Source organism: Carya illinoinensis, chromosome 6 (assembly GCF_018687715.1).
Source record: "Carya illinoinensis cultivar Pawnee chromosome 6, C.illinoinensisPawnee_v1, whole genome shotgun sequence".
Taxonomy (NCBI): Eukaryota; Viridiplantae; Streptophyta; class Magnoliopsida; order Fagales; family Juglandaceae; genus Carya; species Carya illinoinensis.
In genome coordinates this window covers 32,193,396-32,264,331 of record NC_056757.1, presented here as the reverse complement: position 1 = coordinate 32,264,331, position 70,936 = coordinate 32,193,396, and the positions used below count along the sequence as shown (strand labels likewise).

Sequence of the window (70,936 nt, the reverse complement as noted above, 5' to 3'; positions counted from 1 at the left end):
CACTAGTTACACTAGTACTAATAGATAATAACTTAAAGATATTAATTTAATATATATTAACTAATACTATACTATTATATATAATATATATTAGTAATACACTAATACTAATACTAATACTATTAGTCTATTAATATATAGTAAATTAGTAATAATTATTAACTTATTTACTATAGTCTAATAACTAGTAACTAATAATATGTGATAACACTAGTTACACTAGTAGTCTAGTACTAATAGATAATAACTTAATACATTAATATTACATGTTATTATATTTATATTTATATGATTAATATATAGAAAAACACATTTATTATTTATAAACTATGTACATTAGTGGAGCGGAGTCGGAGTCGGAATAAGGAGTCGGAGTCGGAGTCGGATTTTCGGATTTTTGCTCAGCCCTAACTCCGGAAACCAAAAAACAGATCTGCCGAAAACGATTTTAAAAACTATAAAACGACTAAATAAAATAAACACAACATCAATTAAATTAAAAGCCAATTAAAATACATTAATTTAAAATAAATAAACCAATATATTAATTAAATTAAAAATACTCATTCAGTAAAAATACACGTAAAAATGGGTCATCACATCTTCCCCCCTTAAAAACAAATTTCGCCCTCAAAATTTGCAAGATCACACACCAACTTGAAGCAAGCCACATACAACCATTGAGACCAAGATTAAGAAACGTATCATCATTACTCAAACAAGTAGGTGTACTGCTTCCTCATGTCAGCTACTCTCTCCCAAAAGAAATCTTGAGCTAACGGATCACCCCATGCCACCTTTACCAAAAGTATTGTCTTGGATCTCAACTGTTGTTATTTCCAATCCATGATCTGCGACGGAACAACCTCATAAGTAAGGTCTGGTTGCAACTGAATACTCTCTGGGTCGACAAAGTGCGGCTCTTGTTGTCCAAAACTATTCTTCAGCAATGATACATGGAAGACATCATGAATATCCCCAAAATATTCTGGCAAAGCAACTCTATAGGTAACGGACCCTACCGTCTCCAAAATCTGAAAAGGGCCGACATACCTCGGATCCAGTTTCCTCTTTTTACCAAAACGCTTAACTCCTTTCATGGGAGAGACTTTGAGATAAACCCAATCACCTTCTTCAAAAGATAACTCTCTCTTTCTGGTATCAGGGTAGCTTTTCTGACGACTCTGAGCTGCCGCCATTTTATCCCTAATAATCCGAATTTGGCTTTGCATCTCTTGAATTATTTCGGGCCTAATTATCTTACTCTCCCCGACTTCATCCCAACACAAAGGCGATCTGCACTTCCTCCCATAAAGAGATTCATAAGGAGTCATCTGAATGGTCGCATGAAAGCTGTTATTATATGCAAACTCTATGAGCGATAAGTGATTTTTTCAACTCCCTTAAAATTCCATGACACATGCTCGCAACATGTCTTCAAGGGTCTTAATGGTGCGCTTCGATTGGCCGTCCGTCTGCGGGTGATATGCAGTATTGAACTTCCATTTAGTACCCAATGCTGCCTGCAAACTTTTCCAAAACTGAGACGTGAACCTTGGGTCCCGATCCGACACAATACTCTTCGGTATACCGTGCAGCCACACTATCTCTTTCACGTACAAGCGTGTCAACTTATCCAAGGAATCAGTATTATTGACAGGCAAGAAATGACCACTCTTCGTTAACCGGTCAACAATCACCCAAACAGAATTCTTCCCACCAGGAGTCCTCAGTAAGCCCACTACAAAATCCATCGTGATGTCATCCCACTTCCACTCAGGAATAGGGAGGGGTTGGAGCATACCGGCCGGTCTTTGATGCTCGGCCTTAACTTGACGGCATATGTGACATTTCTTAACATACAAGGCAATATCTCTCTTCATTCCATCCCATCAATAATTTTTTTTCAAGTCCCGGTACATCTTCGTACTGCCGGGATGAACTGAATAAGGGGCCGCATGAGCTTCTACCATGATCCGCTCCTTGAATTCTAAATCTTTAGGGACCACCCTACGATCTCGGAATCGAAGTATTCCATCTTTATCCATAGAGATTTTCTGACTCTTTTTCTGATATCCAACAGCTCCAGATCCTTCATTTGAAGAGTCTTCAATTCTTCAAAATTAGCCACTCGAATATTAAGAATTGAAGATAATACCTCCTCTTGCTTTGAACTTTCAATAAGGAGTCTTCTCATCTCGCAAAGCAAAGAATCCAATCCTGACGACTCGGCATCATCTTCCAAGTGCAATTTTCGGCTTAAAGCATCAGCAACTATATTAGCCTTCCCCGGATGATGCTTGATCTCGCAGTGGTAGTCACTGATTAGCTCTAGCCATCGCTTCTGCCTTATGTTCAGATTTTTCTAGGAAAACAAATTCTTCAAGCTCTTATGATCGGTATAAACTTCGCAAGCTTCCCCATACAAAAAGTGTCGCCAGATCTTGAGAGCAAAAACAATCGCAGCCAATTCAAAATCGTGCGTCGGATAATTCTTCTCATGGCCTTTTAGCTGACGGGATGCATAAGCAACAACCCGTCCCTCCTGCATAAGGACACAACCCAATCCGAATTTAAACGTATCGCTGAAGACTACGAATGACTTGTGCGGTTCTGGAAGCGCTAACACTGGTGCAGTCGTCAACCTGTTCTTCAATTCATGTAAACTTCTCTCACACTTGTCTGACCAAACAAATTCTGCATTCTTTCTAGTCAACGCTGTGAGAGGTTCGGATAGGCGAGCAAATCTCTCCACAAATCTTCGGTAATATCCGGCAAGTCCCAAGAAACTCTGGATCTCACGCATGTTAGTCAGACGCTGTCATGACAAAATGGCTTCCACCTTACTAGGATCAATAGCCACTCCGTCTCGAAAAATCACATGCCCAAGAAATATGACTTCCTCCAACTAGAATTCATACTTGCTGAGCTTGGCATACAACTGGTGTTCTCTCAATTTCCCAAGAACTAGACGAAGATGATAAACATGCTCTTCAACATCTCGGGAATAAATCAGAATATCATCAATGAATACTACCACAAAGGAATCCAAATAAGGCCTAAATACCCGATTCATTAAATCCATGAAAGCGGCAGGGGCATTGGCTAATCCAAACGGCATCACCTTAAATTCATAATACCCATATCTCGACCTAAAAGCAGTTTTGGGCACATCCTTGTCTCTGATCCTCAACTGGTAGTATCCTGACCTCAAATCAATCTTTAAGAACACAACTGCTCCTTGAAACTGATCAAATAAATCATCCACGGGAGAGGATATTTATTTTTTATGGTCACCTTATTTAATTTCGATAATCAATACACATACGGAGGGTTCCATATTTCTTTTTAACGAACAACACTGGCACACCCCACGGTGAAGTACTTCGTTGAATGAACCCCTTATCTACCAGCTCTTGCAACTGAGTCTTCAACTCTTTCAATTCAGCCCGTGCCATGTGGTAAGGAGCTTTATGTACAGGAGCCGCTCCAGGTTCCCAGTCTATAACAAACTCCATTTCACGAATAGGGGGTAGCTCAGGCAAGTCATCCACAAATACATCGGAGAATTCTTCCACAACTGGAATGTCTACCAAAGACTTCTTCTCAGAAGGCGAATACACCATCTGGACTAAGAAGGCATCCGCTCCCCATGCAATCTCTCTTCTTACTTGAATTACCGATATAATTACCGGCTTTTCTTTTAACTTACTCCCCGCAAATTCCAGACAATAACCATCTGAAAGCTGAAAGCTAATTACCCGACTTTTGCAATTAATACTCGTAGAATATCGGAATAGCCAATCCATCCCGAGGATGATATCAAAACCCAACAGCTTAAACACCACCAAATCAGCATCCAAGAACCTTCCATCAAAATTTAATGGGCAACCCGAAGCAACCTTGGAACACCATACCATTTCACCATTGGGTAGAGCCACTACCAATGACTTCGACAAAGGTTCCGTGACCAAATTACACATCCGAGCAAACGTGAAAGATACAAATGACTGTGATGCACCCAAATCAAACAAAGTGCAAGCATAAAACTCATATAAACGGACTCTCCCTGAACCAAACATATTAACCCATGAAATCCAAAAAAACAAAGGAGAAATCAAATACACCAAAAATCAAATCCAACATTAAATTAAATTAGATCCATACCTATAATTACTCCAGTATCATGGGTCACTGGTGTCTCATCATCCACATCTCCTGGTGTGACAGCATAAACCCAGGCTTGCACTGCTTGTTTTGGATTTGTTCTTCCACCGCGCCTACCTCCACGGTTTCCTTGAACTGGTCTATGACACTCACGAGCAAAGTGACCCTGCTGGCCATAATTATAGCATCGAGCCCTACCAGAAGGGCACTCACCCACATGGGCTCTATTATAAACTCCACAAACTGGCACTCGTCCTCCCATACGAATACCTAAGGACGCTTGTGGTCGAGTTCCGGTCTGCTGAACAAATTTCTGAGGCGAACCCAAACTACTTCCTTCACCAGAAAAACTCCACCTCTTATGTCCTAGAGGGGAGCCCATACTCAGATTATTCTCTCGCTCTACAAGGGTGACCACATCCACTAAATCCTGAAAAGTGGATATCCGGTGGTTGACCACCATATGGCGTATATCAGGACGTAAACCCTCCTGGAAACGCTCGGCTCGCATTTCCTCTATGGTGATGAGGTGGGGAGCAAATCGCCCAAGTTCTATAAATCTTCGAGCGTACTGTTCCACTGTCATGCTCCCAAGCTTGAGAACTCTCTTGCTTTTTGCCGCCTCACGGAAGCGGGAAAGAAGCGATCATTAAACTCTTTCTTGAAGCGTTGCCAGGTCACAGTGGCGAAAGACCACAATTCTGATTCCAGCATTACTCTCTTGGTATCCCATCACTCAGAAGCGGTGCCTTACAACAGATAGCTGGCGTAGAGTACTTGTTGGGCCTCAGTGCAACCACACACCTCAAAAGTTCTTTCCAAGTCTCTGACCCACTTTCCAGCTTGAAGTGGATCCTCTTCTCCAGTAAAGTGTGGAGTTCTATGCGCCAAAAAGCGCTCATAGGTACATCTAGCTTGCATCATGCCACTAGGCCCTCCTGGGTATAGCCAAGGCACTCCCTAATGTGGCCAAGGACCTCTTTCTTGAGGCCAAGACCCTTCTTATTGTGGCCAAGGACCTCCTAGTTGGGGCCTAAAATTCTGTTGCATGAACTCAGTCATCTGCCTTATTGCTTGGGCTATGGAATCATCTCTCGATGTATCGTCCCGAGGCCCTTGAGTAGATTTCCTTGGTCTCACCATTTTCCTGCCACAACATAACCTTTGACCCCTTATAAGAAAAACAAATAAAACCAATAACATAAAACCAAAACCACATAATAAGAAATAAAAGAAACCAGCATGCAATAACATAACTAAATAAATAAAACAAGCAAACAAGCTCAAATAAATAAAACAAATAAAACATGTCAAATAGCAAATTTACTTAAAATAAATTTTAAAATACAACTTTAAAAATATTCTGGTACTACGTACGGGACATGTAGTTTTACGTAGAGCCAAACTGCTCTGATACCACCTGTGACGCCCCCAAATCCCCACTCATGGACACGGAAAAATCCAGATGTTCGGATGATGACATCATGGGTCACCACCCTATCGACGGGTGTCAAGTGTGTGTATAAGCAACGAATGTGCACGAAGAAACACGCAGCGAATAACAAAAGTCATAACTAAGTACTAGAATTTTTCTTAATTTAATACAAAGCTGTTTAAAATATACATAATAAAATATTACAAAATACAAATATAATTTCAAAGCCAAATACAAAGCATAACCCAACTCAGAACTCCGGCGGAGCCGCATCCTCAGGCTCAGCCTCCTCCTCCTCCTCGAACTCTGCATCAAAATTTACGGAACCAAAAATGGTGCCTCAGGTAAGTAAAATTCAAACACTATTAGATAAAAACATATTAACTCAAACAACATGCATGAAAGAAAAGCCAATGCACATGTCCCGTAAAACCATATTCTTCCATGCACGCCAAAAACCTATTTGGTCAAAAAATATATCGTTTAAAACCAAGTCTCACCATTATCCCAGATAATGGCCCAAACCACAATTTTTCCAGAAAATGGATCACAAAGCCTCAAAATGAACCTCACCATTTTCTCGAAAAATGGCCTGTATCCAAAAACCATAAAACCAATCCAATTATGCATGCACCATGATCTCCCTCAGGGATCATCCGCACACCCTGACTTTGTGCCACATCGCAGGTAACGACTATGCGTGTGACACCTAAATGAGCAATGCCTAGACTCGCGCCCAGCAAGTCCCTAGCCAGGCCATCTTCTAGTCCCCGCCACTCTAGGGACCACGGAGTCGACACGACAACGTTACCGTATCGTGCGATCTAGTCGTCGCCCTGCGACCCAGGGGATGTCACTCAGTATTATTCACTCCCGAGTGACCAGAGGAGCTCCACCGAGATAATAACCCATCCCAACTTGGGCTCGTGAGACACATGCACCCGAAATCCATTTACGCCAACAAAACACGATTTTCTCAATTAAAATAAAATGCACATGTATGAAGTATGTAACGCATGCCTCATGGCACAAATAACCAACCAATCACAAACAACCAAAACCAAGCACTCCGTCCTCAATCCGTCCGACCCCCGAACTCCTCGTACTCAGTCCGGAATCAACCAACCAACAGCAAATATTTATTGTAAGAGCAAAATATATTTAAATATAAAAGTAGAGTTTGGAAAATACTTACAGCGCACGGTATTTTTTGAAAGCTCGCGGCGTTATAAACGGCGGAGGAAAAGCAACGTAACAGTATAATTTACACTGTAGCCGTGGGTAATAAATTACCCACTTTCAAACGGGGACAAATCAAGACACGAAATTGATAGAGAATGGTCTTGAGATGTTTATGAAGTTAAAGAAAATGAGTCTTGGCCGTGGGTGGTGGTGAAAACGGCGGTGGAAGTGGAAAAAATCCAAATCGGAGTTGAGCTCGTGGGAGCTGCTCTAGCAACGGATCGATGCCAAAAATGGGTGGATTAGGTCGGCAAGAGGTGGGGGAAGAAGCTATGAAGAGATGGTGGCCGGAGGTGGTGCGACGACACCAAAATCGGTGAAAGTCTGTGTGGCTTGGAGGAGCTCGTGGTGGCTAACGGTGGTTCGGATGGAGGTGAAACTTAGTGCGGATGTTCACCGGTGAGAGGGGAAGAAAACTGGGTGGGTGGTGTAGGCCAAGCCGCCGGCGAGCAGCGGTTCTGGGCTTCGAAAGTAACCGGCGACAGGAGAAAAAACAGGGCTGGTGCCGTGACTTCCAGTCGTTAGCCGCCACAGCCGTGCGTGGCAGCTAACGGCTGGTCCGATGGCTCTGAAAATTGGTGGGGATGATCTCTGGTGGGAGGGAAAGAGAATGGTGGGGATGGTGCACTACATGGAGGCTGGACGGCAGAGAACCGGGCGGTCAAACGGGCGGCGACGGAAATGGAAATGAGAGCTGCTGCGTACGGGGAGAGAGAGAACTAGGAAGAAAAGAAGAAGAAAAAGAAAGAAAGGAAAGAAAAGAAGAAAAAGAAAAGGAAAAAGGAAAAAAGAAAAAGAAAAAGAAAAAGGAAAAAAGAAAAAGAGAAAATAAAAGAAATAAGGTCTAATTCTCACTCCGAAAATCAAAAAACAGATCCGTCAAAAACAATTTTAAAAACTGTAAAACGATTAAATAAAATAAACACAACATCAATTAAATTAAAAACTAATTAAAATATATTAATTTAAAATAAATAAACTAATATATTAATTAAATTAAAAATACTCATTCAATAAAAATATACATAAAAATAAGTCATAACATTACGGGTTTATCAATTCACATTTTAATTTTGAGCAGCGCCTTTCCTGTGTGGGACTAACTTTGGCATCAGTCACAATCACGGCTCTCTGCAATATACTCCAGCCTTTTATTGACATGGTAATCAGATTTAAATTTTGTGATAATTTCGGTTTAGATGGGATATTTTCAAGTGTTTTGGTCTAAGCTGCCATGCTTCTGGCATCTGGGTGGTTTATTCCTGTTTATTGAAGCGATGAGGAAATTCGAAATTTTGATGATCGGATATAGGTTTCTACAACTTTCTTGGTCTTCCGTCAAAACTTGATTATGGATATACAAAGGGTGGTAACGATCTCAACGTTTAGTTTGAAATTAGGTTTGGATGTTGAGTTGAGCTTAGTTCTAATTATTTGAATAAGTAGAGTAAGTTATACGAGATTTATCTAAAATGAATTTAAACGTAGTTGAATGTTAATATGAGTTTATTATTATTTATAAAAAATTAAAAAAGGTTATAGATCTCCCGTTTAAAAATATATTGAGTTTAAAAAAGTCGTAAGTTTTATGTATAAGAAAGTTTTAAGTTGAGATGAGTTTAGTAATTTAAGAGTTAGAAATTTAGATATTAAATTTAATTAAATTAGACTAAATTGAATTAATCTCAGTTGAGTCTTGCAAATAAACTAAATCTAAAGGTACAAGATTGGGTATAATGCTTGTAAACTTTGCTGTGTCTTTTGGGTTTTTTCACAAAATTACAATTATTCATTAAAAAAAAAAAAATAGTGGGCTGGCCGCTGGGGACGCAATGAATACCCTTTAAAAAAAAAAAAAAAAAAAAGTTGAAAATGGAGCTAATTGTCCAAAAATGGCGAGAGAAGAAGCCTCTAATCAATAGTTAGACTAGACGGAAGGACTCCGACCGGCAGGTTTCGAGAAATCGCATGGTGTGATTAGTACATAATGGAAGATGAGTAATAATGAAATTTGGTTGTAAGTGATTATACGTATTAATATGTATATTTATCTAATAAAATTAAAAAATTAAATTTTAATAAAAATAATATTAATTTAAATTTTAAATATAAATATAACATCATTAGTATGCAATTTGATATATAAATTTATTTATACATAATAAAACTCGAAATATATATCTATCTATCTATTTCAAAAATACATTTTGTTTCTGTAAACAATTATATAATGGGAGAAAACTAATCCTCTATTCTTAAATCCCAACCCCCAGGGTTGATGAGACTTTCAATTAATGTGGTCCAATTTTGGTTAATTCGCAGCCATGGTGCATTCGGCCTGGACCATTTTGGGTATGATAATGCTTTATCCACGTATTGGCCACCGATTGTACTTTTTTATTATATATGTATATATATATTTTTTTATTTAATAATTAAAAAAGTATTTTTAAATGATGTTGTAAATTTTTTAAAAAATATATTTAAATATATAAAAAAAATGTATAAAAAATGCAAAAAAGAAAAAAAAAATACTAATATTTGAACGTAGCAGCTTCCTCTTAATAAATACTAATATTTGAGGTACATTCCCTTTTTTTAAATTCTTTGAGGTACAATCCTAGTTATATATAAAAGGAAAAATTAGTTGTAAGGTCAAAGTTGACCATTTGACTTTACTGGTTCATCGACTTTTATTTTTCATCTCTCTTATCATCACCCATAAGTCCACGGAGAATCATGATAAATCCTCACCGATCAGCCAAAAGCGCCTTTTTTTTTTTTTTAAATAATTAAAAATATTGAAATTCGGTAGAAAATCTTTGTGTGGAAAAACATGAAAAACCGAAATACATATATGATAAGGTCCCTCCATTTATCCTATGCATCAATCACGGTCGCACTTAGCATCTGGTGGATTAAAAGCATTTGGATTTATCATAACTCTGGTTTCTGCAGCAATCGATTAAGATATTAGAACTCCGTAGTGTGTCTTTTCTTAGAAGATTTTCAGCCAATTATAATTTATTATAGATAATCGCTGTCGGCATGGATTGTGATTTTCAGCTTTTGAGGATGACACACTTTAAGCGCAGCATCAGCTAGAGTAAGCTCCTTCTCCTCCACAAGTTTTGTGCTTCCAGAATCCCACGTGACAGTCTTGAGTCTTGAACATCCAATAAATCGGTGTCTAATTACGTTGTATGGCCATCACAGCTAACTTCTTAATGACAATGATACAGGAGCACATGATTGTTTTAACTTGGGAAGACGACACTTCTGATACCTGTCTTGATACAATATTTGCTTAGTGGGTGGCTCTTGGCTTTGTTCACTGAGTAAGTATTAGGGTTCCTACCCTCTGCTTTGAAAGTTGGCTTCAGATGAGGCTAACCATCATATGTGAAAATCATCATTTGACTCAAAAGCTCAACCTTATAGGAAGATGTAGATTTAATTATTTGTATAATATTATTTACACTCATTTTTATTGAGTAGACCTAACACGTAAAATATTTAATTAAATGAAATATAGTATAGAATCAGAATTCAAATTCAGAACCTCTGCTCTGATATCATGTGAAATCATCATTTATCCAAAAATTTTAAGTTCTTATGAAGAAGTAAATTTAGTTATTTATATTATTTATTAAAAGACCACCCATATAAACCTGTAGCCCGTAGGTTTCAAATAATTGTGATTTTTATTTATAGGATATCAGTCACAAAAAAAGAAACGAGAGAAGTAAAAGTAAACATCTCTATGAATGAAAGATGCTGGCTAGATGAATCCAAGTTATTCTGCACCTACCTCAAATTCTTGTAAGATTTTGGAAACGTGATGGTCCTCGTACTGCAAGTGTGTAAATTCCAATGTGTTTGGCTTTGCAATGAAATTGGTCAATTAAACTAATGCCTCAAGTACACCACTTTTGAGGCTTTCTAACTGGCTGTATCAGGGCTCAAGAATCAAATCACAGTGCCGATGTTAGTTTTATAAAGGAATGAAAATTTTCATTAATCCAGCTTCTACATTTCATAAAAAGCAAAGTATTTATGACAGCTTTATTAGTAGGTTTAGAGAGAGAGAGAGAGAGAGAGAGAGAGAGAGAGAGAGAGAGAGCACAAAAGATCTAGCTGTGCATGCAGTTGAGAACTCATTCAATGGCCTTTTGGTGACAAAACTAGCGGGCATCGTGACTGTCTTTCTCATACTGAAAACCTAATCTCAATGGGTCCCTAACATCACGAGAAGCCCTTAAGTGTGGTGTCGGTTTGCCGTTGAGATCAATTCCTTAAGATCTCTATAAAAACAAGGCCTCAGCCATCATGCTTACCCATCGAACCATAGCAGCTTATTGCTTTTCAGCTGCTAAGCAGCCTTCTGTCCCAGTCACATTTTCTTCCTCTCATTCCTTTGTTTTTCAGTTGGGATCCAAAGTTGAGTTTGCCAATGCGAACGTTTCCTTTTTGCCGAGGAGCACTTTTGTGCTGCTCGGTGATCTTGCTTTTCACATTAAGTTTCTGCTATGGTAGTGACCAGACAGTTGAGGTAGTTGGTCTTGGGGAATGTGCAGACTGTGAGCAGAGTAACATCAAGACTAGCCATGCCTTTTCAGGTACTTTTAATCTTTCCTTTTTGTTTTTTATCCCTTGAACCATTGTTCTTTTAAATGTCAACATCGATGTTGCCACTATCACAAAGATGCATTGCTGCATGGTTTACCTGATATGCTCTTTGCCCGTACTGCTTCTTGAAGGGTCTTGTCTTGTGATATCTACTTATCACTCATATATGCTGTACTCTTACTCTGTATTATTACCTGAAAACTGTGGGAAAAAAAAACCAAGATACAGCTCCAGGTGGTTGGATTCAGGGTAACCATTATTTATGGCATTATTTGATCAAATCTGAACTGTGATCATTGAAATGCCAAAAACAATAGTGGGCAACGAACAAAAATGATTTTGTGGATTACTGTGCAGGGCTTCCTGTGACAATTGATTGCAAGCAAGCAAATGGACACTTCAGGACCAGAGGAGTAGGGAAGCTCGATGAAGAAGGAAAGTTTGAAGTGTCTCTTCCTCAGGAGATCGTGAAAGACGGACAACTAAATGAAGAATGCTATGCGCAGCTTCACAGTGCATCAGCTGCACCATGCCCTGCCCACAATGGCCTAGAATCCTCAAAAGTTATATTCAAGTCCAAAGCCAATGGAAAACATACCTTTGGGCTGGCTGGTAAACTCAAATTCTCCCCTGTGACATGTACTTCAGCCTTCCTGTGGCATCACTACAAATACCCGCCACTACCCAAATTGCCGCATGGGCCGAAGTTGCCAGCTTTTACTCCCCATCCACACTGGAAGAACTTTGGTCATCAATTCCCTCACCCTCCTAAGGTCTTTCCCCCACTACCACCAAAGGTCTTCCCTCCCATACATAAGAAGCCTTTGCCGCCAGTTCCAAAGTTCAAGAAGCCACTCCTACCTCCGATACCTGTATACAAGAAGCCTCTTCCCCCACCAGTGCCTATATACAAGAAGCCACTTCCGCCACCAATACCTGTATATAAGAAGCCTCTTCCCCCACCAGTGCCTGTATACAAGAAGCCACTTCCACCACCAGTACCTGTATATGAGAAGCCTCTTCCCCCACCAGTGCCTGTATACAAGAAGCCACTTCCACCACCAGTACCTGTATATGAGAAGCCTCTTCCCCCACCAGTGCCTGTATACAAGAAACCACTTCCACCTCCCATTCCAGTATTCAAACCGAAACCAAAACCCCCGGTATACTATAAACCTCTTCCACCAATCCCAAAGATCTATCATCCACCTCTGCCAAAATTCAAAAAGCCCCTTCATCCTCCCATTCCAATCTTCAAACCAAAACCCCCGGTATACCATAAACCTCTTCCACCAATCCCAAAGATCTATCATCCACCTCTGCCAAAATTCAAAAAGCCCTTTCATCCTCCCATTCCAATCTTCAAACCAAAACCCCCGGTATACTATAAACCTCTTCCACCAATCCCAAAGATCCATCCATATTATAAGAAGCCTTTCCCACCCCATCCCATAGTCCCACTTCTCCCTCCTATTCCGAAGCATCCCAAGTATTTCCCCCACCCCAAGTTCGGAAAGTGGCCTCCGTTGTCACCTTTTCCTCCTCATCCTTAGGTCACTGCAGTAAATGTTCCAAATGTAAGTGGAAACCATGTTGTTTTATTTAATTAAGTCTAGTGTGGAAATTTAATACTGTAATAAAGCCTCAAAGAAAGAGAAGATGCAAATGAAAAGGCTTGGAGAGAGAGAGAGATGTGAATCAAAATTTATTAATTACTTGTCAAAGTTATAGGTGTGTGGATCATTCCTTCTACATTTTCATGATGGTATAGAGGTCCGAATGCATTTGACTTGCTGTAATAATTGTACTTTCTTGTCTTGCAAAATATATATCCTCTATTTGCGATAAGATTTATTTGATATATCCTCGAATGACATCGAGTTGATCAGATTGCAAACAAGTTGTTGCACCGGTGCATGCATGACTACTCTCTGTTCATATGATGATCGATCATGATCCACGGCATTGCCTACCCGCCTCTATGATCTCCTTTTTCTTTTGCAGAATCAATATCGAAAGGGCTGAGAGCCTTAGACATCGATGGTTAATAAACAAGGTCACTTAACAGACCAACTTTCAGATACCAAGCATGCATGCATGCATGTGCATTAATTCAACCTTGCATGCATTTTGAGGGCGTGAATCTAAAGATCTAGAGCTCTGTCAAACTTCAAAAGAACTTCGCCGTAAAATTCATTCGATTCTTAGACTTAAAGCCTTCATTTATTTGTTGTGTTATGTATTTTACGTTCTTGATTGGATTCATCATTCATGTGCCTTGATGAATGAAACTCACGATGAATGAACTAACAAGATCAATCACCGTTCTGAATTACTATTGCACGACAAATCTATCTAGCTTTAATCGATTTGGGTACGTAGGCAGTTGGACATTTAGTAGGCCTATAAAGGCCCATACGCAGTCCATGTGAAAATCTTCTGCTTTCAATATCTTCACGATCTTACATCCAGTACTTAACAATTCGGAGTCGTCGTTATAACTCTCATTTAGTGATGCAATACTCATTCGGAGAACTATTGATGCGCCATGACTTCTCAAGAGTATTGAAATGACCACCTTGATAATTGCATAGCGCATCCTGCTTGTTCAATGTTAGGCAGGAGTGCTACACCCACGAATGGGTACAAATAATCTCACAAATTAACATATTTTCACGTGAGCCGTTAGATGTGCATTATAGTAAAAAAAACTTTACAATATGATAGATTTCCTAAAAACACATCACTTTATAATAATAATAATAAACTCTCGTTACCATATTGTTTGTCTATTTAGCTTTACTAGGATAGAGTATTTTCCGAACTCTACAAATAATAAAGAAATATATTAGTAATTATAAAAAAATATGAATCAAATTAATTTACAATTTTGCATCATTTTTAATTTAAACGAAAATATGATTAAGAAATGATAAAAAAAAGTTATAAACCTAAAGATCAAAACCATAAAATTAAGAATCCAAACTTTTAAAAAATAAGGATTTCCTCGTTTGATTACACATACGAGACAATAATTAATATATGAAAGTAGAATAAAATATTGTTAGAATATTATTTATTAATATTATTTTTATTTTGATATTTAAAAAAATTAAATTTTTTATTATATTTTGTTGAAACATTTGAAAAAATTATAATAATTAAATGAGATCAGATGATTCGTAAAAATAAATGAGACTATTAATTTCAATTAAAGATGTTAACAGGAAACTAACTTCAACACCCTTGAGCAGCAATCGGATTGATGGTGGTTACTTTGTTATCATTTCATTTCGAGAGACGACTAGAGTAGTAATTAGATGTTGTCTTAGAAATAATTATGGTTAATAATTTTTGAATTTATACTTTATATTTTAGCTCTGCAGTCTATTTTTGTAATCTATTTTTAAAGTCCATCTCCTTCCATGTAGTGTTTAAACATGTAAATTAACAATTTTTTTCCTTAAAAAAGATAAATCCGCTTCCATGTAGTGTTTAAACATGTAAATTAACAATTTTTTTCCTTAAAAAAAAAAAATCTATACGGATTTATCTTTGTATATTTTTATGTATTTCACTTATATAATTGACTTAAAAAATGGAAGTACCCATACCATTCTGGTCGGCTCGAAGCACAGCTTGCCTTTAGTCGCTCTCTGTCAGCTACTGGGAGCCAAACCAACCTTGGAAGCACAAAAGCGCGAAAAGAAATTAAATTCCATAAACCCCTTCATCCTCCTCCTCTCTAGCTCTTCCGCTAGGGTTTTTGTTCTTCAACTTCTCTCGAGCGTCTATAATGGCGAGCACTAACTCCGTCGACGCCTCTCTCTGGTGGGACCCGTTCACGCTCCTCCTCACCGAGCTTGAGAATGCCCCTCTCTCCTCTGACCTTCCTCCAAAACTGGTAAACCCTAACCCTCCCTCCCTCTCTCTCTCTCTCTCTCTCTCTCTCTCTCTCTCCCTATTAGTATATGAAGTAAATTTCTGCATATTTTATATATAACGTTGAATTATTTGGCGTTTATTTAGGTGAAGAAGTTGAGGGACAATCACACCTGGTTCGTTGATACAGTGTCGTGCTTCAAGCCACCGAATGCGAAATCGAGGGAGGCTTTGAATTCACAGAAAATTAAATTAGGGACTCACCAATTGAGTATACAGCCGGAATTGAGAGAAAAGGCTTTAAATATCAGCTCATACTTGGCGAGTTCCTTTATCGCCTTCGCTAATTTGTAATTTTTTAGTTATGGAACTCATTCTACCCATATACCATTAATATTCTAGTTGGTTATTGATTCACCAAACTGTTCTTCTTGTTCGATTCAGTGTTTAAATGAGGTGCAATCGTACATTCTTGTTGAAAGGTCTCTCGAGGACAACAAATTAGGTGCTCACTCTGTAGTTCAAGAATTTCTTCACATGGTTAGTAGCTTCTGTTTTTCCTTTATTCCTCGAGCCATAATTGGTTTATAATTCGAAGGTGATTTTCTTGTTATCCAATTGATGTGAAAGTTCAAAATGCCATTGTATTACTTACTCAATCTGGTCTACCTTAGTTGTACGTGCGAAATGCTCTTTGCATAGGGATATTGAATGCTATATTTGAAGATTTTTTCCACTGGTAGCCACTTGTGTAACTTTGTTTTTCTCCCCTCTGTATATTCTGTTTCCTTTTGCTGTTTTCATGCAGGTATTGCTTCAGTATTACATGGAACGACAATGCTTACTAAAATGTACCAGACACATTCTAGTACACGCCTGTAAGTCCATTGTGGAGCTCTTCTGATTCCCAGTTATTTTCTGTTCTCTATTTTTGAGTTTATTCCTTTTATTGTCACGGAGTGGTTGAACCATGTGGATTCTCAATCTAACTATACAAACTTACTCCTTAGCTTCAAGGTTTTGAATTGTTGCTTAGTGGTTCTGAGATTTTACACTTCCTACCATAATTGTACTAATCTGGGTGCAGTACATGTTGGCACTGGCTCCAAAGAGGGTCAGATTATTAGAGAGGAGGCGCTAAAGCTGTTTTCCAATGGACTTGAAAGGAAATTAATATCTGTACTGGAAGATCTCCTATCCTCCACTCATCCTGAGCAAATGGTATGTGCAGTATTTGCACGTGTCTTCTACTGGGCACCCCGTGTGATTGTAATAGATTGGGAGCTGTATGACAGATATATCAGTCGGGCATGTGAATTTATGATGTTAGACCAATAGAATTTTTATAATGCCTAGCAACACGATCAACTTATGTTCTTTTGATAAGTAAGAAATCTATTAAACCACGTAATTAGACATAGCCCAAGTACACAGGAAGTATACAAGAGAAAAAGACCTAATTACAAGCTAAAGCTGAAAAACAGCACAAAAGTCATTAAGACTAGTCCCATCCATGCCTATTCATATTAATACTATCGTTTACCTATAAAAAAAAAAGACTAGTCCCATCCATAACGATAACTGAAGCGCAAAGCAACAATGTATGAAAAAAGAAGTCTCTAATCCCTCCCACTGATCGCTCTTTGTTGTTGACACAGCGCACATTCCTCTCATTCCAAAACACCACATAAGACAAAGAGGTACTATCTTCCAAACAGCCGCTATTTGGCGATTACCTTGAATCCCTCTCCAACAGGCCAAGAAATTCACCACCCTCTTGGCCATCACCCAAGCAATGCCAAGCTTAGCAAAAACCTCATCCCACAATCAACTTATGTTTTTTTTTTAAATAGATAAAAGATATTTTATTGATCCACGTAAATAGGCAAAGCCCGAGTACACAGGAAGTATACAAGAAAGAGCCTAATTACAAACTACGTGCTACGGATAGTAGCATAAAAGTCACTAAAACTCCTTCCATTTAGTACAATCGAGGAGGCCCACAATAACAGAGTATGAAAGAAAAAATCCCTAAAACCAGCCGGGGAGCGTTCCTTGTCCTCAAAACAGCGGCTGTTTCTTTCGTTCCAAGTGCACCACATTAGACATAACGGCACCATTTTCCAAACAGCGGCGATCTGTCGATTTCCTCCAATCCTTTGCCAGGAGTACAATAAATCTATTACCCTCTTTGGCATAACTTATGTTAATGGTGCATTGGGTCTTGTACTCTCTTTTCAGTAGCACAAAGAGATACTGGCTAACCCTCCCTTAGTGGCTTGGTCAAGTTTTATACGGCGCATGTGATTACAAGTTTTTTTTTTTTTCCTTTCTGTTGTTTCTTCAATCATGTTTGTACACAGCTAGTTATTAAAATGTAGATGCGTGCGTGCTCTATTTTACAGGCAAAAAGTGGTTGGTTATTTTCATTTTGATGACATGTTATCATAGCTGTGCTTTTAAAAGTTTAGGTGGCTTGTGGGCATGCTTTGTAGGATGTTGATCTTTTCACTTTGTGGGCTGAGGAGACATTGATAGAAGACAATTTGGTTCTAGACAACCTCTTCCTAGCATATTATGAGTCATTTTGTAGTTGCGATGGTGGAAGATGGAAAAATATGTGCTCCCTCTACAAGGTATTTTCTAATCTTTGCAAGGGTAATGTTTTTTAAATTCCTTTTATTCTGAACCTTGCTCCAAAACTCACCTGCAGGGAATCATATCAGGGGCTTACAACTTTGGAAAGCTGGAAATATCATCTGATGCACTAAATTCTTCTTATCGTGCCAAAGTTCAGCTGCTACTTATCCTTATAGAAACCCTGGACCTGGATATTCTTCTCCAGATGGTTCATGATGAAATTCCTTTCAGGTTTTTACCTAGTTGTTAGCAACCTTTTATTATATGCTTACGAGGTAATGTGGAAAGTCTATAGGAGCCTTTCTCTCTGTCAGAGAAAAGAATGACTTGTCAAACCGTTTAAATACCCTAGTATTAGTTGATGATTTCATTATTGCACAATTACTGAGCAATACAGTGTAAAGGTTTGGCACATTGAATCCCAAATGAATTAAGTCCCTCATGAGGTAAAATGCCTTGAGACTTGAGTCATTAATGTATTAGATAATCTATAATGTAGTCTTTGCTCTGTCTTCTTGGGATCTTGTGTTTAAGTATACAACATAGCTTAATGGCATCGGAGAAGATAATGACATCAGATAACCCAAGGAAGCTGAACATCATTAATGGTGAATTAGTGTTTTATGTTTAAGAAGGATGGGGAGTTAGTTGATCATCTTCTTCTTCATTTTGAAGTTGCAAGTGATTTATGCTATTTGATTTTGCTATTAAGTGGTTTGATGCTAATTGGGTTATGACTAGAAGGGTAAGAGAATTGTTGATGGGCTGGGGAAGAAAGCAGGGGCATGGTAAGTTTTTTGGTAGCATGGAGGTTGGCTCTTTTATGTTTAATGTGGAGAATAAGGAGAGAGCAGAATACCCAGGCCTTTGAATATACGGAAGCTACAGTGGTAGAGCTACATTGGTGTCATACCTATCAACTAAGGACTCATGTGTAGTGCATTTATTGAACTAGACATGAGTGTCAGTATCTGCCTTTTGGGGAGCAATTGATTGTTTGACTGATGTTGGTACTTGTATTTTTGTGATGTTGTCCAACACTACTGCACTCTCTAAGTTCTTGTTCTGTGTTACATCTTTTCTATTAGCCCAGAATGCCAGATTTTAGGGTGACTTTGCAAAGGCAGTTGGGTTGGATTTGCATAGATGTATAGCGGACTATTTTGAAGCCTTTTGGTTGTAATTGGAAACTTATTCGCTATGATTTTTGTTTTTTGTTTTGGTTCTGATTTTTTTTTTTTTTTCGCTGATTACTGTCCCTTACATCGCCTTTTCATTTTAAACCCCCATTTTTCATTTTTAAAATGGCTTGTCATAGTTTTTTGAAGATGTTTTGCAATTTCTCAGGAAGGGTATCTCTGTTTTTACATTGCCCGATATCCTGGAGATGGATGCAATAATATCCAGTTTCAATGCTTTGGAATTGAAAGAGGCCGGTCCACTAATTCTAGCATGGGCAGTGTTTCTTTGCCTTAGTTCATCACTTCCAGGAAAGGAGGAAAATAATGTTCTGATGGTACATGGTTCTGTTTACTGAATTGTTGTTTGCCACTCTGGGATTTATGAACATCGCAAATTTGACCATGCTATCCATTTTATTTTTATTTTATATTCCAGGAGATTGATCATGTTGGTTATGTACGTCAAGCCTTTGAGGCTGGATCCTTGAGTTATTTTCTTGAAATTCTTCAAAGCGATGTACTGAAGGAAACAGATGTGAGTTATCTAGTTTGTAACAAAGCATTCACATAACTTGTTTCTAGTGTTTCTCATTTATTTCAAGTGTTCTGACTGCTTTGTCCCTCTTTTCATCATAAACAATGCGGCTCCAGTAAACTACATTTTTTAATCCAAAGAGAAAAGGTTTTGTAGTCTATTGACTATTGTTCAACATTGAGTTTGAATTTGACCACATTATTTTGGTCCTTACATTTTCTGGTAGTTTTGCCATTTTTCCTCTCAAGTTCTTGTATATGTTCCCTTTTCTAAAACAAGTAACCTCTCTTTCTTACTTATTTTCTCACTGTATGCTTACCCAGGGACCTATTGCTGGTTATCGAAGTGTCTTGAGGACTTCTATTTCTGCATTTATTGCATCGTATGAGATTAATCTTCAGGTAACTATACTTTCCATATCTTCAAGTTGTTTTAAATGAGTTTATTGAGTGCTTTTCTGATTTATCCTGCTTTCATCATGGTGCAGATAGGGGACAGTACTCTTAATTCTATATTGGATGTTCTCTGCAAAATTTATCGAGGCGAGGTTCGATTGTATAATGATCAGTGTTCTTCAGGGTCATTCATTATATTTCAACTCATTTTAACTATTGCTCATAGTTTTCTAATTGGGACTATTTTTCTTAAATTTGCAGGAGTCACTTTGTATTCAGTTCTGGGACAAGGAAAGTTTTATTGATGGTCCCATTCGGTGTCTTCTCTGTAACTTAGAGGGTGAATTCCCCTTTAGGACCGTAGAACTTGTTCGCTTTTTATCATCCCTCTGTGAAGGAACTTGGCCTGCAGAATGCGTGTAAGCAAAACTTGTTTAATTTCAGGTTGATCCCATTGGCTGAATCATGCATCCCTTTTGTAACATAAATAGGCTCTATGATTTTTTTTTAGAGTAATGCTATACACTACACCACTATCCCATTTGCATCTCACTATATATGATGTGGCGCATTTATCACCATTTGATGATAAAGAAGCATGTAATAAATGATTATTCAATGGTGAATAAATGTGTCACATTTTACTTAATGGGATGCAAGTGAGATGGTAGTATGGTGTATAGAATTTTTCCTTTTTTTAATATACTACTGTTATATGATATGTAGTCCTTTTATACATTTTTTTTTTCTTTGTCTTCATTCTGCTGATAGGTATAACTTTCTTGACAAGTCGGTTGGCATTTCATCCTTGTGTGAGATCAGTAGAGATTCTTTGGTGGATGACATTTCGCAAATTGTTGAAACACACCTGCCAATTAACATTCCTGGAATTGAAGGTTTATTCATTCCTGGCAAAACTCGTGGACACGTTTTGAAAATCATTGGTGATGGTACCGCTCTTGTACGATGGGAGGTAATTGGACAGTTTTTAATGGTTTTAAATGAACGTTTGCAATTTTGTTATGTTAGGCCTTTGGATTCTGCTGGAAACAAGGATGTTCCTTTAATCTAGGTTTCAAGTCCATTGCTTATGGATGGTTGATTACCATTTTAGTTGACATTTTTGGATGTTTCTACCCTATTATATCTATTTCCCTTTCTTCCTTAGTTTTCCATCTATTATCGTCGCACTAACTTTGTGATGTCTGAAAAGGCCTAGTCTTATAACACTCATGTGACTGATCTCCCTCTCTGGACTGGATGAGGTGTTGTAGGATGTTTTTCATATCTTACATGGAATATTTATTTAATATTTTCTCATTTTACTGACAGAACTTGAGTCCATCAATTTATTTATTTTTTGGTGCAGCATTACAGTGAAATTGATTGTAACCTTGAAATCTATGTTTTGTCGTGGTTGCATAGTGAATGATATCTACCTTAAAATTCTGGTCATGGCTAATTCTTCTTGAATCTCTTTTTTTACATGTTCATGGTTTTGCTTCCCTGGACCCTGGACATGTGGTTATGGTCTTGCCGTTGTGTCAATTTGGTGATTCAGTTTGGTTTTATATTAGCTGCTCATTTTGCTGATATATGCATCTTTTTCTGTTTGTAGTATGCTCAGTCTGGCATGCTGGTATTGCTTCTCCGTTTGGCCCAGGAGCTGTATTTGGACAAAAGTGAGGAAGTTTTCCTTACTCTTGACCTGCTTAGTCGAATGGTGTCTTTTAACACGGTAATTTGTTTGTTTTATCTAACTATTGTTTGATATCCTGTCAAATCTGATTTGGAACTGTTTAGGTTAGGTCACGTTTAGGTGATTTTGATAGAAATTTATGATAGTAATATTGACTTTGCCTATTTCTATGAATATAATATCTTTGATTATCTATCAAAAAGAGACTGTTGCCTGAGAACGTCCATTGTTATGTGGTGTGTTAAAGGAAAATGTTTGAGCTGCATTAGATGGTGGTTGAAGTGGACAGAGCAGAATGTCAATATTCCTTTTATAATCTAATCGTGTGACAAGCCTTTGATCTATTTCAACCTGGATATTGATTTTTGTATGGACACTTCTGTTATAAATTTTTTTTCTCTATGATCAGCATGGTGCCTGAGTTACTACACTAGACAATTGTTTGATGCATTCTATTCGGAATGGTGTTGCTGTCAGAAAACTTTTGTCCTATAGTTTCAGCTTTCTATGGTGATCTGACTCTCATTCAATAAACCTGTTTATCTCCTTGTTTTTGTCCCTTTTTGCACTGCTATCCAGTCAACTTGGAAAGATTCATTGTTTTATACTGAAATGGCTTTTTGTTTGTATTCTCGATCTGACACTTGGTTGCATTTTAAAGATTATAATAAACTGCATTTTTTATTTCTTATTGGTATTATTGTGGCTCTTGGAGTTTGTTTTTCCTTCCACAGTATCTGTACTGTCAAGTGCTTTATTTGGCCTCACATTCCTTTTGTCCTCAAGATCTGATCCTGCAAAAATTCTGGATTGTGTGCTTGGCTTTAAGCTCAGTTTCCCTTTATTTCAAGTGTTCTATTAATCTTAGGAGGAGAACAATAGAAAAGAAAGTCTGCAGTATGTGCACTTCGGTTCATTCCTTTTTACTTTTCTGTTTCTGGATCAGATCCAGCTTTTTCTTCATTTTTCCCGTTCACAAATGAATCTAGCTTTTTTACCTGCCTGTCTTCCTTTCCTGGTCTTCTAATCTAGTATTTCACATTTACATTTGAATTTGGACTCTCTTTTCTTCTCTCTTGTCGTTGGCATTCTTTTCTTCAAATTTTCATTTGAGTCTGTTCTGAAATTTCACCTTTAAATTTAGCTCTGTCCTGAATTTTTATTTTATTACTTAGATTCACTCTAGGACTCTTTAATAGATGAGAAATGTTTAATAGAAAATCCGGACTTTTTTTAGGTTTATATAAATTTCTGTATGGTTTTGGTTGCAAAAGTTTATCATTATCTCTGTTCTTTGTAGGGCTCTTCCTCGATTAACTTAGAGAGTATGGTTGTATCACTTCTGGTTCCTATTAAGAACACATGTTTGTGTGATTTTTATTCTGGCACGATACCAATGTTCACACTCACATTTGACTTCTCTGACCTAAGCCTGTATCCATGATGATGGAATGAGCTTGAACATGGTTGCCGCAGCTTGGCTAAAGCCTAGTTTCATTTGAACAAATCCAGCTTTACTGTGCTGAGATTGAATAGCCCAATGCTTAGCTTGGGTTGTTTCATCCCTGGGTCTTAGTGTTAAATAAAGTTAATCACTTATGGGGCCAGGAGTTTTTTTTTTTAAATACGGTTTGATTTTTTCAGTTTCGATTTCTTCTCACCAAATTTCTATCAATTTATCATATGTAGGCTTTGTGTTTTGCTTTGATGGAGATTGGCAGCTTATTGCATCATGAAGAAACTGGGATAACTGAGACAATGGATGAGAATATGTGGTAATTAGGACACTTAGATGTTTTTTTCCTTTCTTTTTATCTTTCCTTTCCTGGGTTCATTTTCTAGTTGTACCTTTCATGGTTATGCTTCTTTTTAAGTTGGAGATAGTTTGTTGTCTTTATGTCCACTGTAGGGTGGTTGAAACCATTTGCACTTTGGTCAGAAATCTGCCTCCAAACTCCAGCAGTGCTGCTCTGATGTCCATGTGTGTCAAGATTCTGGGCAAGTTGTTGAAATGGTATATGTTTTTGTTTGGTTGCTCTGGATGAATCTTTTGTTTGTGTTTGGTCTGGTTCTTTACTATTACATATTTGACATTTGTGCGTGAATTGTTTATGGCCATAAAGAGAAACAAAAAATACTACAACCTCAATGATTAACATGCCTATTATCATCAATAGAATTCTTATTTACTGATAAAAAAATTCATTTTTTTTGTCAGTTCCCCATCTCATGTTGCTGCGGTGGTTCTAAAGGCAAATATATTTGATGTGGTTTTAAGGACAAGTGTCTACGATGTTGACAGTAATGGTTCATCAAGGTGAATCCTCTAGTTCAAATTTCATGTAACTATTTTTGTTAATCAAATGTCAAAGTGTAAATATGTGATTCTGCAGAATTGCATGTTTACTAAGTGCGGTGGCCTCCTTGCTCCGTGTTAACAATCCGTGATTTTTATTTTATTTATAAAAGAAGAATGAGTTTATAGTCTGTGTTTTAATTCTTTTTATCTCCTTTGTCTAGTGGATCATGGTTACTTTCTGGAAAACTGGCTAAGATGCTTCTAATTGACTGCGAGCAGAACGATAACGACAACCCGTTGGCTATATCAGGCATGTTTCTGGTATTTCTTGGGTTTTGCGGTATCTTTATATTTGTCTCATCCGTAAACATTGTTCCATGAAAGAACCAAGCATATCAAAATTGATTGTCATTTCATTAGGGACGTGGTACTGAGTAAGAAAATTACTGCTTATATGAAATATGAGGAGCAGCTTGGGCCCTCCTCCGAGTTATGAAGTCAGTGAAAGACTCAGCTGGTCCTTGCTTAACGAGTTATAGCTTACGCCTAGAAAACTTAATATATGTATTGTATGCATAGTGCGTCACAAAGATGTTAGCCAGATCAGGCCATGTTTTGGTCTTTGAGTCAGTGTTCAATGTTCATCAACCAAGCCAGCACAGATACTTAAAATGATAAGATCGAGTTACTTTCCCTTTGTATGCTCTAAAAATTGGTTAAAATGTGCTGGGCCCCTGCTCCCTCTCAAATTGGTATCTTCTTGATCAAAACTTGTCTCTTCGCACCTCTTTGTAATGGGTTTACATGGGTCCCTAAACTCTTGTTTCCTTTTTCTTTTTGTTTTACCTTTGTATGGATTCCCTCCATCCCTATTTAAATCTCTTGCTTTTTTTAGGACTTTTTAAAGTAAATGTTTACTTAGCAAAAGTGGAAAATTTTGCATTTTCAATAAATACCCTATCAATTTCCAAAAAAGTAATTAAAAATGTCATAAAAGTTGTATCCACCTCTAAGACATAGAGGTATTTTAGGAAGTTAATTATCAGGATCTTTGTGTAAGATTGTGCATGGACTGTCTGACATCATATTATCTATGCGTTCTATGGGCTCTGACATGCATGGTTCAAAAACTTTTTACAGTATTGGACTTTACTATGCGGCTTGTGGAAACAGGATTAGAGGATGATTCTGTCCTGGCTCTAGTTGTTTTCTCCCTGCAGCATGTGCTAGTTAGTCATGAGTACTGGAAATACAAGGCGAAGTATGTGCGTTGGAAAGTTACATTGAAGGTACACCTTGGATCTCTCTGGAATGCTACAACTTGGTTCCCATTTTATGTTCTACTTAACTTTTTGTAGACATGCACAAAGTAATCCAATAATTTTGTTTTTCTGGGTTTCTTTTAATCAACCATTAGCTTGAGTCTTGATTGGTACACATAATGCTGCCAAGACAGGTGAGAGTCCAGAACAAAGAGCCTTAAGCATTGTAAAACTGCAAAAACGTTTATGCTCTCTCTCTCTCTCTCTCTCTCTCTCTCTCTCTCTCTTTTTTTTTTTTTTTTTTTTTTATAGTTAATCAAGAAGTTGTATTCATAGAAATTGGCAAAGCCCAGGTACACAGGAAGTATACATGAGAAACACCCAGCTAGAGGTTACAATAGAAAGAAGAAGGTCCTGGACCCAAAGTCCGTTACAATCAATGGCCCCACCCATAAGAACAATGACTTAAGAAAAAAACTTTTAGCTCCTCTAAAGTTCTCTCTTGATCTTCAAAGCTTCTGGCATTTCTCTCCTTCCAAATACACCAACACATACATATTGAGACCTTTCTCCAAATTGCCGCTACTTGTGAGTTGCCATGGAGTCCTCTCCAACTTGTAAGAAAATCCACCAATTTAAGAGGCATGACCCAAGACAATCCTATTCTAGAGAAAAAATCATCCCACATAAACCTGGCCACCTCACAGTATAAAAGCAGATGATCTACTAATTCCCCATGCTTCTTACACATACTACACCAATCCAACATAATTATGTGTTGTTTCCTTAGATTATATGTAGTGAAGATTTTATCTAATGATGCTGTCCAAACAAAAAAAGCTGCCCTTGAAGGAGCTTTCGTCCGCCATATGCTCCTCCACAGGAACATGGTGCTTCCAGGGCTCATTAGCACTTGATAAAAAGAGCTAACAAAGAAAATACCTTTCTTGGAATGGCTCCAATGCATCTTGTCTTCAGTGCCCCTTGAAATACTTACAGAATACAATGCCTAGAAAAACTTCGTAATAGACTCTAATTCCCAATCTCGGGCTGCCCTATTGAACTCAACATTCCATTGAGGGGAACCACGTGAAACGGACCAAAGATCGGCAATCACTGCATCCTTTTCTCTAGCCATCTCAAACAGACCAGGATAGGTATCACAAAGACAATGGTTACCGCACCATTTGTCATACCAAAAACTGACACGCAAGCCATCGCCCACAACAAAATGTTCATGTCCTCAAAAGGACTCCCAAAGACTCCTAATGTTTTTCCACAAACCCACTCAATATGTACTTCGTACCTCATTCGAGCACCATCCTCCCCGAATTGTGAATCAATAACCGACTTCCATAAGGCCTCATTTTTGTGTTGGTATCTCCACAACCATTTCCCCAAGAGCGCTTGATTGAATTTCGTCAAGTGGCGAATCCCCAAACCTCCCCCAAATATTGGGGTAGAAACTGCTGCCCAATTAACCAGATGAAATTTGAATTCTTCCCCCAATCCACTCCACAAGAAGTCCCTTTGTAATTTCTCAATGCGGTTAGCCACCTTTGTGGGAAGCGGGAACAAAGACAAAAAATAGGTGGGTAAGTTTGAGAGAGTGCTCTTAATCAAAGTCACCTTACCACCTTTCGACAAGTAAAGTCTCTTCTAAGTAGCTAATCTGCACTCCACCTTTTCAATCACATCATCCCAAACCCTTTCAGATTTAAAGGAGGCCCTCGAAGGTAAGCCCAGATACTTCATAGGGAGTGAAGATATCTTGCATCCCAAGATTGTAGCAAAATTCTCCATTTCATGAACAGCCCCCATCAGCACTAATTTAGACTTAGCAAGGTTGATACTCAGGCCTGAGACAACTGCAAAACAAAGGAGTAGCGCCCTCAAGGCTTGAATGTGACCAAGGTGTGCTCCACAAAATATAAGAGTGTCATCAGCAAAAAGCAGGTGCGAAATATTGAGCTCTCCATTCCCCAACTGAAATCCATAGAGTAATCCCCCTTCCACCAGCCCCTCAATCATCTTACTGAGAGCTTTCATGACAAATAAAAAAAGAAGAGGAGATAGCAGGTCTCCCTGCCTCAAGCCGCAAGAGGAATTAAAGAAACCCACTGGTGAGCCATTTACCAAGATGGGAAAACAATCTGAAGAGATGCAAAATTCTACCAATTTCTGCAATTTACCCCCAAAACCACATTTGTCAAGTAAATAAAGTAAGAACTGCCAGTTGACATGGTCAGAAGCTTTCTCCATATCTAGTTTACAAAGTAACGTGGGTTCTCTAGACCTTATTCGGCCATTCAAAACTTTATTTGCAATAAATTGAATTTAGGATTTGTCTACCTTTGACAAATGCATTTGCAGCTTTGAGATGAGTTTATCCACCACCGAGCTCAATCTATTTGCTAGCACTTTGGACAGAATCTCATACACTCCATTCACAAGACTAATGGGACAATAATCTCTCACATCCCTAGACCCCACCTTTTTGGGAATGAGTGCTGAGAAGGTGACGTTTAGACTCTTTTCAAATCTTGCAACAAAATGAAATTCCTGAAACACTTGCATCAGATCCCCCTTGACCACCTCCCAACAGGCTTGAAAACCCAAAGTAAAACCGTCCGGCCCGGGAGCTTTATCACTTGCCATCCCTTTGATTACCCTATGCACCTCCTCTTTTGCAATGGCCTCTCTAGCCACTCTACGCTCTGTTGGTCTAATGTTGAAAATGACTAACCATCCACGCCAATTATGCCCTTCCGATAGGAGCTGTTGATAGTAGTGTTCAATGTGGTTGTTGATGACCACCTGATCCAAAGAAATTGCCCTGTCTACCATCAGTGTATCAATAGTATTGTTCCTTTTGTGCGAGTTAGCAATCCTATAGAAGAATTTCGTGCACTTATACCCTTCCTTAAGCCATAGCGCCCTTGATTTCTGTCTCTATGAAATCTCATCCATCAAAGTTACTCTTTCAAGTTAGGCTACTACTTGACTCTTGTGAGTTTTTTCAATTTCAGATAGAATTATGGCCTCCTCCTCGCCTTCTAGGCCTTGTAACTTCTCCACAAGAGCGCGCCCCTGTTGAAACATATTGCCAAAGACTTGTTCATTCCATAGCTTAAGATCTTGTTTCAGTGCTTTCAACTTCTTTGCCATGATGTAACTTGTGGATTCATGGAAATTATAAGAAGTCCACCATAATCTAACCCTGTCTACAAAACCATCAGTTTTAAGCCACATATGCTCAAATTTAAAGTACATTTTAACCCCTTGGATGCCTTCACAGTCTAAGATGATAGGGAAGTGATTAGAGCATAGCCGGGGTAACCTTCTTTGAACAACATCAGGGAAGTGAGACTCCCAATTAGGAGTTATAAAAAATCTATCAATCCTCAACCAAGATGGAAATTCTCAGTTGTTGGACCAAGTAAACGAATCTCTTGAAAGAGGAATATCCACTAGCTCCTGTTCTGAGATGAAATCAGAAAGATCTTGTATGGCTGGAGTGATGTGAGATGCCCCTGACCTTTTGCTGAAAGGGAGATCTGTTTAAATCCCCCCCAATTCAACAAGGTAGCTCCCACTAAGTAAGAACTCCCGCCAATTCTTCCCACAAAAACCTTCTCTCTGAATTGGAATTTGGGCCATAAACACCAGCAAATGCCCATTTGAAGCCATCTTTTAGATTAACAAAAGAACATGCCACAGTAAAATCACCCACACACTCCACCATTTCCACCACCCTTTTATCAAACATGATTAGAACTCCCTCAAAAGCTCCTTTGATGGTAGGTAAGACCACCCGACATGTTGCCCTCTCCATGAGCTATGTACTATTTGTCTAGAGATTGCTTCCAATGTAGTCTCTTGTAGACAAATGATATCCCCCTTCCATTGGCGAAGTAAGTTTCTAGTTTGGAGCCGCTTATTAAGATCATGCAGCCCCCTCACGTTCCAAGATAATATTTTTGGCTTCATGGGACAACCATTTTACCCCTCCCCTTGGAACGCTCCCAGTTGGAGCTCTTCTCGCCACCCTCCTCTTTCATTGCCCAAGTTAACCTTTTGAGTTCTCTTTCCTTTTTTTTGGCCAAGTTCAAAGATTGCTCATATTTGGACTGAACATTCACAGCCTCTACGGCTGTAAGTAAGGCCCTAAATTCAGCATCAAAATCCCCATAAGAAATCCCTACCATGTGTCTAATATCCGTCGTTCTCTGGATAACCCAATCTGACTCTTTGGGGTGAAAAGAGTTGGGAGGGGTAGGATAATCCTCCCCATCCCTGTTATCTGCAAACAACACCAAGGAATTAGCCAAATCAATCTCCCCCAAATCACCTTCTGATCCCAACACCGATTGCTGTTCAAAACCAGCATTTTCGAACACACAGGTCCTGTGGCGTCTCCACCTTGTGTGCCACCACCTGTAGGTGCCGGGAACACTAGCTTCGCTGCCATGGTGTCAGGAGATAGGTCAGCAGGAACTGGCGACAAGATCTGTGCCACCTCGAACCCGAAGAGCCCACCCAACTCTGCGTTTGCCTCCTTCGAAATGTTCAGCATCTTCGTTAGAGGAGACGTCGCCGTTAGGAAGACGAGAGACAGGCTAGAACACACCGGCGATGAAGTCTGTGCCACCACAGAGGCCGATGGCTCACCCGTTATCTCCCCATGCTTCATCGAGGGAATCTGAGAGGACAGAGGATTAAAAGTATCACTGCTGGAGTTTGGGGTGTGGGCTGCCATTGTCGAGATCTCCTCAGTTGCCAACGCTGAGAGAGGGTCCATGGGCCCAGTCACTGGCCCGGGCCTAGGCCCAATCACCTGCAAAGGCCCAGGCAGCCCTTCCCAGACACGGGCATAGGTCCCCCCACAAAAGCATGCCTTTCCCAGATGGGCTCAAAGGCCCAGCACCCAACAAGGAGGCCTCAGACCTCACGTCACTCCCGGGCCCAGAAGAAGAGCCCTTTTCAAAACTAGGCCTTACTTGTTTCAGACTCCAGCCCATCCGCACTTTGGCCTTTCCAGCAGCAGGCTTGAAGGGTTTCCTTCCTTTTGAAGGCCCATGGCCTTGGCCCAATCCCAGACTCCACCCTTTCTCCAAACTAGAAGTCAGCAATTCCAGTTCCTTCCTGATTGTTTTCAATTCCTCCTTCACCCTGGTCACTGCTTCTTTCAAACTAAGAATAGCTTCCTGCATTCCACTTTCCCCTACACAGCCATTAGACAGTGACTTGCTGCCCATTTCAGGAACAACAATTCTGCCATCTACTGCATTATTCAGCTTCCCCATCGAGAATCCCTTTTTGTTTTATCCAAACACTTCCTTTCTACTACCCGTACCACCCAACATCGCCTTTGCATATGACGGCCTCTCCTTCTCCTTCCCCTTATCATCTTCTCTAGCCAGCCTTGAGCTCAGCGATGGAACATGCTTGGACACAGCCCCCTTTGACAAGGCATTCTTCAGCTCCATCGATAGCAGCTTCCATCCCTTACCTCCCATCCCTTCTGGGATTGCTCACATACCACGCCCACCGATGCCCCCACCATAGTCAGTTACCTCCAAGAAGCATCCGAAACTGTTGGAGCGCCTATGAGCAAAGAGAGCTTTGGCACCCTCCCTATAAGTTTTATAAAACACCTTCCTTTCCCCAGAAGAAGAGCATTCTTCTACAGCATTAGCCAGCCAACGGGCACTGGCCAGGTTGAACAAAATCTCCTTAGTAACCTTCCTCCCCCTCTCTGTAATGCGACATGCGTTTCCTCCCTCCAAAGACAAAACAAAAACTTTGTCTCTATTAAGAGATGCTTAATGATTCCCATGCCTAACGCAAGTCAGAAAAATGAACATAGAAACTAATGGGGACTGACTCCGGCAAGGAATCGCCGGAACAGACAACCCATCAAAAAGGGGTACTCTGCACAGCACTAATTCTAGAGAGACGGAAGAGGTTCTCTCTCTAAAAAAGTTTTCACTATATTCCCTATTCAAAGATATTTATGCTTTCTTTTACACCCATGCAAGCAGATATGTATTCAGGATAATTAGCCAACATTGGTATGTAGGAAGTTGTTAATGTGTCTGAATCCCATATTTCTTAATCAGTACTTATATCCTTTAACTATAAGGGCTTAACAGTAAATTAATTTTTTTCGTTAATTGTCATTTCAATTTTACATTTCTACTACAAACCATAGAAGGAAAGAATGTGCTTCCTTTCCACTTCTTCCCATCTTTCCACTTTTCTGCCCCTCCTATCAAATGATCTCTTTAAGCCGTTGATAGTATGTCAACTGTATCTTGTGAGACTGGTGCACTTGGGCCATGCCTATTTATATCCTCAATAATATCCTGTTTTACTGGTGAAAACAACTGTATCTTGTGATGCTTTGGCCTTTATGTTGTAACAGTGATGGAGAGCCTTTGTTGTCTGTCTTGTTTCATCTGTTTTTTTCACCATTTTCTAATGGAATTTACTTCTCTTTGCAAAGAATATATTGAGTTCATAAGCATAAGTGGTTTATATCGAAGTATACAAGAAATCTGTCCAACGCTCATTGGGAGGGATTAGAGATTTTTTTTTTTCCCATACATTGTTACTTTGGGCATAGGCTATTGTATTGGATGGGACTAGTTTTCATGATCTCTATGTTGCTCTTTCCAGCTCTTAGCTTGTAATTAGATGTTCTCTCTTGTATACTCCCTGTGCACTTGGGACCTTGGGCTATAATAGAAGAAGCATCTGACTTCTTCATGCATGCTCCACTGGGCTCGGGGGGATATAGTTCAGTTGGTAGAGTGGCCTAATTATGTTGATTAATAAATTTTTCTTATTTATATAAAAAAAACTATTTTTAATATGTAAGTACTGATTGTTTCCTGATGAAGCTCTTTCTGGTGGTTGTGCAAGTGATATAAAAAAACTTTGCTCTCCATTAACCTCTTGTTAGGTCTGGCCCGACTCCCAAATATTTTAAGTGGATGGTAGGGGGATAGACAGCATTTAATCTATGTGTTCTGTTTTTTTTTTTTTTTTTTCTTTTGTTGGTAACATTTATCTTCCAGTTATTGTCCACATATTGTTTTGTGTTTGATTTCTTTCAATGTAGTTGAATGTACCGATTTCTATGATCATGTAGTTCTTATACTTTAAGATCTTCAACAGTTAACTTTCCTTTTATTTTTTTATTTATTTTTAATATATATATATATATATATATCAGTAGTTAACTTTCTTCTTGTGATGTATAAATTGAAAATCTCAAAATTATTGCACGTGTATCAGCCACATTCTTTTGCTGCCTTTTAAGCTGTCTTTACTGGTATTGCAACTCCTCTTTGTTTGACTCGTTGGAGGCCTAAATTATTGCAAACCTTGCCAAAATAACATGATAGGCTGATTATGTGTTCACTGTTTTAGGTGCTGGAAGTTATGAAAAAATGCATTTTGTCAATCTCATCCTATGCAAGATTGGGTGAGGTTATTCATGATGTCTTACTTAGCGATTCTTCTATCCACCACACCCTCTTTCGCATTGTGTGTACAACTACACAGACCTTGGAGGTAAGCTATGTTCCATCTCTACCAATTTTGCCTAAGCCATGACAGACTAGATTTCTGTTCTCCTTACTGTTGTGAGAACAATTCCCTGCAGAATCTCTATGTTAGCCGTCTATTTGAATTGATGGAGATTGAAGGATTACAGCTCGCTATGAGTTCTGTTCTAGATATTCTTTTCATCATGATCTCCAAATTTTCAAAGGTATCTTCAGTAAACAGAGCTTTGCATTGATTGACATGCTAAGCTGGAATCATTTTGTGAAGTAGCATTTCATGTGAAATTTCCTCTTATAATGCTAAATAGATGTAGTTTTTTTTGTTTAATGTATGTCTTCTCAAGTTCTTATGACTCTTCCTGTTACTCTACAATCTTGAGCAACCTATCAAGCTTAGTTTTGCAAGTAATATATATGCATGAATAGCATGGGTAATGCCGGGTAGGGTGGTTGAACTATTAGCAAGCTGGAGAGGGATCACTTGGACACCACAGATTGCAGCCGTGTGGAAGATGGCTCCTATATGTATTCTTTGGTGTATTAGGAGTGAAAGAAACGAGAGACATTTTGAGGATCATGAACAGTCTTTGGAAGAGTTTAGGAATTTTTTCTGGAAGACTTTGTTTTTGTGGGCCATTGCTCTAGATTTGAATGGTCTCAGCTTCCACAATTTCCTTGTAACTGTTTCTAGTTCTTAAATAGGCATATTCACATGTATACTTCCAGTGTACTTGGGCTATGCCTATCTTTATATCAATAAAATAACTTATTACTTATACAAAAAAAACAAATATGCATGTGTTGTAGATATCTTTCTCATTCTGATTGTTGTGGTGATTTTATGGATCAGATAATTTAAAATACAAATTTGAAACTCAGTTCCGTTGATTTTCCAGGATGTATCTTCCAGCCTTCCTATCTTTTATCAAGCCCTGCTGTCATGTATGACCAAACCGGTTCCTGTCGTGACTGCTGTTATATCCCTAATATCGTATTTTCGCAGTCCTGTATGTGCTTTTTCCTCCCTCAATCTGTTTGTGATCATGCTTGAATATTGATACTCTTCATCTCTTGTTCCTTAACGATGCAAGTAGATCTTATTTCCTACATATAATGTGTTTCCATGACATTCGTACAAAAATTCATTGTATTTATTAATGGTTTTTAATATTCCCCAGTTTCTCACCCACTTTTCTTTGTTAATGTTTGGTCATCCAATAAATATTCATCAAGGAATTTATAGGTTTTTGCAGCAAAACGTTGTGTTAGACATTGATCATGGCATTGTATTTCACGAGAAACTGAATATTGCGTGCAATAATTTCCTTTTTCCCAGACTTAATTTTGAAATTCATAGTTGTATTTGAGGAAATTAGTAATTATTTGTGAAAGATTATATTACACAAGGTTGGTGACCTAATGATTCATTTTTTGTGCTTGGGGTTGTAGACAATTTGATAATATGTTTAGAAATTTTGGAAAAAATTATAAAATGGAGGTGTGTTCTTTGGTGATCACGCGTGTTCTGCTATCATCAACTTTGCACATGTATGGAAAAATGACTACTGCAGTGTTATTATTATTTTTTTGTCTGGACTCAGAAATGACCTTCAATAGGGCATCTCCTATTGATGGATTTTTGCATTGCGTATGCATAAATTTCAGATAGACTATACAGATTGGATGTGGAGTTTATTCGGGCACTAACTGTGCATTGCTTTGCTTTGCTTGCACCCCATTGGTTCATAATCCAGTATACCTTCATTGATTTATTTTCCTTCTTAGTTTTATCAATGTCAGTTTGGTACTTTATTTTTCAGAATGTTTGGTGAATTTTTTGAGTCGTCTATGCAGGCAATCCAAGTTGGTGCTGCCAGGGTACTGTCAGAATTGTTGATTGTTGCAGATTATTTGCAACAATATTTGGTTGGCAATGCATGCTTTGGTTTGGATGATAAGCAGGTTTTCCATTTTATATTTGAGTTTTTTCTCCTTTCCTTCTTTGTAGCATTCAATTGATTAGATGAGTTGTTTCTACCTTATTTTGATTAACTACTTGGTTTTAGATTACAGATTTGAGGCGTTCTGTAAACCACATACTACTTGAGCAATCATTATGGAATGAAGATCTCTTTGTTGCCATAGTCATTATGCTCACATCTGCAGCAAATTATCAGGTGTGATACCTCTAAACCTTTTTGGAGGTTTAGACAATGTTTGGAATAACATGTTTACATGCTTTGGACTAAATCTGATTTCGTTTGAGACTTGCTCCAGGTTTGATATTTTGTGATGATGTGCTCCACCTAATTCCTCATTCTTTATTATTATGTTGGAGAATAATTAACTTGTAGCTGTACATATTTTTAGTAAAAATGTGGTGCTAGTGGTTTTTCAAGCTTTTCTGGATCGAGAAGATTCAGTTAATCAGACAGTTTCCCAATACTATTGTATCAACTTTTTTTTACAGTTTCCCAATACTATTGTATCAACTTCTATTTTTTTTAATCAGTAAATAAGATTTATTGATTGTAGGAATAGGCAAAAGGCCAAGTACACAGGTCATGTACACAGGTCATATACACAAGCAACACCTATGAGTTTTCCCATTTGTATACATCCCGTGTACTTGGGCTATGCCTGTTTGCTTGGAATAAAATTTCTCGTATTAACCATCGAAAAAAAAAAAAAAAACACATAGGAGTGATTTCTAGTGGTACAAGAAAATCATGAATGGTCATGCTATTAAAATCAATTACAATCGACTATTGGAACAAAGTGTTAAAAAAGAAAGTTCTAAGTGCCTCCACTGACGCTTATGATCTTTGAAGGTTCACTCGTTCCTCTCCCTCCAAAGACACCACTGTTGGCAGATTGGAACCATCCTCCAAATTGTGGCAATCTGAGAAGTGCCGTGGAGATCTCTCTGATGAAGCTAAGAGGTCAATCACCCTTCTTGGCATCACCCAAGCCACACCCACCCTAGCAAAAAATTCATTCCACAAAGTTGTGGCAATCTCACAGTGTATTGGTAGATGGTCGACGGATTCTCCACTCTTTTTATACAAACAACACCAATCTAAGACTTTGATTCAGCGTTTCCTTAGGTTGTGCTTAACAAAGTTGATAGTTTGGACCTACAAAACAAAAATTAATAGTTTGGGGTTTCTGGCACATTGATGTGATTAAGGTGGCCAAACCCAAGATTGTAAACCATAATTCCCCGGAAAATTGATTTGGGCCTAATTGGGCATTATTTCACTAAGTTCAGCTCAATTATTGCCTAGCTATGGCTCTCTTGTAAATCTCTTGCTCATCTTATCATCTCTAGCTTTGCATGGTATCGTTTCCTAACGTATAAATTCTTTCTGCAGCCTGCTTTTCTTGTTGCCATATTTTCTGATATAGAGAGTATTGATGTCCAAAATAGCAATGGTGATGATGCGAAGCAAGCAGCAAATGAAACTTCCCTTGGGCCACAGGGTTCTAGGAAATCAATTCTGGTAGATGCACTCATGCACTATCTTGATAGGGAAAATGATCTTATCAACAGGTATACTCTCTCAGTAATTTTATTATTATTATTAGTGCACTATATTTTTCATTTTTTATTCGGTTGCATCTTATCTTAGCTTCACATTTTAATCTGCTGATGTTTTTATCTGCAGCAATCCCAGAATCCTGTTGAATGTACTTAACTTCATGAAGGCCTTGTGGCAAGGGGCTGCTCAATATACACATATTCTGGAGTGGCTGAGGAGCTCTGAAAATTTCTGGAAACATTTGTCCAACTATATTTTGTTGATTGCTGGCACTAAAGATGGGGCCCTTGAAAATCTGACTGAAAAGGAGGCTCTAGATTTGGCATGTAAATATCGCTGTCAATCTGTAATATTAGAAATAATGGCATATGAGATGTTCCTGCAGAAGAAATTGTCACATGCTGAATCGCTTGTAAAGCATGGGGCTGAGTTGAAGGACAGGATAGAAAATGCGGTCAATGTTGAAAAATCAAAAGCTGTGAGAGAGATTGTGTCAAACTGGAGTGAGAACTCTGTTTTAGCCAATCTGATCCAGTCAGATACTTCTTGTGATTACAACAACGAAAAGTTCTTCCGTGCAAAGGTGACCATATTCAATTCCTTATTATTTATGCTAACGTGTTAATTGAGACAATGATGTGGCTGAGAATTGGGTTATTTATCTTCTTTATATTTTTATCTTCTTCATATTTAATATGAGAGAGAATCAGTGTAGTCAGTTGCAACTTTACAGGTTGCTTCCTGTTTATTCACCGTGCATGTGATGGGTAGATTAGCAGCCCATGACTCGGGAACATTGTCTGTCTCATTACTTGAGAAGATCCATGTGATTTGGAAAAAGGTTCGATCCTGAATCTAAGACGGACAGATTTGCCTTTTTAATCTTTTTCTTCATTTCATTTTCTTGGAGTTACATCTAACTCCAAATTTGTATGTCATTTCCTGTTTGCAGTTGAGCACTCAGCGTGCCTTTTCTGAATTGTTGGCTCAATATTCTCAGCGTGGTTACAGGTAGAGCCTTTCAATAGTCATCTTTTTCTGATCCAAATGGTAAACATGTAATTACAACTTCACGAAGTGATCTAATGATAGAGAAGGCTGGTCCTTGGGGGGTAGGGGGTTTAGAACTAATACATCTGGATGTTTTGTAAACTGGAAATGATCCTTTGTATTTTTTATGAAATTGTTTAGTTAGAGAGAGAAAAAAAAAAAAAAAAACTATCTGATTACCATTTGTAAAATTTTATAATTATGTCAGTTCTACTGGAAATGAGTCAATCCTCTATTTTTGATTATATTTACAATTTTCTCTTTGCGTTTCTGGTTTGTGTATAATTGTGCTTGACCACAATTCTAGATGTTACTTATATTTTATATAAATGGGCACTTAAACCTGTAACATGTTATACACACAACATGAAATTATTTGGAGGAATTGCTCTGTCTTCTACATTAAGGACGTGACAAATTATATAGGCACTGGCTTGATATTATGCACTTTCAGTATTTCAGTTTGTTATTTTTTTTTCAAACACAAGGTTTTTGTTTAATTATTAGTACTTGGTTTTTCTTCTAACTTGCAATATTTCATTTTTAGATATGTGGAAATCAGTTTTGTAGTTTATTTACTTATTGCAGTGAAGGCAAGGAGCTTGGTACTTTAATTCTCAGTGATCTTTATTATCATATACAAGGCGAGCTTGAAGGCCGTAAAATTGGTCCCGGGCCTTTCAAAGAACTCTTTCAGTATCTAGTTGAATCAAAGATTTTGCAGAGCTATCAGCACAAGTATGATGATGACCTTTCTGCTACTTCCAAAGATGTGTACTTGTTTGACCTTGTACGCCTCAGAGCAGATATGGGATTGGATATGTGGGATTATTTGGAGTGGAAAGCATCCAAAGCAACTGCTGAAACAATGTTGCGTTGCATGCAGAATGCAAACTCAATGGTGTTGCTTGCAAATTCAAGGCATTCTGCACTGAAAGCATTAATAACTGTTTTAACTGTCTACCAGGATCAGGTGAGTTATCAGATTTTTCTTTTTCTTTTTGAAGTTCCCAAGTTAGAAATACATTATCGACAGTTGTTTTGATAATGATTGGATTTTGCTTTTATAAATAAAAAGATTTTATTAATAGGAATAGGCATAGCTGATAGCCCAAGTGCACAGAATGTATACAAGAGGAAACGGCTAGTTAAGAGGAAGAAGTAGAAACAAGAAAATCATGAAAATCTAGCCCTTTGAAGTCAATAGCTTTAGCCCATTGGAATAAAGTACTAACAAAGAATAATTTAATCTCCAGTGAGCATTCCTTATCTTCAAAATTCTGATCATTTTGTTCTCTCTATGTGCACCATTGAATACAAATAGGAATCATCTTCCATAAAGCTGTGATTTATTGGGGATAAAAATGCAAAGTTTAAGAAGGGTTGTGTACCTTTATGTTTTATGCTAATACAAAAATGTGAAATAATGATCGTAATCTAACTTTTATGAGGACTCTGTATAATGCAATTTATCTGAGGGTTTGTTTTCTTCTATGGAAATTGATTTTTGTGTGTTTTGGGAAGTTTCATAGTATGTGTGATAATAAAGTCGCAGTGAATAATATCATGCCTTACCACCGTGCTTTATTGTCAAAATGATGCTTTGAAGAAGGCAGGTGTGTGTTGGGCAGTGGAACCTATAGACGTTTGATATGGAACTTCATGTTTTATTATGCATCCACTTTTTAAACGAAGCTTCTGGAAAGGATAAATTGATGGTTATTAGATGGAAAACGTATAGGATAATAACAATTTTGCAATTTAGATCTACATCCTTCTACCTGCAAATTGTTGTGGAAGTCATGCCGATTAAAGCTACATTTGTTGATTGCCTATGGTAAATTTTCTAGTATTACATTGGAGCATAAAAATAAGTATGAGGCACATTTCGTGGATGTGTAGAGCATGAAAGGAAGTAATTATCTTTAAGTAAATGGATTGTGATGGGATTAGTTTTCATGATTTGCTTGTACCAATGTCTATTTCCTAGTTGCTGTTAGGCGTTTTCTTTGAATACTCTGTGAACTTGGGCTACACCTACTTTGTGATCAATAAAACTTTATTACCATCAAACAAAGAAATTGTCCTGATGTGTTAAACCTTTGTGTCAATATCTTGGTGATATAGCTAATGTAGTTCAAACTCATGGTTAGAATAATCAGATTTTTTTTTTTTTTTGGGAGAAAATTTGCATTATTACAGGCAACTAATTAATGTTTACCCACTCATACAGTCACCAGAGCAAAAACCTGTTGGAGCAAAGATCCATGACCAAGTCTTTTTATCATGCATTGATCATATTTGCCAATGTTTCTGTGCCACAGTAGAATCATTAGTGCCAATTCTGGATGGCTCTGATGATATCCTATGTTTTCTAAATGGCCAAGTAGAATTGCTTCTCCATATCTTGAGATCTGCATATGAGAGTTTGTCCTTGCATGCTCGTGTACTTGTCTTAAAAACCTTGGGTTCTGGCCTTAAAGTGTTGAGTGACTTGAGGCGCTCAGTTATGGGGGTTAACACGACAATGAAACTCTTACTCACATTGCTTCTATCGACTGTGGAGTTTACTTGCCTTAGTACACGAATTGATGGGGCAACAGACATGGAATCTGTCAAAGACTCGGCTGAGATTTCAAATGCAACTATTCCGCTTCTACCTATTCTCTGCAACTGCACTACTAGGGCTGAGCACTGCACTCTCTCCCTGATGACTATGGACTTTATACTAAGAAGCCTCTTGATGCCAAACACTTGGTTCCCAATCATACAACATCATCTACAGCTGCAGAATTTAATTCTTAAGCTTCAAGATAAAAACTCATTTGCATCCATTCCCATAATATTAAAATTCTTTCTGACACTGGCACAAGTGAGAGGAGGTGCTGAAATGCTTCTTAACTCTGGTTTTTTCTCATCTCTGAGGGTTTTATTTGCTGAATCCTCGGATGGTAGACTTTTCTCCTTAATTAATAGTGAGGGCAACGTCTCCAACTCATCTGACAAAATTGAAAAGCCTCAGCACATATGGGGACTTGGCTTGTCAGTGGTTACAGCTATAATTCAATCTTTAGGAGATAGTTCAACTGGCAGTGATATTGTGGACAAGATGATACCTTACTTCTTCTCGGAGAAAGCATATATGATATTTTATCATCTCAATGCACCAGACTTTCCATCTGATGATCCTAACAAGAAAAGACCTCGGGCTCAAAGGACACAAACTTCTTTTGCTGCTCTTCAGGAAACAGAGCACACCCTCATGCTAATGTGTGTGCTAGCGAAACATTGGAATTCATGGGTTAAATCCATGAAAGAAATGGATTCGCAGCTGAGAGAGAAAAGCATTCACCTATTGGCCTTTATTAGCCGAGGAACTCAACGCCATGGAGAGGCTTCCAGCAGGGGTGCCCCTCTTTTATGTCCTCCTACCCTCAAGGAGGAGTTTGATTACTGCAAGAAAGCATCAGTCATCAAAAGCAGAAGTGGATGGTTTGCTCTTTCACCTCTTGGTTGTGTGTCAAAACATAAGTTCACTGCTGTCTCAACTGCTCTAACAATCAAGGATCAAGCATATGAGAATAATGATGTTGTTTCTCAAACCTACTTCTCAGACGCTATTGCCTTAATGATCTACAGAATTGCATTTCTTATTTTGAAATTTCTGTGTTTACAAGCTGAGGGTGCTGCCAAAAGGGCAGAGGAGTTGGGGTTTGTTGATCTTGCTCATTTTCCTGAGCTACCAATGCCTGAAATTTTACATGGTTTACAGGTATGATAATGATTTATATCCTTTTAGCATATCAACTATTTCAGCAAAATGGGATGTCAATGGTTTATAAGCTATTCGTTCAAGATTTAGATGTGTTAAGTGTACTTTTTATTGGCAAAACATCTTCTAACCTGTACTAGATATTAGATGAAGTCATGATGTAGGTGGAAGATCATTCTTTTAACACGGCAGTCCATCAAAATGCAGGATCAGGTTGCTGCTATCGTTACGGAGCTGTGTGAGGCCAACAAATCAGAGCGGATTCCTTCCAAAATCCAAAATGTCTGCTGCTTATTGCTGCAGATAATGGAGATGGCCTTATATTTGGAACTGTGTGTTCTACAGATTTGTGGCATAAGACCTGTACTGGGGCGTGTTGAAGATTTCTCAAAGGAACTCAAATTGTTAATAAGAGGTACTATTCTTTTCAGCCCTCTGACAATCTGATAATAACCCAATGCTTGATTGCATGCAATAAATTTTTGGTAATGTTCATTTTATGCAGCAACAGACAGCCATGCTTTCCTGAAAGCGTCAATGAAGTCCTTGAAACTTGTAATATTATCAGTCTATCCAGGTTTGTTACAGTCCGAGGGTTTCTTGTGAAATACATGTTGATATTGGTGAATTCTGTTGGCCTAAAAGGAGAGTAGAAAAAGGCGGGTAGGAGTTCTAGATTTTGTAAATAATTCGAGATATCAACATGATTCGTGGCAGTTTTAAAAGAAGGCGTGTATAAATATTGGACATGTTTAAATATTTTATCATTTGTGGCAATTTCTTGGCCATAGGTTTTGTGATTCCAGGGAGGTGGTTTTTGAGAAAGATACGACCATTAGGTTGAGTCACTTCACTATTTTGTTTCTATACGTGATTCCCATCGGTACGTGAACACCACGGCATTTTTCCGCTCGGTCAAGGATTCTCCTTCACCTTTCATGATTTTTTAGAGGTGAACGTTTCGTATTTTCTTTTTGTGGGAGAATTTGAAGTTTCATGCCAGCTCAAAATACGTACAGGGGGGATAAGCACGAATAATATTTGTAGTAATAAATTATAAATTGGTTTGGAGATTTCTGATAACTAGTGAGATTCCACTTCCAACTTCTCTCCTCTTTTTCTTTTTTCCAGTTTCATCCAGGGCTCGATCGATGCGTTGAATTCGACCCCCCCATCTTTTTGTTGTTAGAATCTCTGTTCATGATAAATAAATAAATAGATTAAACAGAAATGCTGCCAATTTGAAATGGCAACATCCCCAATTACGTGTCTTTCGAATTTTCCGGGGAGAAAAAGCGAAGCGCATTTGGAGAATAATAAAACAATTTACATAACGATCATAAAAATAAAAGTGAAAAGGTCAATTAAGAGGCAACGTCCATTCTTAACAGTGCTGATGCATCTATCAAGTTGAATCCACGACAAAAGCATACGCCACAGCAGCAGGATCGGATCAGATCGGATTCACTCACTAACCCGAGTCAAAATTTTAACCTCGCTCTGGTTACTCCAACCACCTCCACTATCCTCCCACGTGTCTCTATCCATGGTACTCCAACCAACTCCACAATCCTCCCACGTGTCTCTATCCAGCGCTTCAACACAACCTTCCAGAACCATGTGGCTAGCCCCTCCAAAATCCTCCCACGTGTCTCTAAGCCCTGTATATAATGTAACATCCTCAAAGTGTCCAGAAAACCCAAACTGAAACTCAAATCTTTTGCATCAGCATCAATGGCTTCTTCCAATCCAAAGGTTTTCTTTGACATGACAATCGGCGGCCAATCCGTCGGCCGGATCGTTATGGAGCTTTACGCGGACACCACTCCTATAACGGCTGAGAACTTCAGGGCACTCTGCACCGGCGAGAAGGGCACTGGTCGCTCTGGTAAGCCCCTACACTACAAGGGTTCGGCCTTCCACCGGGTGATCCCGGGATTTATGTGCCAGGGTGGTGACTTCACCGCCGGGAACGGTACAGGCGGAGAGTCCATTTACGGGGCGAAGTTCGCAGACGAGAACTTCAACAGGAAGCACACCGGCCCCGGCGTCCTGTCCATGGCCAATGCGGGTCCCGGCACCAACGGATCACAGTTCTTCGTATGCACTGAGAAGACGGAGTGGCTGGACGGGAAGCACGTGGTGTTCGGGCAGGTGGTTGAGGGGATGGACGTGGTGAGGGCAATAGAGAAGGTAGGATCGAGCTCCGGAAAGACCTCAAAGCCCGTGGTCATTGCTGACTGTGGTCAACTCTAGATCTGATGTCTACTATAAATCCAGTAATAATCTAATGTTTTGTTTGTAGTTCATCTATGGGGATGGTGTCGTTTAACTTGTTGTAGTGTCGTTGAATTCCATGGTGTCATGTTCATGGTTATGGTTTTGGTGGGTTTTTATGATCCATTCCAGACTTCTTATATTTTATTTTGTGATAAAATAAATATTAGTATGAATTAGACAAGCTCTATGTTTTTTTTTTTTTTCTTTTTTTGGTTTTTTGTGGTATAGTATAGTCAGTCGCATGTTGTTTATTGCATGGATCAAAATAGAATGATAAATTGCTCATATAGAAATTAAAAAAAAGTAATAGGAACTGACATTGAAATTATAAAATAATTTATGCAAATTAGAATGATTATTTTCTCAATGGAATCTGTTATATCAATAATTATTAAAAAATTCTAATAAGCAAACTTAAATCAATAACAACACAGTTCGTTACTCAGTTGAAATAAGATATTTCGTAGAAAGATAGATAAAATATTGTTGTAATAGAATTTTTTGAATATTAATTTTATTTTAAAATAAAAAAATAAATCATTTATTATATTTTATATAAAAAGTTTAAAAAAATTATAATAATTATATGAGATAATATATTTTAATTTTAGAATCGTAAATTACTGCCGAAGAAGTAGAGCAAATAAAGCTTGAATGTACAGTTTAGAAAAGGTCGTCCTGATGAATTTGCGATTTATTAGAAGAGAAAAACTTATAACGGTCCGTCTGTTTTTCTCTAAATGACAGCCCTTCAATGAAAAAATGTCACGTATACATTCTATTCTATTAACAGTGAACCGCACCACAGACTAATGGAATAAAATTAGATGCACAGAAATCCTTCTCCCCCCTCTTCGCGAACGTCTCTCTCTCTATTCCATCGTGAATATGTCCTGTCCTCCCCCTCCAATAAAACCAGCCCCCAGATTTACATAGGTTGGAAAAGTGGTACTTTAGTCGGGATGATGACCAACACCATTAGAGAAAAATGGTGTAAACAAGAGTCTTTTTTTTTTCACATTTTTTTTGATTCAGAAACAAGAATTGTAAAAAAGAAAGAGCAAATCTAAGAAATGTTCTCACGAAAATAGAGAGAGGTGGAGGATCCAAGTATGAGAGAAATAAAAAATAAAGAGAATAAGTGGCTGGGGCCATGAAAAAGCAAAGCACGGCATCACAATTGACGACTACAAAGCCTGCGACCACAGTGTTGCCGTATTAGACCCCACCAAACTAGCGGTGGCTGAGAGATGGGCGACGGGAACTTGGCGGCGGCATTGAGGAGAAGATGGGTTTCGTGCGATATATCGGCTGAATTGTTTTGAAGGGTGAGGAAAAAGTTTTAGCGTAACGAGTTTATTGTAGTCTCTCTAAAATTACTGATGTGTCGCAATTCTATTCTGGGCTGTTTATGCCTCAAAAGAAGATGGGCTGTTCTGAAGAGCAACTCTTACTAAAATCATTTTTCTCACATCTATCGATAAGAGAAGGAATTGTTATTGACACCAATCTTCCTTAAAAAAAAGATATCATAAATCAATAATGTTTTTACTTTCGATGTCATTTAGGTCGATAATTAGATATCAATATAAAATAAAATGTTTTTTAAATTAAAATAACTTGAATTGAATTATTGAAGTATATATAAAATTTGAAAATTTCTATATAATCCGTTTGAAAAAACCACTTAATCAAGGTTAAACTTATTTTTTCAAAAAAAAAAAAAAGAAGAAGAACTGCATCGCAAATTACTATTTTTTCAAATTTTAAAATAAAAATTATATAAAAAAATTATTTAATTTTATAATTTTTTTATTTTCTAAAATTTAATAAAATATAGTCCTAAAGGCAACAGATGAGGTACTGTCGAATGTTTTGTTCTATTTTTACTGTAGTTTAAACTTACCGACAAATTTAAATCCCACTCGGACAGGAAAGCCATCTGTAAGACTATACACCCATTATCACCACCGTCCATTCATTCCCATTTTAACATCCTTCTTCTTTTACCGAACGATCCAATCCCCACTTCCCTACCTCTTATATAAGGTAGGAAATAACCCCCTCATTCCCTACTCTGCTTCCGCTGAAAACAAACGCAACCCCAAGCATCCAGCCAGCGAGCGAGACAGAGTTAAGGAAGAACAAAATGGCGGCAACTGTGTCTCCGTGGGCCAAACCCGGCGCCTGGGCTCTAGATTCTGAGGAACAGGACGCCGAGCTCCAGCAACAGCAACAGAACCACGACCAACCAATCTCCGGGATTCCAACCGAGCCGCTTCCGGACTTTCCGTCCCTTTCCGCCGCGGCCGCCACCAAGCCCAAGAAGAAGAAGGGCCAGACCCTCTCCCACGCCGACTTTATCTCCATGCCCACTCGGACGAGCCATCCATTGCAACAACCCCAGGGACTCACCCCCGAGGAGTTCCTGGCTCTCCCAAGTGGCCCCCGCCAGCGCTCAGCTGAGGAGCTTGAACAAGACCGCCACCGGCTGGGCGGCGGCTTTAGGTCCTACGGCTCTAACAATAACGGTCGCTACTCCAGTGGCGACGATTCCAATTCTCGGTGGGGGTCTTCTAGGGTTTCCGATGAGCCCCGCAGAAACGGCTCATTTAATAGGGACAGGGACAGGGATAGTGACAGGGACTCGGCACCTTCTCGGGCCGACGAGATCGATAATTGGGCCGCCGCGAAGAAACCGACGGTCGGAAACAACGGTTTTGATAGGAGAGAAAAAGGAGGAGGAAGTGTGCTTTTCAACTCGCAATCTCGAGCGGATGATTCCGACAATTGGGGATCGAACAAGGCCTTTGTGCCATCAATGGAAGGACGGAGATCTAGCGGTGAGAGAAGGGTGGGGTTCGCTTCGAATGGTGCTGCCGATTCGGATAATTGGGCGAGGAGCAAGAAGGAGTTGAGTACTGGAGCAGGTGGTGTGACTGAAAGGCCGAGGCTTAATTTGCAACCGAGGACTCTGCCTGTGAGCAATGGGGAGAAGCAGGAGGGGGCGGGGATGGTTTCGAAGCCGTCAAGGGCTTCAAATCCATTTGGGGAGGCAAGGCCAAGAGAGGATGTTCTGGCAGAGAAAGGGAAGAACTGGAAGACGATTGACGAGCAGCTAGAAACCACGAAGAAGGAGGTGGTAGAGAAGGCGGAGAGGCCTTCTTCATTCGGAAAGAGAGGTTTTGGGCTTGGGAATGGCCGCTTGGCAGTGGAGGAGGATAATCGGACTTGGAGGAAGCCAGAATCGGTTGAAAGTAGCCATCCTCAGAGGTTTGTTCAGTCAGCTGTCTGATTCGTCAATTAGCTGAATTGCAGCAAAAGATGCTTACTTCTTGTTTGGTTTTTGATGATCGTTGTTGGTTTTAATTGCTGTTGATTATGTGGCTTTACAATTTTTTGTACCTTAGGGACTGTTTTCTGCTTATTTGTTTGCTTATTTGGCATGAGGAACTAATTTGCTATCTGTCATTCTATATATCGGTTTCATATTTACTCCTATTGCTTGCTTTGTATTGGTCGACCCAATAGATTGTTCTGTGTTACCGTGTTGCTTTGTAATTATATTTGTTATCAGTACTTTGTAATAATTTTGCTCATTATATCTAGGAGGAGTTCAATTTAGTACCTAAAGAGAGTAATTTTCCATAATTTTGTGAAATAGCATTTTAAGCTTGTTCTACAGACACTGCACTCGCCTTAATTGGTTGCTATGTGGGGCAACAATAAGTTACCATTTCAAAGCAAAGATTTTTATTTTTACGGCGGCTCTAGGAAATCATGTAAGGGATCCTAGGGTTTTGTTGAACCAAAGTGAATTGAGGGAAATTTGGTTCACAAAATGGATCATGTTATCCCCATGATTTGATTATGCTGAAAGGTTAATCCCTCATATCCAGTAATGACATTTGTGCAAACTGATTAGCTGCCACTTCAATGCTGCCGATTGATTTCATGTATCAACAGTCAGAATCCAGGCATCTGTTTCATTCTAAAAATATGTGCTCTAATTCTTATTTTAACATATATAACTTTCTTGGGAATGCATATAGTTGAACCCATGAACCGTGCAAATGGTTAGTGTTATTCCGAAGCATTCCTGTTTTTGGTCTTGGTTCACTGCTGCTCCTGCCTATACCCTGTGGGTCTCACATGAGTACAGAGGAATCAATTTTCTAGATCTGTGTTACAGATGACAAAAGTTGCAAGTTTTACAGATTCATAATAAGCATGGGAAAAACAAATCTCTGCATTGCTTTTAACATATCGGTTTTTCACTTTAGAGCTATTACCTCAACTTCTTTATGAATCCACCATTGTGGTAAAAGTCAGTCGCTTTAATTTACAGTTAATAATATGTGCATTTGAAGGTACTTTAATTTCAGTTGAATAGAAACTTGTCTTTGTAGGGTCTTGGTAGTTAATGATTTTGACAACTTGATGACTTCTATGTTGGTTGGTGTTTTTATTTTTATTTTTTTTATTTGAAATACTATTTTCGTAAGTGGCATACACATTATTACTTCTAATAAATCTACTATACCGCCCCATTGTTGCTTCTCTAGTTGACCACTCGTCAAATTTTTATTTTTTACTTAATTATTAAAGAAGTAATTTTAAGTGTATTGGTGTATTTTTTTTTTATTTTTTAAAAATATTTAAATATATTAAAAAAATGTGAAAAGAAAAAAAAATCAAAAATGTGTTAACGATAACAATGAGCCGTGTTACTCATATTACTTTTGCGGCACGCAACTGGAGAATGGAAAAAATATTTCTATTTTTGACATTTAGAGGGAAGGAATTATTGAGCTCACTTTGTTCTTTGCTCCATTAAGTATTTGCTGCAATAATGATTAATTTGTTATCTTTTCTGCAGTGATGAGACAATTGAGGATGGTTCTGGCGAAGAAAAATTAGGAGAGGTGACGATCAATGGTTAGGTTTGAAAAGGAGGCAGAAAGTGGTAGAGGCTCTTGGTTAATGAGAAGTTTGTTGTTTCTTAGGGTTTTTATTCTATTTTACTAATTTGTTTTTTGTTTTTGGCCGTGAATGTTATTACTGTCGAACAGTCGGAAGACAATTTTGGTAGGGGATTAAAGGTAGTATTTTACTTTTTATCTTCATATCTTGACCTAAATTAATGATGGGATGCATGCATATTATATATATATATATATATATGCAGGATCGATTATATTCTTACTTGAGACAATTAGTGAAAGAAACTAAATTATATAAGACGGTGAATCATATTATTGTAAAATTTTAAAATAATAATAATATTAAAAAATAATATTTTATTTAATTTTCATCACTGCTCAACTCAACCTCAATATACGCAGCCTTACATTTTTCATTCAGCCAGTACGATCAGATCCAAAGGAACCTAAACACGAATACAGATCAGAAGTATACAGTATGATCACTACGTTACTTGCTTGACTTTGCCATGTGGTCTACTCCACTACTCCCAATCTTCTTTCCAAAGCAGTGATCCACAGTCAAAGACGAGCTTGAGCCACTCGCATGCTGCCTGCCATTCCGTCTTCTCCAGAAATCAGATACGTATCTCATCTGATCCTTTACATTTCCAAGCTGGAGGATAAGGAAAGCTTTAAAATTATATTTTCTAATTTATTAAGATAAATATTGTATAGAGCATAGAGAGAAAAATAGCTACTTCGAAGAAATGCGTGTCCATCGTCGTCCACTACTTTCTCTCCTCTCCTCACCGTTGATCCCTCTGTTAGTTTTCTCCGGCCTCGTCAACGCAATCCACGGCTCAAAATTTACCATCATCGAAGCCACCATCGACGACATCCAACTTGCCTTCTCCCGGAAAGAACTCACGTCCAGACGACTGGTTGACCTTTACCTCGACCAGATCGTGAGGCTGAATCCCTTGCTTCGCAGCGTGCTGGAAGTGAATCCAGACGTACGAGATCAAGCGGACGAGGCCGATCGCCAGAGGGAGGAGGCAGTGGCCGGATGCTTGGGAGAGCTGCACGGCATTCCCGTGCTGCTCAAGGATAGCATAGCCACCAAGGACAAGCTCAACAACACGGCTGGCTCGTACGCGCTGCTGGGATCCAAGGTACCAGGAGACGCCGGCGTGGTCGACCGCCTGAGAAGGGCCGGGGCCTTGATTTTAGGGAAAGCTAGTCTTTCGGATTGGTATGGTGTTCGGTCTTTGAAGATCCCCAATGGCTGGTGTGCTAGAGGGGGACAAGGCGTGGTCAGTATATTATTTTTTTGCTTTCTGATTTATTTTTCTTTTTCTTTTTCCGTCAAAACTAACAGAGCTTAATAAAGGTTATGGAAAAATAAATGCAGAATCCGTACGTGGAATGGGGAGACCCATGCGGGTCAAGCAGTGGACCCGCAATTTCGGTGGCAGCAAACATGGTATCAATATCAGTGGGGACTGAAACAGACGGCTCCATCATCTGCCCGGCGGATCACAACTCGGCTGTAGGGATCAAACCCACCGTCGGTCTCACAAGCCGGGCCGGCGTAATCCCAGTCTCGCCCCGTCAGGACTCAATCGGGTAACTCTTGTTTGAATACTTGGCATAAAATAAAACTTCTTAAAAAAAAAAAAAAAAAAAAAAAAAAAGGAAAGAAGATAAAAGCAACTCTTTCGAAGGACGTTGATGTTCAGTGCAAAATGTCTTTGACGTGATGTCTTTACTTCAACACTACGATCAATTGCCTCTTGTACTTTGTCAAATTTGTCTATCCTCTCTTTTTTTTCTAGGAAAACACGTGGTTGGCTTGTGCTCAGTCACTATTGGGTTGGTGGCGGAGGAGGGAGGTCTCCCCTCCCAGCCAGCCTTTTTTGTTCTCTGTTTTTTTACAAGTCTTTTAATAGTGAATTAGTTTAATTTGTCTTTGTATATTAATTTATTTCTTAAAAAGATAATAATATTTTCAACATCGGTACTTGTTAAGGAATGGTTTGAATAGTGAATTGAGATAAGATGAAAGTTGAATAAAATATTAGTATAATAATATTTTTAATATTATTATTATTTTGAGATTTAAAAAAATTAAATTATTTATTATATTTTATATAAAAATTTAAGATAATTATAATGATGAGATCGTTTCTCAATTTATACGGGCCTCTTATGTTGGATGTTGGATAATGGATGGATTTTATTCAAAATCGTTCAAAACAAAATGGACTATTTTGAAGGAAAAAAAAAAAAACAACAGAAGTGAATCGTAATAAGAACGAAGTATCAAACGTTACTGAACAAATTTCATTTTTACCACAAAAAAAAAAAAGTCAAAATTTTGGGCCCCGAAAATCCGTCCCTGCCAATGGCCCATCTTTTATGCTCATATTCGGGGTAGTATATGAGTGGTAGTGAACAGCCATGGACACTTTATCTGGGCCGATATTTAACTCATGAATTTTTTATCACGACGAAATGACAGGCCCATCTGCAGGACGGTAACGGATGCAGTTTATTTACTGGAGGCAATTGTGGGATTCGATCCAAAGGACTATGAAGCAACAAAGGCAGCTGCTAAGTTCATACCTGCAGGTGGCTACAGTCAATTTCTCAAGAAAGATGGACTCCAAGGAAAGAGATTGGGCGTTGTCAGGTATCCGTTTTTGGACTCTTACAATGGATCCACTGCCATTACCGCTTTCGAGCATCATCTCAACGTGCTAAGGTAAGTAATCCACCCTCACAATCTCACTCATTTGGCATGTTGGTTCAATATTCCTAGAACGCATTGGATAGAATGAATAGAGATTCTCTCTAATTATTTGAGCGACTTATGTATTTAGTTTTAATTAGAGATAAACATCATCATGTGTGTCATACAATGCTTATTATTATCCTATACGTATAGGAGTTTCAAACAATGTGGGCGCCACATGAACATTTAATTGTGTCCATCTCCTTCTGCATTGAATCGTCCAGTTCTGTGAAACAATTGAGAGACTGGTGAAAATAGAAGTAATGGATTTAGAATTAATGAAGTTAACCTTTTATCTTATCCTTATACTTGTTCTGACTCTTTTTCTTTTCATGTGCTATCAAATTAAGGCAAGGAGGTGCAACTATTGTGGACAATCTAGAAATTGCAAATATTGATATCATTATGAATCCCTCTTTAAGTGGCGAATTAGTTGTCCTTTTTGCGGAGTTCAAGCTCTCCTTAAACACCTACCTGGAAGAACTCCTCAACTCCACCGTGAGGTCATTGTCAGATATCATTGCCTTCAACTCGAATCACCCTATCCTGGTAAGTGTATATAGTTTTTTGACGACGTGAAACTATCAAACTTTTAAACAAAAATTTAGATCAAAGTAAGGAAATTATTGCCTATCTTTTCCAGACTGTATTAATAACTATAACGTTGACCCAAAAACCATGGCATTTTATTATACGGAACTAACTTTGGCTGATGCAGGAAAGGATGAAAGAATTTGGACAGGACTTGTTCATTGCATCAGAGATGACTAATGGGATTGGAGAGGAAGAGATAAAGGCATATGAGACATTGGAAAAACTGTCGAAATATGGGTTTGAGAAAATGATGAAGGAAAATGACTTGGATGCAATGGTGACGCTTGGCTCAGATGCTGCCACTGTGCTAGCAATTGGAGGATACCCAGGAATTACTGTTCCAGGAGGGTATGAGAGCGATGGAATGCCATTTGGGATCTGTTTCGGCGGGCTAAAGGGTACAGAACCGAAGCTAATTGAGATTGCTTATGGATTTGAACAAGCCACCAGGGTACGGAGGCCACCCGATCTCTCCTCGTCAATGGAGTTCAGTGCTGATCATGATGATCAAGAACGTCTAAGTACGCTTCCTCAGCAGTACTACGAGTAAGATACGGTTATTAACATTCATCCATCGTAGTGAATGAAATTAGATTATATGATGTTATGACTCTAATACTGGATGTAAGAATGTGGTATGCCATTGCCCAGACACATTGGTTTGACGCCAACACCGGTGATGCAATTCTGTTCGATACAATGTCACAGCGGTTCATTAGAGTGTTTTTTTTTTTTTTTTAATCTTTTCGTTCTAATTATTTTGTGGGGAATTATAGTTTGTAACCCCGTTTTGGACCATGATTCTAATTCCCTTAATCTATAAAAATATATCATTGCGCACATATATAGCTTATATATATGATGCATCAATACTATACTCATGCCCTATTAATTGAATATTACTGCTTCGTAGTTCGATTTAGAGTGGATTCATCTGTTGATGTGTGGGAACCTTGTCCAATTTCAAAGTGTCTTCAAAGTATTAATGCTCATAACTGGCCAGATTTTCGTTAATTCTGTGGTAGATAATACTACTTAATACGTCTTAACCAAATGTAATGACATTAATGCACATGGGCTTCACGTACCACCTCTTTCGGAAGCTTTTTTCCCCACACGCATCAGATTAATGAATTCACTACCATTAGATCCTTCATATTTGGCTGTTGTGACTACAAGAAGAGAGGCACGTGGGCCCTTCATAGATTCTGAAGCTTATCAAAGTTGGTCCAAACTGTAATATATACATTTTTGCCTCTATCTAATCACTATTTTCCTTATTGCTTTTTCCAGATTTTGTTATATTACTCTTATATCTAAAGAGTTTGGTATAAATACGAACCGTTGGCACTCGATGATCACCATCTCCTCTTTAGTCCATTGGCGATCTCACTGCCACAACCTATGAGTCCCATTTTTTTAACTTTTGTCACCAGTGTGAGAATCACATGTACTCTTTTGGGAGAGAGTGGAGTTTTGTGACAACGTATAACACGATGAAATTAAGATATTTTATCTAACTTTTTATTATAACAGCTATCCTATTTAGCCACAAGATCATGAAGACAAGGCAATGGATTTCCCCAAGAGCCACTTCAATACAAGATGCAATCACTATAATCACTATAGTCTATGGTCATGGAATTACAATTCCACTCTTGGGTCATATAAAAATCACCACTTTGTGCAGCTCCCTCTTAGAGTATTGGCATTGGCTTCATCAAAAGCCAAGCCAAATGTATAAAATGATGAATATGTGTAAATCATAGCTGCATTGGATTCATCAAATGAGAAATAGGGAGTTTTGAGTTACAGTAAATCTATAGTTTCTTTCAAATTTGAAGGGTTACTATACACTCATCAACCAATTATTTTACTACATTTTAATTCCTAACTATTGTACTTTATTTTTGCTCTCTCATTTTTTTTCTCCTGCAACCTTAGTTTCATTTCAGTTTTGGATTTATGGTCAGCCCTAAGTATAAAATTAAATTATTAATGTACCTATAGTTAGTTTAATTGCTAAAAATGAAAAAATATATATATATTGTTATTAAAAAAATAATATTATATTATTATTTTGATGAATTCAATAGCTAATCCAACGTGGGATTATGGATAGGAATGTTTTAGATTTATGAAAAACTTGTACTTTTCATCAAATTTTGAAGATAACTTTGATGAAACCAATGTGAATGCTCTTAGCAGGAAAAAGTAGGAAACATTGATTTATTTCTAGTGTCTATTTTTTTTTCTTTTTATTTAGTGTTACACTAGTTAAGAAAGGGCCTTTGTCGAGTCCCCCTACCTCCTACTCATGTATTTATATGTCCTTTAATTATAATATATCGAGCTTGGTTCAAAAAATATAAAAGAGAAAGAGCCATGTAATGATTATACAGGTCAAAATGCATAATGATAAATCTCCGCATTGCTTTTAACATAACGGTTTTTCACTTTAGAGCTATTACCTCAACTTCTTTATGAGTCCAACGTTGTGGTAAAGTCAGGCGCTTTAATTTACAGTTAAGAATATGTGCATTTTAAGGTACTTTAATTTCAGTTGAATAGAAACTTGTTAATACTGTCTAACAGTCGGAAGAAAATTTTGGTAGGGGATTAAGGTAGTGACACGAGTCGGCCCTGTATTTTGTGTTAGTGTTGCAACTCGCAGCAGTTTGTGTTATTTTCACTATAATTTGGTTTACAATATCTGAAAATATATAAATATATATTATATATAATATAGGAGCTAATTAATTACATAATTTAATTGGCTTAACAGGAAAACTCTCTTTTCTTTTTCATAATTTAAAGACGTTAACATTAATTAATTACTCATCATCATGATAGGCTTCCACTGAGAACTCCAATTTGACTAAAATTAAGGAAATTAAATCATGTTCGAGAAATAAAATATTGAAAATATACTTCGCTTTTAATAAGATCAATGATTGAATTATTAAGAACCAATCTAAAGCTATATATACTTTTATAATAAAAATAAACAAATGTAACATATCTATATTATGTGCTCATGCTCGGCCCATGATATATAGGATAGTTCTATTCTAAAGCCTCTATGTTGTACAATATTATTCATATGATCTAATTTAATTCAAAAGATAAATTTAAAAATTTAAATTTTACAAATCAAATTATACCGTGTACAAGTGAATGGTATGTAGTGTAGAAGTTTTAAAATAACATTGTTTTGATATATATGAACTAATTAAGAGTGACCCTTACAACAATGCATCAATATTGTATCCCATTTAATAGGGTGGGTAGGGAAATAAAAAAAAAGGACCATTACTGCATGAATCATGATAAATAATGTTATACTTTATACTTCTATCCTATTTTCATTCTATTATGTAACATGCGACACATCTAATAATAATAAATATGTCATATTTTACATAATAGGATGAGAACAAGATGTGTATAGAATCTTTCGAATAATGATATGTAACAATTGGACAGTAGGTCATAGAGACAGTACTCCCAAAATGCAAGACGTGAACTACAGCTACCTGAACGGTCCTGTATTTTATAGTACTGGTCGGCTGACCAAAAAATTAACATGAGAATGACAAATGATATTGCATGTGAAAGATATTGGACATAAGGTGGGAGTACTTTGCTCAATGAAATAAATTCTTCCACGAATTAGGAAGGGTTTTGGACATCAAGAATATATAGAGGCAGAGTTGTACAGAGGAGGTTTGGATGGTTTTAGTAATAGAGAGAGAAATCAAATCATGCAAGCAACCAAGTGAAGGGACCACCAAATATTCATTGAACTCATCCATCGTCTGCCAAAATTAGTTAGTGCATGAACTAAATTCCACTAAGACTTGAAGATTTGTCGTTTTAGCCAATGAAGGCAACCTATTATTTCACGCAATTGAAGGTAATTTTGTCAAGCAATATTCTTGTCCCTCTAAATATGTCTCTTTTAAGTGCATTTTATTTTTTATTTTTAAGTTGAATAAAAATCCCACAAATTCATTAATGGTAATTCTTTTATACATTTAAAATAAATAAATAAAAGGATAAAATATATTTAAAAAATCTAAAACATATTTGGAGGGCACCAAATCATAGTTGGAATTATAATAGCCCTGCTTGGACACAAAAGTCCTCCAATTCATTTAATCTAATTATTACAATTTTTTTAAAATTTTCACACAAAATATAATAAACAATTCAATTTTTTTAAATATTAAAATAATAATAATATTAAAAAATAATCTTATAATAATATTTATTTAACTTTCAATTTTCATCTTAATTCATAATATTACATACAGTCATGAATATCTGTGCAAACGTCATGCACAGAGTTAGAATGAAATAAGGAAAGCATGAAACTCAGGCGAGGAGACTTCGTTTCTTTAATTTTTTCATTCTGTGCATGGTCACCATAGCCACCATGCTTCGACAGTACGACTCTCTAATGCCGCTGCTTCCTTATCACATGCCGGAGAAGGAGACGATGCATGAAAACAAATAAAAACATTAGCAATATTCATTTCTTGCATATTCAAAAACACAAATGAATGTTTAATATTTTACACGTTAATCTTTTAGCAATGAAGTACGATCGATGTCACATCGACACAATATGTATTTTTTGATGGAGGGGAAAAGATCAAAAGAGAAATAATTATTGTAAGTTTTAAAATTAGATTAGAAAAATGTATAGCTTAATATTATTATTTTTTCTTCGCAGAAAGATTCTATTTATAGTATTTAGTATTTTGAACGTTCGTTAGATTAACTAATATGATCGGTAAAATCATTACATATCTTAAAAATTTACATAAATAGGAAGAAGTGCATATCGTTTTATTTACTTCTATAAAATAAGCGTGAATGTCTTGTGAACTGTGTTTTCATCTATATTTTTTTCTTATTTTACCCTTGCTTTTATTCCTAAATTCCATGCTATTGCTTTTTTTTCTTCTTTTGCGGATTGATATTTTCGTCTTTTCACATTTCTAATCGTATATGTCATTTCTACTCATTTCATTCGAATTTTGTCCCTAATTTTATTATAAGCAAATTCAATTACATTTGTTTCTCCTTCTCCTTTGCCGTCAAGCTATTATTGTCTTTTTACTTTTATAAACTTATCTTTTGCTCTCACTGATTGAAATTAGAGATCTTAATATTTTTCTTCCACTTCTACTCCTCTAGAGATCTTAATATCTTTTGCTCTCACTGAATTTCCACATTCCCTAAGTATGCTTCTTATTCTTTCTTCTCTCAGTCTAACATGTGTGAATTTTTACACTACGATCACAAAAATCATATGCATATTGATCAGATAGATTACTTCTTCACACAAAACAACTCCAATAGAATCAAATTACCAAACCATATGGATGTACATGACATCCAAAAAAAAAAAAAACCAAACACAGTAAACAAAATGAATTCTTACACTATGATCACATAGATCATACGCATATACATGATAGGGAAAAAAAAATACAAATAGAATAAAAACCATATACGCATTTGATTAAATAGATCATTTTTTGACAAAAAATAACCCCAACAGAATCAAACAAAACCATACGTATATACGTGACGCCAAAAACACCAAAAAAAAAAAAAAAAAAAAAAGACCCCAAACATAGTGAATAAAATCTTCCAATTTTAATAACTTCAGTAAGGAAAACATGCTCTTATACATAAAACCAAACAAAATTCAAACACAATATTTAATACATGTGTAGATCTGTAAAGAAAATTTATCTCATATGATTTATGTTAATATTTCTGGAGGATCACTATGGCTTTGCTTTCAGTACGGTGTCTGAAAAAACTCCAGAGCAAGTGCCTCAATAGACACAGAAGAGAGAAAAGATTAGAACTTGGAGTTAGATTTACATTAATAGATGCAAACATTCTATAAAACTTCAAAATATATAGAAAAAGTTGAAAAAAACCTCACATTTGGGAAGATCTGTTGCTGTTGTTGTTTGGTTTGAGTCTTGTTGATTTAAAAGAAATTCTATTTGTAGTCCCTACTTAAGGACTGCATGTATAGGTCTTTTATTAAATAAGAACAAATATTATTTTACGAGAGATATTTTTATAATTTTAAAAAAATTTAAAGATAAAATTACCTAGATCTGCATTGCAGTCTCTATTTGAGGACTGTATGTAGCATTGCACCTCGTTTAATTATATAATTTAGATGAGATGTTTTATTGAAATTTAAATAAAATATTGTTATAATATAATTTTTTTAAAATTAGTTTTGTTTTGAGATTTGAAAAAGTTGAATTATTTATTATATTTTGTAAAAATTTGAAAAAATTATAATGATTATATAAGATGAGATATTTTAGTTTAATTTCTACTTATTCATTTGTTATTTTGTACTATCAAGTTTATAACGCTTTTTGAAGTGTATTTACAATTTCAAACATGCTGTAGTTATTTTTAGGGCAAAGGATGAGATTTTTTGTATTATTATTATGGAAATAACAAACATACAACATATGCATTCGATTTTAAGTGTACGAATATTAATAATAAGGGACGGTATATTTACAAATTTTCTTAAAAAAAAATAAATTATAACTTCTTAATATGTTCAAAATATAATATTTCGTTATTTTTATTTTACTCAGACAAGTGTCAGAATGTTAATGTTTCTCATTTTTAATATTTCTTATAATGTCATTGGAAAATTCAAATGATTAATAATTTTTTAACATTTCATTTTTGTGTCTTAATCACAGTAAAGAAAAAGTTTATAAAAATTTCTGAAGTAAACTAAGATAATCTGATTTTGAAATATATTATATACAGTCATTTTTGAATATTTATTACGCACTTCACCTGTGTGATTGACCGAATCAATAATTTTATATTAAAAAAGTGATGCAGTTAATCATATTAATAAAATACATAAAAAGCTATGTAAAAGTAATTGCATATGAAATTTTTGTATGTTAAATTAGTAATAGATAGATAGTCCAAGTGCAAGTCAATTTAAAACACATGCATGTTTATACAGGCAAATTCTAACTTAGTGGCGGTGTGGTTTGAATTTAGAGATGAGATGAGATAGTTTTAGATGAGTTAAATAAAATATTGTTATTATTATTTTAAAATTTAATTTTTTTTTACTTAATAATTAAGAAAGTATTTTTTTAGTGATGTTGTAATTTTCTTTTTTAAAAAAAGATATTTAAGAATATAAAAAAATAAATAAGAAAAAAAAAAAAAAAAACCTTCTCGGATCGAGCTCGTTCTACATCCACAGTAGCTGTAGAGCTGCCCGAGAATCCAAGTTATCGTTTTCCATCAAAATATTATCTTCTTCATCAATAATTATGATTAATTTAGCATAAAAATTAACTTGCAAGGGAAAAACGTGACGATTAAAAGGATGTTTAAACAATTAGATGAAATAAGATAATTTTAGATAAAAATTAAATAAAATATTATTATTATTATTTTAAAATTTAATATTTTTAATAAATATGTATAAATTTAAAAAATTTATAATAATAACATAAAATAAATTAAAAATGTTTCTCAATTCAAAAGTAATGTTTAATTTAATTTAATTTAATATCATGCAAAACAGCAAAATGCAGCCAAGGGTTATGACCGTACGTACATCAGTTTGACCTAACATGACCTTGGCTTTAATTATTATCATTTAATATTAATTGACGTATGACTCTTTATTTTCAATGGTTTTATTTAATTGTTTTGTACAAAAATTAAAGGGTTTTAATTTTTAAAGTCGTAGCCAGCCTAACAAGGTAGCTTAGAATGTTGTCAGCCACGTCTGCGACCTCTGCTTTCTTTTCTATGAAACTCATTTTCAAGAGTGAGAAGAGAAAAATAAAAATAATAAAAGGAGGGAAATCAGAAGAAAGAGTTACGTGCAGTGAATGAACGTTTAGTTGCGTTTGGACCGAATGAAAAAACAATAAAATTAATATAATTTTATATAAATTGTATCGTTTTATTTAAATAAATTATCAATGATTCAACTAATAATAAATCGTTAGAATATATGTCTCACATATTTATTTATAAATATTTTTTAACAAACCATTCATAAAACTGTTTGGTTATCTATTATTGTTAAAAAGGAGAAATAATTGTTTAAAGTTAAAATAAATAAATAAAAATTCATTGACTTTCACATACATAGAAATCTAGGTATATTTAACCAAGACACTTTCAACTATATACTTCTCTTACTATTAATTTATTTTGCATGAAATTGATATTTTATTTTTATGTTTGACTTAATAATTAAGTATAAATCTATTACTTTTGTTACCTTTTTATTGGATTTATTTTAACTTCCTATTTTAAGTTTTATTAAAAAAAATTTCCTTACTTTCTCATTATCATTTACTTAGACGTAGAAATAAATAAATTTGGATAACTTCGTCAAAACATTCAATCTTGTAAATAAAGCAACAACATAAACATTCAAATTCTTTTATTTTTAACGTTTCAATGTTGTAATTATATTCCGATGACATTAAAAATGAAGGGAAGGGACCAGAAGGGTAGCGCTACAGCTGCCGCTTGTAGCTACCATTATCATCGCTAGTCTTTCTTTTTTTTAAATATATATATATTTTTTAAAATTTATAATATTATTAAAAAAATATTTACTTAATCATTAAATTATAAAAGAAAAAAAAAAACCAGCGGTAGCGGCGGCGCCCAAGCATTTCCCGAAAAAATACTGATGTCAGATGTAGACAGCTATGATCAGTACTTTACTTGCTTGACTTTGCCGTGTGGTATACTCCACTACTCCCAATATTCTTTCCAAACCTGCCCTAAAGCAGTGATCCACAGTCAAAAACTCAGAGCCTGGTCTTAGCACGAGCTTGAGCCCCTCGCATGCTGCCTGCGGCCCTACATTCCGTCTTCTTCAGAAATCAGATACGTACGTTTCTCATCTGATCCTTTCCATATCCAAGCTGGAGGATAAGGAAACTGAAGCTCAGAATATATTATATTTCCTAATTTATTAAGATAAATATTGTCTAGAGCATTGGGAGAAAAATAGCTACTTAGAAGAAATGCATGCCCGCCGTCGTCCACTACTTTCTCTCCTCTCCTCACCCTTGATCCTTCTGTTCGTTTTCTCCGGCCTCGTCAACGCAATCCACGGCTCGCAATTTACCATCATCGAAGCCACCATCGATGACATCCAGCGCGCCTTCTCCCGGAAAGAACTCACGTCCAGACGACTGGTTGACCTTTACCTCGACCAGATCGCGAGACTGAATCCCTTGCTTCGCAGCGTGCTCGAAGTTAATCCAGACGTGCGGGATCTAGCTGACGAGGCCGATCGCCAGAGGGAGGAGGCAGTCGCCGGATCCTTGGGAGAGCTGCACGGCATTCCCGTGCTGCTCAAGGACAGCATAGCCACCAAGGACAAGCTCAACAACACGGCTGGCTCGTACGCGCTGCTGGGATCCAAGGTACCTGGGGACGCCGGCGTGGTCGACCGCCTGAGAAGGGCCGGGGCCTTGATTTTAGGGAAAGCTAGTCTTGCGGAGTGGTATGGTGTTCGGTCTTCGAAGATCCCCAGTGGCTGGTGTGCTAGAGGGGGACGAGGCGTGGTCAGTATATTACGTTTTTTCTTTCTCGTTCATTTTTCTTTTCTTTTTCCGTCAAAACTAACAGTGCTTAATAATAGTTATGGAAAAATAAATGCAGAATCCATACGTGGAATGGGGAGACCCATGCGGGTCAAGCACTGGATCCGCAATTTCGGTGGCAGCAAACATGGTATCAATATCAGTGGGGACTGAAACAGACGGCTCCATCATCTGCCCGGCGGATCACAATTCGGCTGTAGGGATCAAACCCACCGTTGGTCTTACAAGCCGGGCCGGCGTCATCCCAATCTCGCCTCGTCAGGACTCAATCGGGTAACTGTTGCTTTCCGACGACCGGCAGATATTGGCTAAAATTTGATTAATAAATTCATTTTTACAAATTTAATTTGTTACTTTTCAACAAAGAAATTCAACAAATCTATCCTTATCGTATTATAATATTAATTTTAATATTTTCATTTATTTTAAATTTTGACTTTGCAAATCTCGTCAATACTTAACATAAGTTCGTAATTATGTATAAATTATAAAGATCTGGACGATAACTTACCAATAAAATAAGTTTGAATACTTGGCATAAAATAAAACTTTCAAAAAAAAAAAAGGAAAAAAGAAAATAGAATCAATTTTTTGAAAGGACTTATTTGGTTTGGATACTGAGGAAAGAGTTAAAAGGTAAATAAAATATTATTTTAAAATAATTTTAAAATATTATTATTATTTTAAAATTTAAAAAATTAAATTTTTTATTATATTTTATATCCAAACCGCCCTAGATCAATAGCCTCTTGACAAAGTATTTTGGGTAGAATAAAATCTGGAAAAAAAACAAATCTGGCTGGAAGGGAAATATAAAAATTTAACTTGTAATTAATACATATATATATATATATATAGAATTTTAGATGAATTTAATTAGACATTTGTGATTATTAGCATTGAATGACAATTGAAAAAAATCTAATTTTTTAATCTAGAACTTAATTAGAATAAGATTATTAATTAATATATAATAGTTAGAATAGTAAAATATGAAAAAATAAAATTAAATAAATTAATAATAAAAAAATTAAATATTTATTAAATTATTAATTAGTCATTAATATATAATAAATAAATTGATAATCTAATGTGGAGATTTGATGTAAATAGTCAAAAGTCAAATTTTTTTATATTATTTTATTATTATATAATCCATAAAAATATTATTATTTGATATAAAAATATCATTTACATATTTATAATCCATAAAAAATGCTCTTAATAGTGAATTATCTGGGCCGATGTTTAACTCATGAATTTTGATTGGGACGAAACGACAGGCCCATCTGCAGGACGGTAACGGATGCAGTTTATTTGCTGGAGGCAATTGTGGGATTCGATCCAAAAGACTATGAAGCAACAAAGGCAGCTGCTAAGTTCATACCTGCAGGTGGCTACAGTCAATTTCTTAAGAAAGATGGACTCCAAGGAAAGAGATTGGGCGTTGTCAGGTATCCGTTTTTGGACTCTTACAATGGATCCACTGCCATTACCGCATTTGAGCATCATCTCAACGTGCTAAGGTGAGTAACCCACCCTCACAATTTCACTCATTTGGCATGTTGGTATTCAGTTTTAAAGAGAGAGAGATACATCATGTGTGTCATACAATGCTTATTATTATCCGTATAGGAGTTTCAACAATGTTGACGCCACATGAACATTTAATGGTGTCCATCTCCTTTTGCATTGAATCACCCAATTCTGTGAAACAATTTCTGTGAAACAATTGAGAGAGACTGGTGAAAATAGAATAAATGGATTTAGAATTAATGAAGTTAACCTTTTATCTTATACTTGTTCTGACTCTTTTTCTTTTCGTGTGCTATGAAATTAAGGCAAGGAGGTGCAACTATTGTGAACAATCTAGAAATTGCAAATATTGATATCATTCTGAATTCCTCTATAAGTGGGGAATTAGCTCTCCTTCTTGCCGAGTTCAAGGTCTCCATAAACAGCTACCTGGAAGAACTCCTCAACTCCACCGTGAGGTCATTGTCAGATATCATTGCCTTCAACTCGAATCACCCTATCCTGGTAATTGTATATAGTTTTTAGACGACGTGAATCTATCAAACTTGTAAACAAAAATTTAGATCAAGGTAAGGAAATTATTGCCCATCTTTTCTAGACTTTATTAATAATTATAACGTTGACCCAAAAACCAGTGCATTTTATTATACTGAACTAACTTTGGCTGATGCAGGAAAGGATGAAAGAATTTGGACAGGACTTCTTCATTATATCAGAGATGACTAATGGGATTGGAGAGGAAGAGATAAAGGCATCTGAGACATTGGAAAAACTGTCGAAATATGGGTTTGAGAAAATGATGAAGAAAAATGACTTGGATGCAATTGTGACGCTTGGCTCAAAAGCTGCCACTGTGCTAGCAATTGGAGGATACCCAGGAATTACTGTTCCTGGAGGGTATGAGAGCGATGGAATGCCATTTGGGATCTGTTTCGGCGGGCTAAAAGGTACAGAACCGAAGCTAATTGAGATTGCTTATGGATTTGAACAAGCCACCAGGGTACGGAGGCCACCCGATCTGTCCCGGTAAATGGATTTCATTGCTGATCACGATGATCAATAACGTCTATAAGAGCATCCTCAATGGATTATCTAAATATAAAAATAAAGTCTTATTTAGCTACTAGAGATGAAAAACTACCTGCAATAGATTATGCAAACTCAAATTAATTGAGTTTGAGCTACAGTATATGTAAAAGTAAAACCAAATTTGTTTGTTTCTATTTAAAGAGTAAATATTTATTTTATTATTATATTACTCATGAATACTAATTTAATTAGAATATGATTAATAATAAATAGAATAGCAAAATATGATAAAATAAAATAAACTAATAATTAAAAAATTTAAATATGTTTTAATTATTAATTACTCATTACTATATAATGAATAAATGGATAATCCAATGTTGTATATTTGATGTGAATGGCTAAAGTGAAATTTATCTTATATTATTTTATTATTATATAATAAAAAAATAACTATTCTAATGTAGAGATTTATGTGAATAGAATAGGCAAAAGCTAAATTCATAATTCAAAAACGACCCAAGAATCTCTCCCCCATACCAAATATGTAAGACTTTCCAAACCGTTACCCCCATCTTCCAAAGTACCTCCTACCTCTTTGTTTCACAAAACTTTTCTAAACAGAAAGGAACAGAGATGGCGCCAAAACTTGTCACTGTTCTACTGCTCTTCTTCTTAGTTGCAGCCATCCCATGCGCTCAAAGCTCGGAAGCGGATAACTGGGCCACAAGCAAGAAGTTCCCTAAGAAGACAGTGACCAAACTACAGTTTTACTTCCATGACACAATCAGCGGGTAGAACCCCAGCGCTATTAGGGTGGCTCAAGCCGCTGGCACCCAGAAATCTCCGACTCAATTCGGCCTTGTGATGATGGCAGACGATCCCTTAACGAAGACAGTCGATCCGAATTCAGAGCTTGTGGGCAGGGCTCAAGGTCTGTACGGGTCAGCAGGACAACAAGAACTTGGTCTCATCATGGCCATGAACTATGGATTCACCCATGGCATCTACAATGGTAGCAGTGTTAGCCTACTTGGCAAGAACCCGTCGACGCATCCGGTGCGTGAGATGGCGATCGTAGGCGGAACAGGACTTTTCCGATTTGCACGTGGGTATGCCATTGCCCAGACACATTGGTTTGACACCAACACGGGTGATGCAATTGTTGGATACAATGTCACGGTGGTTAATTAGAGTGTTCTATTTTTTTTTTTTCAATTCCCTTAATCTATAAAAATATATCATTGCGTACATATATAGCTTATATATATATATATATGAGATGCATCAATACTATACTCATGCCCTATTAATTGAATATTACTGCTTGGTAATCGATTTAGAGTGGATTCATCTATTGACGTGTGGGAATCTTATCTAATTTTAAAGTGTCTTTAGAGTATTAATGCTCATCATGGGCCAGATTTTCGTTAATTCTATAGTAGAAAATGCTACTTATCACGTATGAACCAAATGTTATGACTCTAGTAAATAAGATCATCTATTGATGCACGTAGGCATCGTACGCCACCCCTTTCGGGAGTCTTTCTCACTACACACATCGAATTAATAGATTTGCCACCATCAAATCCTTCATATCTGACTGTTGTAATTGCAAGGTGCCAAGGAGACAAGTGTGTGGGTCCCACGCACCGTCATAGATTTTGAAGTCTACTAAAGTTAGTCCAAACTGTAATCTATCCATTTTTGTCTCTATCTTAATACTTTTCTTATTATTTTACTTATTGCTTTTCCCAGATTTTGCTAGGTTACTCTTATATCTAAAGAGTTTGGTAAAATGTTTGGACAGTTGGCACTCGTCAATCACCACCTCCTCTTTGGTCTCGCGGTCTCTCTCTGCCACAATTTATGAGCTCTACTTTTTTTTTTTTAACTTTTGCTATCAGTGTGAAAATCATATGCACTCCTTTGAGAGAGTGTTGAGTTTTGTGATGACATATAACACGATGAAGTTCGGATCTTTTATCTAGATTTTTATTATAACAGTTATCCTATTTGGCCACGAGATCATGAAGATAAGACAGTGAACTTCCCTAACATCTACTTCAAGACAAAATGCAGTCACTTATATAATCACCATGGCCTACAGGCTATGGTCATGGAACTACAATCCCACTCTCGAGTCGTATAAAAATTGCCACTTATGTGGCTCCCTCTTAGCAAGGAAAGGTAGGAAACATTAATTTATTTCTAGTGTCCATTTCTTTTTATTTTTTATATAGTGTTGTACTAGTAGTTAAGAAAGGGCCTTTGTTGGGATTCCCCTACCTCCTACTCATGTATTTATGTATTCTTTAATTATAATATATCGAGCTTGATTAGGAAAAAAACATTACAAGAAAAATGACTTTTTGCATCACTTAATTTAGATGCGAAAAATACAAAATTGTTGTGATTGTTTTTAACAACAATTTTATATTTTTGGCATCCAATTTAAGTGACGCAAAAAGTCATTTTTCTTATAGTAAAAGACCAAATATAATGATTACATAGGTCAAAATGCATAATGATAAGTGGTTTAAAAAATAAAAAATAACCAATCTGTTGAACCTAAAATTTCAAGTTTTGTGTAATTATATATTTACACATGGATTTTGATGATAACAAATGAATTCAAAGAATAAAGAAGTCTCAAGCTCAAGTTGTCTATACAATGGAGTCAAGCACATCAAGGAAACAAGCATGAGCAAGAAGGGAACAAGTTCACATTAAAATTATAGAGTAATGTTGTAAATCTCTTCAAAATTCGAAATTAGGATTAATGCTCAAAATTAATTTTTTATCATAAAGCATTAAAATACATTTTCCACATGTGCATGAATATTTTTGAAAATTAAATTTGAAAATTTTGAAAGATGATTGATTGTCATCTTTTGCATGTGCATGCCTTGATTAAAGGGTTGAATTTTGAAAATATTAAAGATGATTGATTGTCATCTTTCACATGTGCATGTTTTATTTGAATATTTTCAAAAGTGATTGATACTTTTTTAGACTTATACAAAAAGTAAAAGATTAGGTTTGAATTTTTTGAAAATGAAAGTGTGCTCATTTTGTCATATGCCAAAAGTAAAAGATTAGGTTTGATTTTTTTGAAAAAGTGAATGATGTTGTCTTTGACAATTGAAAAAGAAGAACCTTTTATTTGAATTCTTTGAAAAAGTGAATGATGTTGTCTTTGACAATTGAAAAAGAAGAACCTTTTATTTGAATTCTTTGAAAAAGTGAATGATGTTGCCTTTGACATGTGAATCTTTTTAAATTTGAATATGAAGTCTCATATGCCTATAAATAGATCATTTGAGAGCTTCACATTCACAACATCAAGAGCATACAACATTCATTCAAAGCTTTCATTCTCTCTTCTCTAAGCATTGAGCCTTAATCCTTGTTCATTTTGAGAAATATAGTTTGCGCTGTATTGTTCTTATTTCACTCATTGAGGAGTGTTTTCTGATAACCTACCCACTGTCAGCTCTTGTATCAGAAAAAGGGTGTGTATAACCCTTGTGTGTGTAGAAAGTATTCTACACGGGGAATAGTTGAATCACCACGTGTAAGGTGATTGCAAGTGTAGAGGGTGTTCTACACGGATCCTTTGTAGCGGTATTGTTCAAAGGTGTAATAGGTTTCTATCTCCACCTGAAGGAGGTTGAATAGTGAATTTAGGAATCCTCAAGGGGTAGCTTGAGGCGAGGACGTAGGCAGTAGGGCCGAACCTCGTTAACATACTGAGTTTGCTTCTCTCTTACCCTTACTCTTTATATTTATTGTTATTTCATATTTTGTTTATATTTTATATTATATATTTGATTTATAATTGTTATTTTTTTTAATACAACTCAATTCACCCCCCCTCTTGTGTTAGTCATCTGGGCAACAATTGGTATCAGAGCTAAGAGCTCTATTATAAGATTAATTATCTTTTGAGTTAAGATCTTATGGCTAACATTGCAGCTTTATTTGGTGAAGGTCAATCTAGCAGTCGGCCTCCACTCTTTTGTGAAGATAATTACTCATTCTGGAAAGTTAGAATGAGAATATTTCTTCAAGCTCAAGGTAGAGAAATCTGGAAATGTATTGTAAATGGACCTTATATTCCAACAAAAGTGGTTGATGGAGTAAAGGTCAAAAAGGAAGAAGAAGAGTTTGATCATGAAGACGATAGACTTTATACTTTAAATTTAACTGCTATGAATTTATTATATACTGCTCTTAATGGAAATGAGTTTAATAGAATAATGAATTGCGCTACGGCAAAGGAAATTTGGGATAACTTGGAAGTAACTTATGAAGGAACTTCGCAAGTAAAGGAATCAAAAATTTATATTCTTACTCATGAATATGAAATGTTTAAGATGAATGATGATGAATCTATTTCTAGTATGCACACTCGTTTTACTAATATCATAAACAGCTTGACAGCTCTTGGCAAAGTTTATTCCAAGGTGGAGATAGTAAGAAAAATTCTCAACTCTTTACCAAAACGTTAGGAATCAAAAGTTACAGCGATTCTTGAAGCTAGAGACCTCAAGAAGCTCGAAGTCAATGAACTCATCGGGTCACTTATCACCCATGAGTACACATTGAAAAGAGGAGAAGAAGAAGGAAAGCCAAAGAAGAGCTTAGCACTTAAAGTTGTTCCTCATGACAGTGAAAGCGATGAAAATGAAGAAAATGACGATAAAGATGAAGAAGTTGCGATGATAACAAGAAGAATTCAGAAGTTCTTGAAGAAAAATAGAACTCCTCCGAGAAAATCTTTCAAAAAGTTTTCCAAGAAAGATTCAGGTAAAAACGACACTTTAATTTGTTATAAATGCAATAAACCTGGTCATATCAAGCCAGATTGTCCTCTGTTAAAGAAAGATCGAAACAAGGGTAAGAAAGCAATGAAAGCTACATGGGATGATGATTCAAGTAGCTCAGATAGTGAAGCAAGCAATGAAGAATCAGCAAATCTTTGTCTTATGGCTAAAGATGACATTGAGGTAACAAATATTGATAATATTGAAAATCCTTCATATGAAGAATTGCAAAATGTTTTAGAAGAGATTTATGAGGAATTTGAAAAATTGGGTATCAAGTATACTGCTTTGAAAAAGAAAAATTCTTCTTTAACAAACGAAATTGAAATTTTAAGAAAAGAAAGTATCATTTTGAAAGATGAAAATCTTGAATTGAATAAGAAGAAAACCGATTTAGAAAATATTGTTGAAAACTTTACGAATGGAAAAAGAAATTTTGAAAAACTTCTTGGTAGTCAAAGATGTGTTTTTGACAAGGCAGGTTTGTGATATATGCCAAAACAAAAATACAAACCTTATAAAAATTTCTTTGATAATCATTCTACCTCAAAGACTAATATTCAAAATTCTTTTCATAAAAATAATTTTGTCAAAAAATGATATTATTATAATCATTCAAGTTTTTCATATATGTCACATGCTATTTGTAATTTTTGTAACAGAAATGGTCATAATTATCATACTTGTCCTATTAGAAGAAATCATACAATGACTATTAGGGCCATATGGGTACCTAAAAATCTTGTTTCTTCTAATACTAATAAATAAAGGACCCAAAGAACTTGGGTATCAAGAAAAATCATTTTAATTGTTTTTATAAGTATGCATGAAGTCATCCACAAGCAAAAATAAGTGGTTTTTAGATAGTGGATGTTCAAGACACATGACGGGAGACAAAACTAAGTTCTTTGATCTTAGATCTAAAGAAGAAGGACACGTGACATTTGGAGACAACTCGAAAGGGAAGATCGTGGGAATAAGTAAAATTGGTAATGAATCTTCTCTCATAATTGAAGATGTTCTACTTGTTGAAGGTTTAAAATATAATCTTTTAAATATAAGTCAATTATGTGATAAAGGATTTACATTACTTTTAAAATGGATAAATACATTATTTTGAATGATCATGATTGTAATATTTGTTTTATTGCTTTTAGAAACAATAATGTTTATACAATTGATTTTGAAGAAATTACCTCACAAGATGCTATTTGCCTGTCAGCTCAAAATGAAACTAGTTGGTTATGGTATAGAAGATTAGGTCATGCCAACATGGAACTTATTTCCAAACTTTCAAAAAATGATCTTGTGAGAGGTTTACCAAAAACATATTTTCTTAAAGACAAAATTTGTGATGCATGTCAATTTGGTAAACAAACAAAAACTTCTTTTAAAACTAAGAAACATATTTCCACTACTAGACCATTGCAACTGATACACATGGATCTTTTTGGACCAAATAGAGTTACAAGTCTAGGAGGAAAATATTATGCATTTGTTATTGTTGATGATTTCTCTAGATATACTTGGGTCATCTTTCTTGCTCATAAAGATGAGGCACATAATGCATTTACCAAGTTATGCAAGAGAATTCAAAATGAAAAGGGCTATACTATTTCAAGTATTCGAAGTGATAGGGGAAAAGAGTTTGTTAATAAAAATATTGAAACATTTTGTGATGAAAACAGTTTTGTACATAATTTTTCTGCTCCTCGAACTCCTCAACAAAATGGAGTAGTAGAGAGGAAAAATAGATCTCTTCAAGAAATGGCAAGAACAATGCTCAATGAGAATAACTTGCCTAGTTATTTTTGGACCGAAGCGGTAAGTACTGCATGTTATATTATAAATAGAGTTATGCTAAGGTCTAAGTTAGATAAAACCCCCTATGAGCTTTGGAATGAGAAAAGGCCCAACATTGGTTACTTTCATGTATTTGGATGCAAATGTTTTATTTTGAATGACAGGGAT

The 70,936-nt window shown here is 36.7% G+C and overlaps 6 protein-coding genes, 1 long non-coding RNA gene and 1 pseudogene across 8 annotated transcripts; 7 read left to right on the top strand and 1 right to left on the bottom strand.

Moving 5' to 3' along the window:
- Positions 1-11,169: 11,169 nt before the first annotated feature.
- On the top strand, positions 11,170-13,321 carry LOC122314338 (proline-rich protein 4-like). The gene is made up of 2 exons (XM_043129854.1): positions 11,170-11,463; positions 11,831-13,321. Exons 1-2 carry the CDS (start codon positions 11,298-11,300, stop codon positions 13,024-13,026), a joined length of 1,362 nt encoding a protein of 453 aa, XP_042985788.1. The 5' UTR covers positions 11,170-11,297; the 3' UTR covers positions 13,027-13,321.
- Positions 13,322-15,069: 1,748 nt separating this feature from the next.
- Positions 15,070-42,081, top strand: LOC122312402. Of its 2 annotated transcripts, none has more exons than XM_043126989.1 (32): positions 15,070-15,377; positions 15,503-15,676; positions 15,800-15,895; positions 16,164-16,233; positions 16,443-16,576; positions 17,851-17,991; positions 18,069-18,226; positions 19,343-19,511; positions 19,613-19,711; positions 20,035-20,112; positions 20,199-20,258; positions 20,368-20,525; positions 20,878-21,079; positions 21,725-21,844; positions 23,495-23,580; positions 23,715-23,819; positions 24,024-24,122; positions 24,326-24,414; positions 25,245-25,393; positions 32,804-32,947; positions 33,039-33,146; positions 33,837-33,947; positions 34,795-34,902; positions 35,007-35,117; positions 36,315-36,493; positions 36,609-37,065; positions 37,216-37,323; positions 37,435-37,493; positions 38,103-38,505; positions 39,766-41,304; positions 41,512-41,719; positions 41,810-42,081. In XM_043126989.1, the coding sequence occupies exons 1-32, from the start codon at positions 15,270-15,272 to the stop codon at positions 41,908-41,910; spliced, it is 5,931 nt and encodes a 1,976-aa protein (XP_042982923.1). In that variant the 5' UTR covers positions 15,070-15,269; the 3' UTR covers positions 41,911-42,081. The 2 variants fall into 2 exon arrangements, with proteins under 2 accessions (XP_042982923.1, XP_042982924.1); XM_043126990.1 differs by having other exon boundaries at positions 15,071-15,377; positions 38,121-38,505.
- Positions 42,082-42,984: 903 nt separating this feature from the next.
- Positions 42,985-43,765, top strand: LOC122312403 (peptidyl-prolyl cis-trans isomerase 1). Its single transcript, XM_043126991.1, has one exon. The coding sequence runs from the start codon at positions 43,039-43,041 to the stop codon at positions 43,558-43,560; it is 522 nt and encodes a 173-aa protein (XP_042982925.1). The 5' UTR covers positions 42,985-43,038; the 3' UTR covers positions 43,561-43,765.
- Positions 43,766-45,641: 1,876 nt separating this feature from the next.
- LOC122313126 (eukaryotic translation initiation factor 4B3-like) lies at positions 45,642-48,710 on the top strand. Its single transcript, XM_043127868.1, has 2 exons — positions 45,642-46,857; positions 48,464-48,710. Exons 1-2 carry the CDS (start codon positions 45,734-45,736, stop codon positions 48,525-48,527), a joined length of 1,188 nt encoding a protein of 395 aa, XP_042983802.1. The 5' UTR covers positions 45,642-45,733; the 3' UTR covers positions 48,528-48,710.
- Positions 48,711-48,910: 200 nt separating this feature from the next.
- On the bottom strand, positions 48,911-49,410 carry LOC122313127. The gene is made up of 2 exons (XR_006243294.1): positions 49,268-49,410; positions 48,911-49,182 (listed from the first exon to the last, which is right to left on the bottom strand). It is a non-coding gene; the product is annotated as an uncharacterized LOC122313127 (long non-coding RNA).
- On the top strand, positions 49,277-52,772 carry LOC122313125 (probable amidase At4g34880). The gene is made up of 5 exons (XM_043127867.1): positions 49,277-49,822; positions 49,921-50,135; positions 51,031-51,273; positions 51,654-51,852; positions 52,022-52,772. Exons 1-5 carry the CDS (start codon positions 49,277-49,279, stop codon positions 52,445-52,447), a joined length of 1,629 nt encoding a protein of 542 aa, XP_042983801.1. The 3' UTR covers positions 52,448-52,772.
- Positions 52,773-60,752: 7,980 nt separating this feature from the next.
- Positions 60,753-64,360, top strand: LOC122314086 (probable amidase At4g34880). Its single transcript, XM_043129496.1, has 5 exons — positions 60,753-61,532; positions 61,630-61,844; positions 62,855-63,097; positions 63,413-63,611; positions 63,781-64,360. Exons 1-5 carry the CDS (start codon positions 60,987-60,989, stop codon positions 64,135-64,137), a joined length of 1,560 nt encoding a protein of 519 aa, XP_042985430.1. The 5' UTR covers positions 60,753-60,986; the 3' UTR covers positions 64,138-64,360.
- A 55-nt stretch (positions 64,361-64,415) lies between these two features.
- LOC122314088 lies at positions 64,416-65,517 on the top strand (annotated as a pseudogene).
- The last annotated feature ends 5,419 nt before the right edge of the window (positions 65,518-70,936 follow it).

What these genes read in the sequence shown, in the direction of transcription:
- LOC122314338 (XM_043129854.1), top strand. Translation starts at nt 11,298, where the DNA reads ATGCGAACGTTTCCTTTTTGCCGAGGAGCACTTTTGTGCTGCTCGGTG. An exon ending in GACTAGCCATGCCTTTTCAG is followed by an intron (nt 11,464 to 11,830) that starts GTACTTTTAATC and finishes ATTACTGTGCAG; the next exon opens with GGCTTCCTGTGACAATTGAT.
- LOC122312402 (XM_043126989.1), top strand. Translation starts at nt 15,270, where the DNA reads ATGGCGAGCACTAACTCCGTCGACGCCTCTCTCTGGTGGGACCCGTTC. An exon ending in TTCAAGAATTTCTTCACATG is followed by an intron (nt 15,896 to 16,163) that starts GTTAGTAGCTTC and finishes GTTTTCATGCAG; the next exon opens with GTATTGCTTCAGTATTACAT. An exon ending in GCAAAATTTATCGAGGCGAG is followed by an intron (nt 20,259 to 20,367) that starts GTTCGATTGTAT and finishes TTAAATTTGCAG; the next exon opens with GAGTCACTTTGTATTCAGTT.
- LOC122312403 (XM_043126991.1), top strand. Translation starts at nt 43,039, where the DNA reads ATGGCTTCTTCCAATCCAAAGGTTTTCTTTGACATGACAATCGGCGGC.
- LOC122313126 (XM_043127868.1), top strand. Translation starts at nt 45,734, where the DNA reads ATGGCGGCAACTGTGTCTCCGTGGGCCAAACCCGGCGCCTGGGCTCTA. An exon ending in GAAAGTAGCCATCCTCAGAG is followed by an intron (nt 46,858 to 48,463) that starts GTTTGTTCAGTC and finishes TCTTTTCTGCAG; the next exon opens with TGATGAGACAATTGAGGATG.
- LOC122313125 (XM_043127867.1), top strand. Translation starts at nt 49,277, where the DNA reads ATGCGTGTCCATCGTCGTCCACTACTTTCTCTCCTCTCCTCACCGTTG. An exon ending in CTAGAGGGGGACAAGGCGTG is followed by an intron (nt 49,823 to 49,920) that starts GTCAGTATATTA and finishes AAATAAATGCAG; the next exon opens with AATCCGTACGTGGAATGGGG. An exon ending in ACTCGAATCACCCTATCCTG is followed by an intron (nt 51,853 to 52,021) that starts GTAAGTGTATAT and finishes TGGCTGATGCAG; the next exon opens with GAAAGGATGAAAGAATTTGG.
- LOC122314086 (XM_043129496.1), top strand. Translation starts at nt 60,987, where the DNA reads ATGCATGCCCGCCGTCGTCCACTACTTTCTCTCCTCTCCTCACCCTTG. An exon ending in CATCATCTCAACGTGCTAAG is followed by an intron (nt 63,098 to 63,412) that starts GTGAGTAACCCA and finishes TATGAAATTAAG; the next exon opens with GCAAGGAGGTGCAACTATTG. An exon ending in ACTCGAATCACCCTATCCTG is followed by an intron (nt 63,612 to 63,780) that starts GTAATTGTATAT and finishes TGGCTGATGCAG; the next exon opens with GAAAGGATGAAAGAATTTGG.